The 60948-nt window shown below is 38.9% G+C and overlaps 1 protein-coding gene across 1 annotated transcript; it reads left to right on the top strand.

The window, feature by feature from the left end:
• Positions 1-8209: 8209 nt before the first annotated feature.
• Positions 8210-31706, top strand: MED21 (mediator complex subunit 21). Its single transcript, XM_003405702.4, has 4 exons — positions 8210-8339; positions 22789-22903; positions 23452-23552; positions 24585-31706. Exons 1-4 carry the CDS (start codon positions 8298-8300, stop codon positions 24759-24761), a joined length of 435 nt encoding a protein of 144 aa, XP_003405750.1. The 5' UTR covers positions 8210-8297; the 3' UTR covers positions 24762-31706.
• Positions 31707-60948: the final 29242 nt, after the last annotated feature.

Here is a 60948-nt window from a genome sequence, read left to right as displayed (position 1 = left end):
TATATTCATGAGAGATATTGGTCCATAATTTTGGGTTTTTTTTTGTGGTGTCTTTGCCTGGTTTTGGTATCAGGGTTATGCTGGCTTCACAGAATGAATTTGGAAGTATTGCCTCCTTTTCTATGTTCTGAAATAGTTTGAATAGTACTGGTGTAAGCTCTTCTCTGAATGTTTAAGAGAATTCTTCAGTGAAGCGATCTGGGCCAGGGTTTTGTTTTTTTTTTAATTGCCTTTTCAATCTCTTCTCTTGTTATGGATCTGTTCAGATTTTCAACTTCAGTTTGTGTTAGTTTGGGTAGGTACTGTGTTTTTAGAAATCTGTCCATTTCAAATTTGTTGGAGTACCATTTTTCATAGTACTCTGTTATGATCCTTTTTATTTTAGTTGGGTCAGTTTTAATGTCTCCCATTTCGTTTCTTTTTTGGATTATTTGCATCCTCTCCTGTTTTTCTTTTGTCAGTTTGACCAAAGGTTTGTCAATTTTGTTGATCCTTTCAAAGAACCAACTTTTGATTTTGTTGATTCTTTCTATTGTTTTTCTATTCTCTATTTCATTTATTTCTGATTTGATCTTTATTATTTCTTTTCTTCTGGTGGCTGTGGACTTCTTTTGCTCTTATATTTGTTCAAGTTGTGTAGCTGATGTTTTGATTTTCGTTCCTTTCTTCTTTTTTGATGTGTGCATCTATTGCTATAAATTGACCTCTGAGCACTGTCTTTGTCCCAAAAGTTTTGGTATGGTGTGTTGTCACTCTCGTCTGATTCTAGGAATTTTTCATTCCTTCTTTGACTTCTTCTATTACCCAGTGGTATTTAAGCAAGATGTGATTCAGTGTCAATGTATTTGATTTTTTTTTTTCCTTTCTCTTTCTGTTGTTAATTTCTACTTTGATGGCTTTCTGATCAGAGAAGATGCTTTGTACTATCTCAATGTTTTGGATTTTGTTGAGGGTTGCTTTGTGGCCTAAGATGTAGTCTATTCTGGAGAAATTCCATGTGCATTGAAAAAGAAAGTATACTTTGCAGCTGTTGAGTGGAGTATTCTATATATGTCTATGAGGTCAAGTTAGCTGATTGTAGCCTTTAAATTTTTGTTGAGTTTCTTTCTAGATGTTCCGTGCTTTACTGAGAGTGCTGTGTTGAAGTCTTCTACTATTTTTGTGGAACAGTCAATTTCTCTTTTCAGTTCTGTTAGAGCTTGTTTTATGTATTTTGGAGCCCTGCCATCGGATGCATGGATATTTATTATGGTTATGTCTTCATGATGGATTTTCCCTTTAATCATTATATGATGCTCTTCTTTGTCTTTTATGATGGATTTTGTTTTAAAGTCTATTTTACCTAAGGTAGTATTGCCACTCCTGCTCCGTTTGGGTAGCCATTTGCTTGATATATTTTTTTCCATCCTTTGATTTTTAATAAATTTTTGTCTTTGTTTTCTAAGGTGTGTCTCTGGTAGACAGCATATTGATGGGTTCTGTTTTTGTTTGTTTAATCTCTTCTGTCACTCTCTGTCTCTTTATAGGTACATTTAGGCCATTTGGAAACCCTGGTGGCATAGTGGTTAAGAGCTATGGCTGCTAACCAAAAGGTCAGCAGTTAGAAACCATCAGGTGCTCCTTGGAAATCCTATGGGGGTAGTTCTACTCTGTCCTGTAGGGACACTATGAGTTGGATTTGACTCAATGGCAGTGGTTTTTTTTTTTTTTTTAGGCCATTTACGTTCAGTGTAATTATTGATAGGTGTGACTTTATTGCTGTTATTGTATAGTGCTTTTTTTGTGGTGCTGATGTTTTCTTTGTTCCTCTTACTCTCCTGTGCTGAATTCCTTGTTTGTGGATTTTTTGTTGTTGTTCTTCTTCTTCCATTTTTGTAGATTTTGTGTTTAGTGGGACTTTGTTTTTCTTCACTTTGACAAGTAGGTTTGTTAACTTTGTGGTTACCTTGAAATTTACCCTTATCTTCCTAAGTTTGAACCAGTCTTTTATTACTTGGTGTTGCTTTGCCTTCCTCTCCACTGGAAAGCTCTATACCTACCTATACCTGGTTTTCCCTCTTTTTTTTTTTTTTTCCTGACGTTGTTATCATTTACAGATTAACCTCTCTGGTTCCCTGTTGTAAATCTTTTAGTTTTGTTTCAACCTTCAAAGTTCATTACCTAGGTTGGTATCTGGCTGATGCGGTCTTGCGTCCTAGATTCAGGCTGTTGTCTGATGTTGTTCGTTCCTTAATGTAAGGACTCCCTGTAATAATTCTTGTAAGTGTGGTTTGGTTTTTACATATTCCCTTAATTTCTGTTTATCTGGAAATGTCCTAATTTCGCTGTCATATTTGAGTGAGAGGTTTGCAGGATATGTTATTCTTTGCTGGCAATCTTTTTCTTTCAAGGTTTTATATATTCCATCCCATTGCCTTTTTGCCTGCAGAGTTTCTGCCAAGTAATCAGTGCTTAGTCTTGTTGTTTCCCCTCTGTATGTGACTTTTTGTTTTTCTCGAGCTGCTCTCAGGATACTATCTCAGTCTTTGGTTTTAGAAAGTGTGATTATGATATGCCTTGGTGATTTTCTTTTGGGGTCTATCCTATATGGGGTTCATTAAGCTTGGTTGGTTAGCTTTTCATCTTTCATGATATTAGGGAAGTATTCTGTTAGCAATTCTTCAATGATCCTCTCTGTAGTTTCCACTTTCTCCCCATTCTGGAACTCCGATCACTTGCAAATTTTTGCTTTTGATTGTAGTCCACATCATTCTCAGGGTTTCTTCATTTTTCTTTGTTCTTTTCTCTGATATTTCCTCAAACAAAGTGGTATCCAAGGATTTGTTTTCAGTTTCATCAATCCTGTCTTGCATTGTTTCAAACCTGCTTCTCAAATCTTCATAATGACAATGTTTCTGAAATGTTTATCTTTTGGATTTCTAGTTGCTGTTTTTGTATGTTTTCTAGTTGTGACTTTATTTTGACATTTTGTTCCTGTATTATTTTCTGGAATTCTTCCACTGTTTTGTCTTTTCCATAATTTTGTTCTTAATTTCCATGAGTTTGTCTATTTTTTCCTCATTTCTTTCTGCTTTTTCCTTCATCTCTTGGATAGCTCTTTATACCAGAGATTTGAATTCCCTAACAGGTAGTTCCAATGCCTTTTCTTCTGCTGGAAGGTCATCTGGTGTTTAATTTTTTTTTTACTGGAATGGTCCTGACCTTCTTAAAATATGTTTTGATATTGTGTGCTATCTTCAGGACATTTGGTAATTATTTTATTCATTTATTGATTGCAGATTTTTTGTTTCATCCTGCTTTTTTATTTGGTTATGTCTGAGCAGGTGGGCTGGATGTTCTTTCTTGTTTGCTCATCTGTAGGCAAAATACTTCTCACAACCTTGTCCAAAGGGCAGGGCCAGTCGCTCAGCTATGGTGCAGCAGGGCAGGTCCAGCAGATGGGGAGGGGCTTGGATAGGTCATTTGTGGCACATACTGGGGGAGACAGGGCAGGGGTGGGGGGCGGTGCAGGACATGTTTCAGGAGATAGTACCTGTGCTACTCGGGGATGTAATGCTCAGTGCATGGTGTAGATAGGCAGGAGAGAGGGGAGAGGATGTGATGTGTGGAGCTAAGTGGGTGTGGGAAAGAAGAGAAAGAGGAGAAAGACAAGCCAAAAAAAAATGCTAAGGGAGCCTGCCGTTGGAGTGGCACAGACCCAGGGAAGCTGTGTGCCAGTGGCTTCGTAGCCAGGCAATGTGGCACAGCCCATCAAGAAGGGACAGATATGGCACAGACAGCTAGGTGGGCAGGAGAAAGGAAAGGAAGGAAGGGAGAGAGAGATAAGAAACTAGATTTTAAAAAAGAGAGAGAGAAAGGCACACATGGCTAGGTGGTCAGGAGAAAGGAAAGGAATGATGATAGAGAGAGACAAGAAACCAAGAGAAAAAAAGAAAACATCAGGTGGTTGGGAGGAAGAAGAAGGAAGGTAGAGAGAGACAAGAAACTGAGAAAAAAAAAGCCCCAAGGGAGTCCACCAGAAGTGGGTCCCCAGCTGAGCAGCACTGCACAGCCCATCAAGAAGGAGCAGAGATGGCACACAGTACCAGGTGTTCAGGAGAAGGGTAAGGGAGGTAGAGAGAGACAAGAAACCAAGAAGAGAAAAAAGAAAGAAAGAAACACCCCAAGGGAGCCCACTGATGTGGTGGTGCACACCAGGAAAGGGGATCTCTAGCCAAGAGGCACTGAACAGCTCATCAAGAAGGAGCAGAAATGGCACACGGCACCAGATGTCTAGGAGAATGGAAAAAAAGGGAGGTAGAAAGAGACAAGGAACCAAGAAAAGAAAAAAAATGCCCCAAGGGAGCCCTCTAGTTTGTTGGCATGGACCAGGGAAGGGGCTCCTTGTCCAAGTGGTGTTGCACAGCCCGTTTAGAAGGAGCAGAAATGGCACAAAAGCCATGTGTTCTGGAGAAAGGAAAGGAAAGGAGAGAGAGAAAAAAATGCAAAAGAAGCCCCCAAAACCAAGAACAGCAACAAAAAAATGGCACTGAAAGAGCTGGCTGGTGTGGGCAGGGCAAGTACAAGCAGCAAGAAGCCGGCATCTCCCCAGCCAAGCAACTGCAGCCTGCCAGGAAGCAGCAGAGGTAGAGCAGAGGGAAGAAGGGAGGGGAGTGGGAAAGCATGTATTGCTGGGTACCAGGTGCTCTGTCTCCTGCTGGGAGCTTCTCGTGCCTTCCAGTACTCCCTGTCTGCCATTCTTCGTAGTTCAGGGGTCCAAGATGGCAAATTTGCGCCACGTTAGCGATAGGGGACCTCCACTGTGTAGCTCTCGTCACTCTTTGTTCTCTGCCAGTTTCTTATTTCATTCAGGGCATGGTTCAGCTCTTTATTCCTTCACTTGATGCTTAGGGTTCTGGGATTGATGTTTGTCTCTGTTTTACTTAGTTTTTCAGGTCTTTGCTGTGTAGGGACAGCATGGTGCTTCTGTCTTTAGCACCATGGTGGCTCCCTGGATGTTGAAATGTTGTTTTTGATAATGACTGCAACGCTATTCCTCTTCAAGTTCCCAGCATAGTAGGCTATATGACTGTCCTATTCAAAACGTCCAATATTAGTCCATTTCAGTTCGCTAATGCCTATAATATCAATGTTTACGTGCTCCATTTCATTTGTGATGATTTTCAAATTTCCTAGATTATACTTCATACATTCCAGGTTCCAACTATTAACAGATGTTTGCAGCTGTTTCTTCTCATTTTGAGTCATGCCACATCAGCAAATGAAGGTCCCAAAAGCTTGACTCCATCCATGTCATTAAGGTTGACTCTACTTTGAAGAGGCAGTTCCCTACTTGTATTTTGAGTGCCTTGCAATCTGAGGGTTCATCTTCTAGCACTATATCAGACAATGTTCTGCTGCTATTCATAAGGCTTTCACTGGCTAATTCTTTTCAGAAGTAGACTGCTGGGGCCTCCTTCCTGTCTTAGTCTGGAAGTTCAGCTGAAACCTGTCCGCGATGGGTGACCCTGCTGGTGGCATAGCTCCCAGCATCATAGCAACATGCAAGTCCCCACAGTACAACAAATTGACAGATGTGTGGGGTGAGGGGGAGCACACATAGCATAAGCTTAAAAAACACCAAAACCCGTTGTTGTAAAGTCGATTCTGACTCATAGCAACCCTACAGTCCACTGCCAAAAGACTGGCAGTAGGTACAGTCCCATTTAAGCCCCTCATCCATGGCACAAAGTGGGGTGTGCAAGGAAGAGTTGTCATTTCTGCCCAGACAGCTTTTGAGGTGTGATTGTTCGTGATTGAACTTTTCCTGTTGTATGCTGTCTGATTCTTGTAAGGAATAATAGCCACTTTTTATGTGCTAGTGTGTGTTCAAGCTCTGATCGAAAGGATGTAATGTTTATGAAGCAATCTGTATTAGTTATTGGTGCCCTTTTCCTAATGGCCTCCTGGCTACCTAGAAATTGAGTGCAACCTGTGAGCGCTACACAAATGTGGAGCATTGTCATACAGTTATGGTGTGTTTGAGCAGGACATGTTGTCCTACAACAGGACAGAAGCTGTATCATAATACAGTTTTTTTTTAATAATTTTTTTTTGAGTTTTTGGTCAAAGTTTATGCAGCAAGTTAGGTTTCCATTTGATAATTTCCACACATTGTTCAGTGACATTAGTTACATTTACTACAATATATCTAAAGAGAACATGCTCTAATTGTCTTCTGTTTATACATTTCTGGTACTCTATATTTTGTGTGCCACTCTGCTATTTTGCTAAAAGGTGATCTCAGAATAGGCTCAGTTCTAGGTTTAAAGAATGTCTCAGGGCAATAGTCTCAAGGAGCCCTCTGCTGTTTTAGTTGGTCTGACTTTTTTGTTTTAATAAGAATTTGAGTTCTGCTCCATATTTTTCTCCCATTCTATCCAGGACCAAGTATTATAACCCTGGTCAGGTCAGTGGTGGTAGCCCAGCACCATCTAGTTCTTCTGGTCTCTAGTTAGATGAGGTTGTGGCTTGTGTAGACTTGTTTCCTCTCTGAGCTTTTGGTTGCCTTACTATTCTGCTCCTGGTGAGCAGAGACTGCAGTTACATCTTAGATGGCCACTTGCAGGCTTTTAAGTCCCCAGATGCTACTCACCTCACTAGGGTGCAGATCATGATTTTTGTGAACTCTGTTACACCAATTAACTGAGTTGTTCCATGAGGCTATGGTTCTAAGCCTTCAAAGAATATGGGTTATTCTGAAGTAGCTCCTCTACCCTAGGCACCCGAGTTCTCATCAATGGGGCTGCAAAACTTTCTATTCTCCTTTAGTGGGCTCTCTCATTCATTCACCTATATCCAACCAGTCATCAATCTATATTAACTTTTCCTTTAAAAATACGTTTTAGCCTTTCCTTCTTCTTTTATGAGGGTCAACATCCTAGTCTAGGCCCAACTCAGCTCACTCTTGGATAAATGCAAGACCCTCGTGCTTTTCCAACTAAAACTCAAACCCATTGCCATTGAGTCAATTCTGCCTTATGGTGACCCCATTTGTTAAACTGTTCTATAGGGTTTGTTTGGTTGCAATCTTTATGCAAGCAGATAGCTAGGCCTTTTGTCCACAGTGCCACTGGAGAGGTTCAAGCTGTTAGGTTAGGCATCCAGCACAAACAGTTTGGGCTACCCAGGGACTCCTCCTTCCTACTAGACACTGTGAAACGTCTATTCTCCTCTCCACCAACCCTCCCCTGCTCCTCATCCATTTATTCACTGTCACACAAACAAGAAAAGCTTATTAGTTCCCCGTGCTCACACCATACCTCTTAGCTCCAAATGCTTTCTTCCTCCTTCTCACCTTGCCAGCAGTGACTTGCCTTCGCACACTCTTCTAACAGAGTAAATACAGTACTTAATTGTTTTGGACACTTTCCATTTCACCTGTGTCAGCCTCCCAAGCACATCTATACACAATTAAAGCTCCCTAACAGCACGCACCCAATTTCCACTTTGGTAACCCCCTCCATGGCCAAAAGCAAGAGAGGAGGCACCCTAAACCAGTCCTTCCTGATTGCCTAGTGAATTTTAATTTGGATTTGTTGAGTTTAGAATCATATCCTATCTCCCAAAAAAACCCCATGGAGCGGTTCTACTCTGTACCACAAGGGGCTGCCATGGGTCGGAGTACACTCAACTGCAATGGTTTTATTATTATTGACCCCCAAGTATTTCTTGAGAAACACTGGTAGCGTAGTGGTTAAGAGCTAGGGCTGCTAACCAAAAGGTTGGCAGCTCCAATCCACCAGGCGCTCCTTGGAAACCGTATGGGGCAGTTGTACTCTGTCCTATAGTGTCGCTATGAGTCAGAATCAACTCCACGGCAACGGGTTAAGTATTCTTGAGTTTCTTGCAGCGTATATGCTTTGTGGTCCATTTGGAAAGCAAAGACAACATAAAAATAAGCATTCAAGGTGATGTTAAAAAATGAATACATGGGGGAAAAATCACTAAAAACCGCAGAATCCAACAATCTCTGTAAAGTGTTTAACACCTACGACGTACTTAATACGAGAACGATTGAACCCTGGACTGTCTCCGAGTTACTCAAAATATTTCCAATCAGACTCTCCCTCCAGTACCAGCCAGACTAAACAGTCATTAGCTAAGTCTCAGATCCTCCTCCTCTTCCTCGTCCCGCAAATTCTTCCCGATCCCACCCCTTCCAAGAACGCAGCCATGTGATTGGCCACGACGAGTCCTCGAGCAGCCCAATCTCGCACGAGCAGCTGCTTAAGCGTCCCTTTGCGTGAGGGACAAACATGGCGGACCGGCTAACGCAGCTTCAGGACGCCGTGAACTCGGTGAGGAATTTCATTCGATTAGTCTCTGTCTCTTTTTTGGGGTAAACCAAGAGAAGACAGGGGTCCTGAGAGACAAAGCGCGGAAGCAGAGAGCGGACTGAGTTAGGTCTGAGCAGAAAGCGCTCGGGGCGGTGGGAAGCCCCGTCGGGAACCCTGGGAGGTCTGAGGCCGCCCGTCGGGCAGTGCGGAGAGATGCGAGAGCCTTTCTTTTGCTGGAGATTAAGGAGAAGTGGACGCTCTCTCCTTTCTCCTGCACTGCAGCCTGAGTCTTAGGTTTCACAGTCCTGTCATGTTCTCGTTGAGAAGAATTTTATTTTCTTGTTAGTGGTGGTTATCGGCTGTCTTCTTTTGGGGGTGGGGAAGGGGAGAAGCAGAATTTTGTTCGTTTTGTACTGATCAGTTCTAACCACTCGAGGCGAGCCCCCACGGTTGATGATTGGATCTTTAATTAAAAGTTAGCCGAAAGGATTTCTGCAGTAACTTTTAGGTTGGAGTCGGGGAAGGGGGCGTGACAGGGGTTGGGAGTGATGGTGAAGTCGTTTGTGTTTTTTCTAGTTCTTTTCTAAACGCCAAAGGTCTTGTTCTATCTCTTGTCCACTCCTCATCATAGATTAAAAAAAAAAAAAAATAGGTAGTTAATCGAACGGGGGGGTGAGAAGATGGAGCCAGTATGAACGTTCAGCATTGTATTTTAAGTGAAGGCTGGGTGCATTACCAATTTAAAAAAAAGAAAATGAGATGTACGTATGAACTTCAAGGTATTTTTCACAGCTATAAATATAGAGTTACACATATCACAGTAGCGATATGTAATGAACCTTTGAGGTCTATTTAAGATTCACCTGTTTGAAGGTTTTTCATAAATAAAATAGGAACGCTTGGAAAAGGAAAAATCAGTCATAAATAACCCTTCTGGAGTAGAAGAAGGCCATTGGCCCATTGCCAATGACGAATGCATCTTTGATGGTGAAATAACATTCTTGCAGAAAAGTGTGGGTGTAAAGTTTAATGAACAGTTACAAAGTGAACACCTGTGAAACATTAATGAGGTGAAGAAATACATCATTACCAACATCCCAGAAATGCTTTCTCCCTCTCTTGATCTCAGTACTACCCTGACTTTTGTGATAATCTACTTGCTTTTCTTTGTTGTTTTATCATTTATGCGTGCATGCCTAAATAACAGTTTAATTTTTTTTTGAATTGTATATATATAAATGTATTCTTTTGTGATTGGCTTCTTTCACCCAACATTTTGTGTGCGTAATAGTGTGGCATTCATTTTCATAGCTTTAAAGTATTTCATTTTATTAACATGCTGTAGTTGCCACTGCTTTTTTTTTTTTTTTTTTAATATTTTGTTGTGTTTCAGTGAAGGTTTACACAGCAGTTTCAGGTTCCCATTCAACAATTTCTACACCGATTGTTCAGTGACATTGGTTACTTTTTTCACAATGCGTGAGCATTCTCATTATTTCCATTCTGGTTGTTCCATTTTTGTTACAATTTTTTTTTTTTAATTTTATTTTGCTTTAGGTGGAAGTTTACAGCTCAAGTTCATTTCTCATTCAAAAATTTATACACATATTGTTTTGTGTCATTGGTTGGAATCCCACAATGTGACAGCACACTCCCCTTTTCCACCTCGGGTTCCCTGTGTCCATCCCTTCAGTTCCTGTCCCTTTCTGCCTTTTCTTCTTGCTTTTGGGCAGGGATTGCCCATTTGGTCTCGAATATTTGATTGAACTAAGGAGCACGTTCCTCGTGTATGTTATTGTTTGTTTTATAGGCCTATTTAATCTTTGTCTGAAAAGTGGGCTTTGGGAATGGTTTCAGTTCTGAGCAGAGTGTCTGGGAGCCATAGTCTTGGGGGTTCCTCCAGTTCTGTCAAACCAGTAACTCTGGACTTTTTTATGCATTTCAATTATATTTTAAATTTTTCTCCCATTCTGTTTGGGACTCTCAGTTGTGATCCCTGTCAGGGTGGTCAGTGGTGGTAACCGGGCACTGTCTAGTTCTTCTGGGCTCAGACTGTTGGAGCTCTGGGTCATGTGGTCCTTTAGTCCTTTGGGCTAATATTTTCCTTTGTCTTTGGTTTTCACGAAATGGGACCAACAGATGTATCTCAGATGGCTGCTCGCAAACTTTTAAGACCCCTGATGCTACCCACCAAAGTGATGTAGGGCATTTTCTTTATGAATTATGTTTTGCAAATTGGCCAAGATGTCCCCTGAGACTGTGGTCCCCAACCCCAGCAACTTGGTCCCTCAAGGTGTTTGGATGTGTCTAGGAAACTTCTGTGCCTTTGCTTTGGTCATGTTGTGCTGACTTCCTCTATATTGTATGTTGTCCTTCCCTTCAACAAAGTTGACACTTGTCTACTATCTAGTTTATGATTCCATGCCCCCCCGCCATCGCCTTCTTGATGAGCATTTGGATTGTGTCTAGTTTATAGAAATTAGGAACAATGCTCCTGTGAATGTTGATGCCTAGATGTCTCCTGGTACACAAGTGTGCACGGCAAGCAGTTAAGTTTCTTTTACTCCATATCTTTATCAACATTTGGTATTGTCAGTGTTCTTCATTTTAGTCTTTCTGATGGATGCATAAAAGTACCTTGTGTTTTAAATTTGCGTTTCCTTGATGACTAAGGTCGCTGTGAGTACCTTTTCCTGGGATTACTGGCCACTGGAGGAGCTCCTCTTTCTTCAAGTGCCTTTCAAATCTTTTGCCCATTTTTCTTAGTCTGTTATGGCCTGTTTATGATGTTTTTATAAATAGAAATTATTAATATGAATGTAGTAAAATTTATCAGTATTTTTCTTTGTTGGTTAGGCTTTTTTGTGTCTTAAGAAATTCTTTGTTACCCCAACATCATGAATGTATTTTCTTATAGCATTATCTAAAAAATATCTTTTGTCTTTTATGCTTAGAGCTTAATCCACCTGGAATTAATTTTTGTGAGAGATTGGGATCCAATTTCATATTTTCGCCAGATAAATACCTATTTGGTCCAGCAGTGTTGTCATATTGAGTGTTCAAATATGCATGAGTTTCTTTTGAGACTCTCTTCTGAGCCATCAGTCTTTGTCCCTGAACAGTACCATACTGTCTTAATTACTATGGTTTTATGAAACTAAGTCTTGATATGTGGTAGGGCACTTCCTCTTACTTTGTTCTTATTCGTCAGTTGTGTCTTGGCCAGTATTTTAACCTTTGTACTTTTACATAAAATTTAGAATCAGCTTATCAAATTGCACTACAGAAAGAAACCACAGCCCGTTGGGATTTTTTTTTTTTTTTATAAACGTATATACACTTTACTACATACTCCCACTTCCTCTCCCCCTAATGAGTCAGCCCACTCCCTCCTTCCAGTCTCTCCTTCCATGACCGTTTTGCCAGTTTCTACCCTCTCTACCCTCCTGTCTCCCCTCCAGACAGGAGATGACAGCACAGTCTCAAGTGTCCACCTGATACAAGTAGCTCACTCTTCGTCAGCATCTCTCTCCCACCCATTATCCAGTCCCTTCCATGTCTGATGAGTAGTCTTCGGAAATGGTTCCTGTCCTGGGCCAACAGAAGGTTTGGGGACCATGACCGCCGGGATTCTTATAGTCTCAGTCAGACCATTAAGTCTGGTCTTTTTATGAGAATTTGGGGTCTGCATCCCACTGTTGTCCTACTCCCTCAGGGGTTCTCTGTTTTGCTCCCTGTCAGGGCAGTCATCGGTTGTGGCCAGGCACCATCTAGTTCATCTGGTCTCAGGATGATGTAAGTCTCTGGTTCATGTGGCCCTTTCTGTCTCTTGGGCTCATAGTTATCATGTGACCTTGGTGTTCTTCATTGTCCTTTGATCCAGGTGGGTTGAGACTAATTGATGCATCTTAGATGGCCGCTTGTTAGCATTTAAGACCCCAGACGCCACATTTCAAAGTGGGATGCAGAATGTTTTCATAATTATTTTGCCAATTGACTTAGAAGTCCCCTTAAGCCATAGTCCCCAAACCCCCGCCCTTGCTCCGCTGACCTTTGAAGCATTCAGTTTATCCCAGAAACTTCTTTGCTTTTGGTCCAGTCCATTTGAGCTGACCTTCGTGTATTGAGTATTGTCCTTCCCTTCACCTAAAGTAGTTCTTATCTAGTAACTAATCAGTAAATAACCCTCTCCCACCCTCCCTCCTTCCCCGCCTCGTAACCACAAAAGTATGTGTTCTTCTCAGTTTATACTGTTTCTCAAGATCTTATAATAGTGGTCTTATACAATATTTGTCCTTTTGCCTCTGACTGATTTCACTCAGCATAATGCTTTCCAGGTTCCTCCATGTTATGAAATGTTTCACCAATTCATCACTGTTCTTTATCGATGCATAGTATTCCATTGTGTGAATATACCATAATTTATTTAACCATTTATCCGTTGATGGACACCTTGGTTGCATCCAGCTTTTTGCTGTTGTAAACAGTGCTGCAATAAACATGGGTGTGCATATATCTGTTCGTGTAAAGGCTCTTATTTCTCTAGGGTATATTCTGAGGAGTGGGTTTTATGGTAGTTCTATTTCTAACTTTTTAAGAAAACACCAGATAGATTTCCAAAGTGGTTGTACCATTTTACATTCCCACCAGCAGCATATAAGAGTTCCAATCTCTCTGCAGCCTCTCCAACATTTATTATTTTGTGTTTTTTGGATTAATGCCAGCCTCGTTGGAGTGAGATGGAATCTCATCGCAGTTTTAATTTGCATTTCTCTAATGGCTAATGATCGAGAGCATTTTCTCGTGTATCTGTTAGCTGCCTGAATATCTTCTTTAGTGAAGTGCATGTTCATATCCTTTGCCCACTTTTTAATTGGGTTGTTTGTCTTTTTGTGGTTGAGTTTTAACAGAATCATATAGATTTTAGAGACCAGGCGCTGGTCGGAGATGTCAGAGCTGAAAATTTTTTCCCAATCTGTAGGTGGTCTTTTTGCTCTTTTGGTGAAGTCTTTAGATGAGCATAGGTGTTTGATTTTTAGGAGCTCCCAGTTATCTGGTTTCTCTTCGTCATTTTTGGTAATGTTTTGTATTCTGTTTATGCCTTGTATTAGGGCTCCTAACGTTGTCCGTATTTTTTCTTCCATGATCTTTATCGTTTTAGTCTTTATGTTTAGGTCTTTGATCTACTTGGAATTAGTTTTTGTGCATGGTGTGAGGTATGGGTCCTGTTTCATTTTTTTGCAAATGGATATCCAGTTATGCCAGCAACATTTGTTAAAAAGACTGTCTTTTCCCCAATTAACTGACACTGGGCCTTTGTCAAATATCAGTTGCTTATATGTGGATGGATTTATACGTGGATTCTCAATTCTGTTCCATTGGTCTATGTGCCTGTTGTTGTACCAGTACCAGGCTGTTTTGACTACTGTAGCTGTATAATATGTTCTAAAATCAGGTAGAGTGAGGCCTCCCACTTTCTTCTTCTTTTTCAGTAATGCTTTACTTATCCAGGTCTTCTTTCCCTTCCATATGAAGTTGGTGATTTGTTTCTCCATCACATTAAAAAATGTCATTGGAATTTGGATCGGAAGTGCATTGTATGTATAGATGGCTTTTGGTAGAATAGACATTTTTACTATGTTAAGTCTTTCTATCCATGAGCAAGGTATGTTTTTCCACTTAAGTAGGTCCTTTTTAGTTTCTTGTAGTAGTACTTTGTAGTTTTCTTTGTATAGGTCTTTTACATCTTTGGTAAGATTTATTCCTAAGTATTTTATCTTCTTGGGGGCTACTGTGAATGGTGTTGATTTGGTGATTTCGTCTTCGATGTTCTTTTTGTTGATGTAGAGGAATCCAAGTGATTTTTGTATGTTTATCTTATAACCTGAGACTCTGCCAAACTCTTCTCTTAGTTTCAGTAGTTTTCTGGAGGATTCCTTAGGGTTTTCTGTATATAAGATCATGTTATCTGCACATAGAGATAATTTTACTTCCTCCTTGCCAATCCAGATGCCCTTTATTTCTTTGTCTAGCCTAATTGCCCTGGCTAGGACCTCTAGCACAATGTTGAATAAGAGCGGTGATAAAGGGCATCCTTGTCTGGTTCCTGTTCTCAAGGGAAATGCTTTCAGGCTCTCTCCGTTTAGAGTGATGTTGGCTGTTGGCTTTGTATAGATGCCCTTTATTATGTTGAGGAATTTTCCTTCAATTCCTATTTTGCTGAGAGTTTTTATCGTAAATGGGTGTTGGACTTTGTCAAATGCCTTTTCTGCATCAATTGATAAGATCATGTGGTTTTTGTCTTTTGTTTTATTTATATGGTAGATGACATTAATGGTTTTTCTAATATTAAACCAGCCTTGCATACCTGGTATAAATCCCACTTGGTCGTGGTGGATTATTTTTTTGATATGTTGTTGAATTCTATTGGCTAGAATTTTGTTGAGGATTTTTGCATCTATGTTTATGAGGGATATAGGTCTGTAATTTTCTTTTTTTGTGGTGTCTTTACCTGGTTTTGGTATCAGGGATATGGTGGCTTCATAGAGTGAATTAGGTAGTATTCCATCATTTTCTATGCTTTGAAATACCTTTAGTAGTAGTGGTGTTAACTCTTCTCTGAAAGTTTGTTAGAACTCTGCAGTGAAGCCATCCTGGCCAGGGCTTTTTTTTGTTGGGAGTTTTTTGATTACCTTTTCAATCTCTTGTTTTGTTATGGGTCTATTTAGTTGTTCTACTTCTGATTGTGTTAGTTTAGGTAGGTAGTGTTTTTCTAGGAATTCATCCATTTCTTCTAGATTTGCAAATTTGTTAGAGTACAATTTTTCATAATAATCTGACATGATTCTTTTAATTTCAGTTGGGTCTGTTGTGATATGGCCCATCTCGTTTCTTATTCCGGTTATTTGTTTCCTGTATTTCTTTAGTCAGTCTGGCCAATGGTTTATCAATTTTGTTAATTTTTTCAAAGAACCAGCTTTTGGCTTTGTTAATTCTTTAATTGTTTTTCTGTTCTCTAATTCATTTAGTTCAGCTCTAATTTTTATTATTTGTTTTCTTTTGGTGCCTGATGGATTCTTTTGTTGCTCGCTTTCTATTTGTTCAAGTTGTAGGGACAGTTGTCTGATTTTGGCTCTTTCTTCTTTATGTATGTGTGCATTTATCGATATAAATTGACCTCTGAGCACTGCTTTTGCTGTGTCCCAGAGGTTTTGATAGGAGGTGTTTTCATTCTCGTTGCATTCTGTGAATTTCTTTATTCTCTCCTTAATATCTTCTATAACCCAGTCTTTTTTGAGCAGGGTATTGTTCAGTTTCCAAGTATTTGATTTCTTTTCCCTGATTTTTCTGTTATTGATTTCCACTTTTGTGGCCTTGTGGTCTGAGAAGATGCTTTGTAATATTTCGATGTTTTGGATTCTGCAAAGGTTTGTTCTATGACCTGATATGTGATCTCTTCTAGAGAATATTCCGTGTGCACTAGAAAAAAAAGTGTACTTTGCAGCTGTTGGGTGGAGTGTACTGTAAAAGTCTATGAGATCAAGTTGGTTGATTGTAGCCATTAGGCCTTCCGTGTCTCTATTGAGCTTCTTTCTGGAAGTCCTATCCTTCTCCGAAAGTGGTGTGTTGAAGTCTCCTGCTATAATTGTGGAGGTATCTATCTCACTTTTCAATTCTGTTAAAGCTTGTTTCATGTATCTTGCAGCCCTGTCATTGGGTCCTGTTGAGATTTTGATTGCACAGAATTTATAGCCCTTCTTGGGCAGAAGTAACATCTTTATGTACTAAATCTTCTAATCCTTGAACAAGGGATATTGTTCTTGTTGGGTGTCATCAAGTCAATTCCGACTCATAATGACCCCATGTGACAGAATAGAACTGCCCCATAGGGTTTTTTTGGCTGTAATCTACAGAAGCAGATCGCCAAGAGTTTTTCCTGGCAGAGCCGCTGGGTGGGTTCGATCTGCCAGTATTTTGGTTAGCAGCCAAGTGTTTAAGCATTAAGCCACCAGGCTCCTTTTCAAGGTATACTTTTCCATTTACTTAAGTCTTCTTTATTTCTTCCAATAAGTCTGTTGTCTATTAAAGATCAAGTCTTGCAAGTAACTCTCTTTACTTTGATCTTTCTGATTATTCTTTCTCTTATTTACTATGCCTAAATGGAAAGTATGTGCAATCCAAAGAGTGCATATACTTACTATTTTTAGGAGTTAAGTAGTTTTCCATTGGTAGCTGTATTTCTCATTGTCCTTCTGATTATAATTTCATGTCCCAGGTGACTATGGAAAGAGATTATGCTGACTGGAAACCCTATTCCCCTTGTCAGTTTTTCCTCACTGTTGACATTTTTGTTAACATTGCAGTCTTTGTACATTTAAAGAGATGGGTCTCTTTCTAAGAAACTGATCTACTTTGTGAATAAAATTGGAGCTTTACGACTGAGAGGGTCAGTCCCTAAATTTTGATGAATTCACCAAGGTAAATGCTGCTTTGCAGTGGCTCGTCTGGACTGCCTGCCATCCTCTCACAGGAAGATACTCTTGAGGTTTTACAAAATCCAATTGTAATGATGCTGCTGGATAGAGATGTTATTTTAGGGAAATTTTGCATATTCATACATATCACGTAACTAGAATAATAATACCAAAAAAAAAAAAACCCACTCCATTGAGTCGATTCCAACTCATAGTGACCCTATTGGACCGAGTAGACCTGCCCCGCAGGGTTTCCAAGGAGCGCCTGGTGGATTCAAACTGCCAGCCTTTTGGTTAGCACTCGTAACTCTTAACCACTACTCCACTGGGGTTTCCACTAGAAGAATAGTAAGGACAAATTGAATAAGGGGTTAACTCCAGGTTGTTGTTGTTAGGTGCCATTGAGTTGGTTCCAACTCATGGCGACCCTGTATACAACAGAATGAAACACTGCCCAGTTCTGTGCCATCCTCACAATCATTGTTATGCTTAAGCCCATTGTTGCAGCCACTGTGTCAGTCCATCTCATTGAGGGTCTTCCTCTTTTTCGCTGACCTACTTTTTCAAGCATGATGTTTTTCTCCAAGGACTTGATCCTACCTGACAACATGTCCAAAGTATGTGAGACGTAGTCTCGCCATTCTTGCTTCGAAGGAGCATTCTGGTTGTACTTCTTCCAAGATAGATTTGTTCATTCTTTTGAATGAACAAATTCATTCAATTTCTTCTCCAACACCACAATTCAAAGGCGTCAGTTCTTCGTCATGCTTCTTTTTTTTTCTTTTTTTTAATGTTTATTGTGCTTTAAGTGAAAGCTTACAAATCAAGTCAGTCTCTCACGCAAAAATTTATATACACCTTTTTATATACTCCTACTTGCTCTCCCCCTAATGAGATAGCACGCTCCTTCCCTCCACTCTATTTTCGTGTCCATTTGACCAGGTTCTGACCCCCTCTGCCCTTTCATCTCCCCTCCAGACAGGACCTGCCCACATAGTCTCATGTGTCTACTTGATCAAAGAAGCTCACTCTTCACCAGTATCATTTTCTACGCAATAGTCCAGTCCAATCCCTGTCTGAAGAGTTGGCTTTGGGAATGGTTCCTGTCTTGGGCTAACAGAAGGTCTGGGGACCATGACCTCTGGGGTTCTTCTAGTCTCAGTCACACCAATAAGTCTGTTCTTTTTATTCTTCTGCCTTCTTTATTCATCGTCCAGCTTTCACATGCATAGGAGGTGATTGAAAACACTGTGGCTTGGGTCAGGCGCACCATAGTCTCCAAGGTGACATCTTTGCTTTTCAGCACTTGAAAGAAGTCTTTTACAGCAGATTTGCCCAATGCGATGTGTCTTTTGATTTCTTAACTGCTGCTTCTATGGCTGTTGATTGTGCATCCGGGTAGAATGAAATCCTTGACAGCTTCAGTCTTTTCTCCGTTTATCATGGTGTTGCTTATTGGCCCAGTTGTGAGCATCTTTGTTTCTTTATGTTGAGTTGTAATCCATACTGAAGGCTGTGGTCTATGATCTCCATCAGTAAGTGCTTCAAGTCCTCTTCACTTCCAGCAAGCAAAGTTGTGTCATCTGCATAACGCAGGTTGTTAATGAGTCTGCCTCCAGTCCTGATGCCCAGTCCTTCTTCATAGAGTCCAGCTTCTCAGATTATTTGCTCAGCATAGAGATTGAATAGATATGGTGAAAGGATACAACCTTGATGCACACCTTTCCTGACTTTAAACCACACAGTATCCCCTTGTTCTGTTCAAATGACTGCCTCTTGATCTGTGTGCAGGTTCCTCATGAGCCCAATTAAGTGTTTTGGAATTTCCATTCTTCGTAATTTTATCCACAGTCGAATGCCTTTGCACAGTCAATAAAACACAGGTAAACATCCTTCTGGTATTCTCTGCTTTCAGCCAGGATCCATCTGACATCAGCAGTGATAGCCCTGGTTCCGCATCCTCTTCTGAATCTGACTTGAATTTCTGGCAGTTCCCTGTCAGCTGCTTTTGAATGACCTTCAGCAAAACTTTACTTGCGTTTGATATTAATGATATCGTTTGGTAATTTCCACATTTGGTTGGATCACCTTTCTTGGGAATAGGCATAAATATGAATGTCTTCCAGTCAGCTAGCCAGGTAGCTGTTTTCCAGATTTTTTGGCATAGACGAGTGAGTACTTCCAGCACTGCATCTGTTTGTTGAAACATCTCAATTGGTATTCCATCAATTCCTGGAGCCTTGTTTTCGCCAGTGCCTTCAGTGCACCTTGGACTTCTTCCTTCAGTACCATTGGTTCCCGTTGATATGGTACCTCCTAAAATGGTTGAACGTTGACCAGTTCTTTTTGGTATAGTGACTGTATTCTTTGCATCTTCTTTTGATGCTTCCTGCATCGTTTAATATCTTCCCCATAGAATCCTTCAGTATTGCAACTCGAGGCTTGAATTTTGTCTTCAGTTCTTTCAGCTTAAGAAATGCAGAGCCTGTTCTTCCCTTTTGGTTTTCCAGTTCCAGTTCTTTGCACATGTCATTATAATACTTTACTTTGTGTTCTCGAGAGGCCCTTTGAAATCTTCTGTTCAACTCTTTTCATCATTTCTTCCTTTCACTTTAGCTACTCGATGTTCAAGAGCAAGTTTCAGAGTCTCTTCTGATACCCATTTTGACCTTTTCTTTCTTTCCTGTCTTTTTAATGACCTCTTGCTTTCTTCATGTATGATGTCTTGATGTCATTCCACAACTCTTCAGGTCTTTGGTCATTAGTGTTCAATGCATCAGATCTATTCTTGAGATGGTCTCTAAATTTAAGTGGGATATACTCAAGGTTGTACTTTGGCTCTCGTGGACTTATTCTAATTTTCTTCAGTTTCAACTTGAACTTGCCCATGAGCAATTGATGGTCTGTTCTGCAGTCGGTCCCTGGCCTTGTTCTGACTGTTGTTATTGAGCTTTTCTGTTGTTTCTTCCCACGGATGTAGTCTATTTGCTTCCTGTGTATTCCATCTGGCGAGGTCCATGTGTATAGTCGCTGTTCATGTTGTTGTAAAAGGTATTTTCAATGAATAGGTTGTTGGTCTTGCAAAATTCTATCATGCAATCTCCGGCATCATTTCTATCACAAGGCCATATCTTCCAACTGCCAATCCTTTGTTTCCAACTTTCGGATTCCAGTCTCCAGTAATCATTGATACATCCTGATTGCATATTTGATTAATTTCAGACTGCAGAAGTTGGTGAAAATCTTCAATTTCTTTCTTCATCTTTGGCCTTAGGGGTTGGTGCGTAAATTTGAATAATAGTCATATTAGCTGGTCTTCCTTGTATGTGTATGGATGTTATCCTATCACGGACAGAGTTGTACTTCAGGATAGATCTTGAAATGTTCTTTTTGACAACGAATGCAACACCATTCCTCTTCGAGTTGTTCCCCGCATAGTGGACCATATGATTGTCTGATTCAAAATGGCCAATACTAGTCCATTGCAGTTCACTAATGCCTAGGATATCAATGTTTCTGCATTCCATTCATTTTTGACGACTTCCAAGTTCCCTAGTTCCAATTATTAATGGATGTTTGCAGCCATTTCTTCTTATTTTGAGGCACGCCACATCAGCAAACAAAGGTCCTGAAAGCTTGACTCCATGTCATTAAGGCCGACTCTACTTTGAGGAGGGCAGCTCTTCCCCAGTCATCTTTTGAGTGCCTTCTAACCTGAGGGGTCATCTTCTGGCAGTATATCAAACAATGTTCCACTGCTATCCATACGGTTTTTACGGGCTGAATCATTTCAGAAGTAGATTATCGAATCCTTCTTCCTAGTCTGTCTTAGTCTGGAAGCTCAGCTGAAACCTGTTTGCCATGGGTGACCCTGCTGGTATTTTAAAAATCGGTAGCCTAGCTTCCAGCATCACAGTGGTCTGACAAACTGATAGACACATGGGTGAACTCCAGGTTAGGCATGCTGATAATGGTGTTTTGGAGAGAAGCATCTAGGTTAACTTAACTAGTATGAGTATTTACTGTGTAAATAAACTGTTGTTTTCATTACCATTACACTCTATCAGAGAGACATTCCTCAAGGAGTTTACGTTCTGATTAGAAGGATATCATATACTCAGACATTTAACTGATGCAAAAACAGTATGTGGCTAGAGAGTTATAATGAATCCAGTGCTTTAGCATAAGTGCTGAAGGAAATTGGAATATAGAGTGATATGAACTAAAATATAGGGAGTCTTCTCAGCATTTTTCCCAGTTTGATAATTTGTATAATTATTAACATTTCTTTTACCCTCTAGCCTGAAAACTCCATGAGGGCAGAAGCTGTGTCTTACTCATTATATCTCTAGTGTGTGTGTGTATATATGTGTGGGTGTGTATAAAATACATATAGTTGACTCTTGACACACGTTTGTTGAATAAAATGGATCTTGAAAGCTTTTGGACAATGGAGCATATAGCCACTGTGTTGAATTTGTGTGTGTGTGTGTGTTTTTCAAAACAACATTGTGATATGAGGATGTTCCCAATTTAAAAATGAAAAAACACTATTTAGGTTGAAGTAGTATTAGAGTCCAGGTTTGTACAACTTCTGAGCACTTACTACTCCGTTACAAATAGCAAAAACATGAGCAAAGCAGCTCTGGATGAACAAAAACAGTCAGGAATGAATTTATGACTAGTCAGGTAAATATGAGGGAATAGTGAAAAATGAATTAGTAGAGTTGATTTAGGTTATTGAAAGCCTTGAAACAGCCTTGAAGAGTTGGAGATTTATCTTGAAGACCATGGGACAGTGAACTTAAAATTTTTGAGCAGGGTAAAATAACACAGAGCATTAGAAAACAGGCTATTCTAACAATTCTGGTGTGAGATAATTAGTTGAACTAAGGCAGCAACAGTCATGATTAAAAAAAAAGAGGGAAAGATTTGTAATATTAGCAGATTTGAAGGTGAAGGAAAACTAAGTCTCAAGTTACTGGCTGAAGAGAATCTCAATACAAATTGGAGATTAAACAGAAGAAACCAATTTTTCGAGGAGTTGACTTTAAGTTCTGTAATGGAAATAACGGCAGAGAAAAAGTTCAGTGGAAATGTTTATTCATTGCTTAAAAATAAGGGATCGAGGTTTGAGAGATCAGGACTAGGAGTAGCAAGAGAAGTTGGCAGGGAGGTTGGTAGGTGTTTATTTTGGGTTTGGTATTCTCAATCTTCTTCAAAGCTGCTTAAGAAATACTTTTAGAGCACCAGGGATTTACAACTTGAGTCGTGGACAGATACATTTCTGAATACATCAGGTGCATTCTGAAGCAGTCTTTTTCCTGACTTCTTTTTTTTTTTTAATCCTTGTAACTTCTCTGGTGTCAGAAAAGGAAACGTTAACTTTATACATAAGTCACACACTTTTGTATTAACCCTGGAGCCATGCTTAGATTTTGCCAGTCAAATTTGCTCTTCCCCTATCATTAACCAGAAAATGTCTTTGTTGCTTGCAATAGGTATTGGCATATATCTCTTATTCTATTACCTTCAGAAGAAAAGAAGGATCATTTTATATTTCATTTTTACTACTTCAACTAAACTGGTGTCAGATTTAATACCAACTAGATTAATGCCAAAATTAGTTTCTTTCCATGATTAAGACATTTAATCATTGTTAATAACTGGCTTATTTTATCGAAAACTAAAAAAAAAAAAAACCTGTTGCCATCGAAGTTGATTCTGACTTATAGTGACCCTGCAGGACAGAGTAGAACTGCCCCGTAGGATTTCCAAAGGAACAGCTGGTGGATTCTAACTGACGACCTTTTGGTTAGCAGCCTGAGCTCTTAACCACTGTGCCACCAGGACTCGTATTGAAAACTACTCCTTTCTATTTTATTCCGTTGCTCAGAGGTCATTATTATAGAAATGTATTACTGTTTTCATTACCAATAAAATCCTTAAACTTGATAAATCCTTTCTAACCTTGACATGTTTTCTTTGGTCTCAAGCTTGCAGATCAGTTTTGTAATGCCATTGGAGTGTTGCAGCAGTGTGGTCCTCCTGCCTCTTTTAGTAATATTCAGACAGCAATTAACAAAGATCAGCCAGCTAATCCTACAGAAGGTAAATAGAGATTTTTTTTGGCTTCTCTCAGTTGACTTTCACATATCTCATAATACTTTGAGACTTATTGAGAAATTCAACTTATTTAATATGGCTTTTTCTAGAAATGTTATTGTTATTTGAGAATATTATTATAAATTTTATTTGTCATAAAAGAAGTGAATTAAGTCAATTCACATAACATCTCATAATTCTCTTCATTTCAAGTATCCGATTGTCACTCACTTAGAGGAGACTTTATAGAATTTAGCTGAATTTACTTGAGGGGCCTTAATAAGATATCCCATTTACAAATTTATTCAAGTGACTGCAATATTGTGCTAATAAACAAAATAACAATTATGCTAGTTCAAAATTTGAGTTAATATTAAGGCTAATTCTTAGTTATATATGTAATAGGGCTCATATGCTAACATTAAATTTTAATCATTAGAAACCTGGTACAGAAAATATTATCTGATGTTTTCTGTTTCATTACTTAAAATTTAATTTTGGCTTCTAAAAACTTGAGATTTTTTAATATCTTCTTTAATAATATCTTTCTCTAGAGTATGCCCAGCTTTTTGCAGCACTGATTGCACGAACAGCAAAAGACATAGATGTTTTGATTGATTCCTTACCCAGTGAAGAATCTACAGCCGCTCTACAGGTAAAAATCCCTTTTCCTTTGAGAACATTGTTAGTAGTAGAGAGTTGTGAATTAGATAGATTTAATACCTTCTGTTATAATATTCAAAGTTACTTTAAGATTAAATTTTAAAAAGAGAGTTTTTATTAATTGTGAGGCATTGTAGGGTATAGATGACTATGCCGAATATGTGTGTGTGTGTGTTTGTATATTCATACGTATACACACCAAACCAAAAAAAACAAACGCATTGCTGTCGAGTTGATTCCGGCTCTTAGCAGCCCTAGAGCAGAGAGTAGAACTGCCCCATTGAGTTTCCAAGGAGTGCCTGGTGGATTAAAACTGCTGACCTTTTGGTTAGCAGCCATAGCGCTTAACCACTACGCCACCAGGGTTTCCATGTATACACACAGATATGCATATATGTTTGTCCAGTCTCAGTGTATAAGGAAACCTCCTCTTTTCCTCGATTTGTCTCCTTTTCTAGCAGAGAATTAAAAGGAGGATGGCATTCTGGGTGTGGAGTAAAATAGTAGTATCCAAAAGCAGTATAGAAAGGAATCACATATAGACATCTAGAGACCTCTAAATGAAAATCCATTTTTTAAAAATAATTCACAGAAAGAAAACTCTTAGAAGTTACCTGGTTTTTAAAATTTTCCCTCTGAAAAATCTGTCCACAATGGTCAGAAATTTACCCAGATTTAGAAGTACAGGCATTCCTGCATTTACAAACGAGATCTGTTCCTAAGTCTGTCTTTAAGTTGAATTTGTAGGTAAATCGAAGCAGGCACACACGGTTCTTATTTAGCATCAGTCAGATGTTTGTTACAGTATGTATTTTACCTTTCTGTGCATGAGCATCACAAAGGAATGTGTGTATTTGTTATTATGAACCATAGTATTTAACTCAAATTTTTAATATAATAGGCTTTATGGCAGTCCCTTCTTAAGTACAAGTTGTCATAGTTCTACTGCAGTTTCTTTCCTTCTCAACTGTTAGTCTCCAAATTTTTCATTTCTGTAAATATTTTTAATTTGTTTTTTATGAAGGCTGCTAGCTTGTATAAGCTAGAAGAAGAAAACCATGAAGCTGCTACATGTCTGGAGGATGTTGTCTATCGAGGGGATATGCTTCTGGAAAAGATACAAAGTGCACTTGCTGATATTGCACAATCACAGCTGAAGACAAGAAGTGGTACCCACAGCCAGTCTCTTCCAGACTCATAGTGCCACCATAACCATGTGGCTGGGAAAAGAACTATTTCAGTGCAGCTAAAAATTCTGCATCAGGTTTAGATGTAAGCCTTAACCAACAGTTACAGGAAAACATTAAGCACTATAATGTGTGTTACCTTTGTAGCTATTTTTAATCATCTTCTATTTTCACTCTTGATAAATAAGTTTGTAAAATTGTGATTGAACCAGCGTTAAGCCATCATATACCATCATTTTTATTAGCTGAATGAGGTTATTGGGGCAGATACTACATTCATTGCCGTAGTATAATTAAACAGATCCATTATAAAATTCTGTTGTGACATAATTTCTGTCTTTATTTGTCATATTTCTGTAGTCCATTTACAAATCAAAACATCCCTCAAGCCAGAGGAGAGGTGGTAAGTGGAGAGATACAGGATATTTCAATTTAGTTTGCTATCCTTTTGTCTCTTTAGAGGTGGTGGTGTATAAATTTGGAGCTTTGAGCAGGGAACGTTTCTAAAACTGTTGCTTTTAAGAAACTGAAAGGATTAGCGTGGCAGGGTGAGAGATTAGGTAACTTTTATGCAAACCTTTTCCTTTTCTAGGACCTCATGCCTATCCTCATTCATCTCTACATTTTTCTACTAAAAAATCCTCTTCTCTGTGTGTGGAATTTCCATTCTGAGAAAATTTTCCTTTATCCTGAACTATTTTTCTCCTATCTTTTCACTTGTTTACCTTTTTTATTTTTCTCCATTTGTTTGTCATCACTGTGAAGTGTATTTCTTGAGTCGATTCCTTCTCATTCTCTTACCTGAATGTACTGTCTTCTGGTTTTACTTCTCAATCCTTATCGCTGAGAATATACTCCTCCTCTGTCATTTTCTTTGATACCATTTTCTCCATCCCACCTCAGCTTGTTATTAGCATTTGTGTCAGCATTCTCAATTATGATTACTCATCGAATTCTTGGATCGCTTTGAATATACTGATTATCTCCACTGGCAAGCTGGACTTGGAATGTGTTTCACACTGTAACTGGTTCTGTCTTCTGAGGCTGCATTTTTTCAAAATATTCTGAGGTACATATGCAGCAATCTGTTGCTACCCAGAGTTTAAGTTCCTGGAGAAAGCTCAAGAACAATAGTCTGAGCCCTCTGTCTCTTATTTCATAATCAAGTTCTTGAAAGATACTTTGTTTCAGAGTTCAGGAGCACCAGTATTGGCTCCAAAAGCTTCAGCAATTTGTTGGCTAGTCCTAGAAATTTTAGAACTTTCCATTTTTTTTGTGTGTATTGTCATTGAAGTTTAATAAAAAGCACTTCACTATCAAAGACATTTGACATGAATCTGTACCCTTCTTTATTTTATAGTTATTGGAGGAGAAGAAAAGTGATTTTCAGCTAGGAGAATCAAGTAAGACTTAATAAAAAGCCCAAAACTCAGAAGGAGGGGAACTTTCCAGTCAGAGGCACTGTGTCTGAACAGAGTGAAGCAAGCGTTTTTTTTTTCTTTTCACTCTGTCCTCCCACCCTTTGGCTCTAGATATGGCCACACTTGTTCAAAGTGTGCAGCAGAGTGGGGTAACCAAAATCCCAGACTTTTGGCTGGAGGACTGCAAAGGCGAGCCCCATGGAACTAGAAAGTATCAGACTGTGGAAAAGGGAGGATCTTTGGAAAACCACTCACAAAAATTGTTTGTGAGCATCTGCTCATCCACATGTGTGGATGTGACTCTTAACAGTGTAGATAGATTTTGAGAAATGAACTACAGGAGAGATTGCGGGCCAGATCCCAGACTGGCCCCTGAATGGTGCATACACAAAACAGATCCCAACAGCACTGTGAAGATTTTGAGAACAGACACTGATTGGAAATACAGCCCACAGTAGCAGGCTGGAAATTGTGGCCTGAATCCAAGTGAGTCAATTGCCTTCTAAGACAAAAAGAAAAAAATGCTACGTAGGATTTAAACAAGATCTTAGAAACTCATATACTCAAAATGTCCTGGATATAATCCAAAATTGCTCAGCAAACAACTGGAGTTGTTAACTCATAGGAAAAGACAACAAATGCCAATACCAAGAAGACACAGATGTTGGAATTATCTGACAAAGACTTCAATATAAAAATACTCCACTGGCAAGGGAGAATGAAGAAAACCAAAGACACAAGGGAAAGATTAGTTCAGAGAACTAATGGACCACAACTACCACAGCCTCCACCAGACTGAGTGCAGCACAACTAGATGGTACCTGGCTACCACCACTGACTGCTCTGACAAGGGATCACAATAGAGGGTCCCGGACAGAGCCAGAGAAAAATGTAGAACAAAATTTTAACTTGTGAAAAAAGATCAGACTTACTGGCCTAACAGAGACTAGAGAAACCCTGAGAGTATGGGCCCCAGACACCCTTCATTTCATTGAGGAAGTCACTCCTGAGGTTCACCCTTCAGCCAAAGATTAGACAGACCCATGAAAGAAAACAAGACTCAAGGGGCACACCAGCCCAGGGCAAGGACTAGAAGGCAGGAGGGGATAGGAAAGCTAGTAATAGGGGAGAGAGTTGACATGTCATGGGGTTGGTAAACAATGTCACAGAACAATATGTATACTAATTGTTTAATGAGAAGCTAGTTCTGTAAACTTTCACCTAAAGCACAATTTTAAAAACAAACAAACAAAAAATGCTCCAATGGGAAGGGTGAGCACTCTTGAATAGAAAGATAGTCTCAGCAAAGAAATAGAAGAAACAAATGGAAATTTTAGAACTAAAATATACAGTAAGTGAGATAAGAAACACTGGGTTGGCTCAATAGCAGAGGAAGGATAGAGAAGTGAGAGAAATTGAAGATAGATGAATAGAAATTATCAAGTGTTAATAACAATAAATCAACACAAATTAACAGAGCCCTAGGGACATATGGGATGGTGAGAAAACCTAATAAGGTGAAAGTGCTGGGCTGAAAAAAGCATGTGGAAATTATAGTGAGAGACATGAACTCAGGATTCAAGAAACTCAACAAACCCTGAACAAAGAAATCCACACACACACATTTCATAATCAAATTTCTGAAAAGATAAAAAATATTGAAAGCAGCTATATAGAGGTATATACATTGCCTACGGGGAGACGGTGATGCAGGTTGTTAGTGAGTCTTCCTCCAATCCTGATGCCCCATGCTTCATTTAGTCTGGCTTCTTGGATTGTTTGCTCAGCATACAGATCAAATGAGTATGGTGAAAGGATACAAGCCTGATGCACACCTTTCCTGATTTTAAACCACTCAGTATCCCCTTGTTCTGTTCTAACGACTGCCTCTTGATCTATGTACAGGTCCCTCATGAGCACAATTAAGTGTTCTGGAATTCCCATTCTTTGCAATGTTATCCGTAATTTGTTATGATCCACACAGTTGAATGCCTTTGCATAGTCAATAAACACAGGTAAACGTCTTCCTAGTATTCTCTACTTTCAGCTAAGATCCATATGACATCAGCAGTGATAACCCTTCTTCCATGCCATCTTCTGAATCCTGCTTGAATTTCTGTCAGGTCCCTGTCAAAGTCCTGCTGCAACTGTTTTTGGATTATCTTTAGCAAAATTTTACATGCATGTGATATTAATGATATTGTTCGATAATTTCTGCGTTCAGTTGGATCACCTTTCTTGGGAATGGGCACGCATATGAATCTCTTCCAGTCAGTTGGTCAGGTAGCTGTCTTCCAGATTTCTTGGTATAGATGAGTGAGCACTTACAGTGTTGCATCCATTTGTTGAAACATCTCAACTTGCATATGAGCAACTGATGATCAGTTCCTCAGTTGGACCCTGGCCTTGTTCTGACTGATGATATTGAGCTTCTCCATCATCTCTTTCCACAGATGTAGCCGATTTGATTCCTGTATATTCCATCTGGTGAGGTCCGTGTGTATAGTCGCTGTTTATATTGTTGAAAAAGGTATTTTCAATGAACAGGTTGTTGGTCTTGCAAAATTTGATCATGCAGTCGCCAGCGTCGTTTCTGTCCCCAAGGCCATTATTTTCCAACCACTGATCCTTCTCTGTTTCCAACTTTCACATTCCAACTCCAGTTATCAGTTCATCTTGATTCCATGTTTGATCAATTTCACTACAGAAGTTGGTAAAAATCTTCAATTTCTTCATCTTTGGCCTTGGTAGTTGATGTATAAATTTGAATAATAGTCATATTAACTGGTCTTCCTTATAGGCGTGTGGGTATTATCCTGTCACTGACAACATTGTACTTCAGGATAGATCTTTTTGACGATGAGCACAATGCCGTTCCTCTTCAATTTGTCATTCCCAGCGTAGTAAGACCATGTGATTGTCTGATTCAGAGTCTCCAATACCAGTCCATTTCAGCCCACTGATGTCTGTGCTACTGTCTTTTAAGTGTTCGTTTCATTTTGGTAACTTGAAATTTTTCTAGATTCATACTTTGTACATTCCATGTTCCAATTATTAATGGATGTTTGCAGCTGTTTCTTATTTTACGACATGCCACATCAGCAAATGAAGGTCTTGAAAGCTTTGCTCCATTAAGGTCGACTCTACTTTGAGGAGGCAGCTCCTCCCCAGTTGTATTTTGAGTGCCTTCCAACTCGAGGGGCTCATCTTCCAGCACTGTATCAGACAATGTTCTGCTGCTATTCATAAGGTTTTCACTGGTCAGCTCTTTTAGAAGTTGATCGCCAGGCCCTTCTTCCTAATGTGTCTTAGTCTGAAAGCTCTGCTGAAATCTGTTCATCATGGGTGACCCTGCTGGTATTTGAAGTACTGATGGCACAGCTTCTGGCATCACAGCAACACACAAGCCACCACAGTACGGCATCCTGACAGATGAGTCCACAGTAGACAACCAAAAATACCACTTCTCTGCACACTGGAATGATGTCCCTTCATACTTATCCTTTGGGACCATCTCTGATCAGGGCTATGATTGTTGCCATATATAAATATATAAAAGAAAATATATATGTTACATTAAATCCATATAAAATCTAGAAATTGGGGTTGTGACTGTATTGTGATTAAAGTCAGACTTTTATTGACTAGATCTACAGTAACCATGAAGTGGTTCAGGAAACCACCCTACTCACTATGGGATGAACCTGAACCAAAATGCCGTTAATACTTGATCATTCTAAGCCTCTGCTCTGACTAGTAACCTATAGAGCTTCTTGGGTCCCCAGGAATTAGTGACAGCTACTGCCCCAAATCCCCAAAAGTAAGTATTTCACTTTCCTTATGTACAGTCACCCTAATAAATGACTGCAGATCCTTTTGGATAAAGCTAGGAAGAAGATCTTTGCATAGTTTTGGCAGTCTAGCAGGGTCTTTTGTCAAGGGAACTCAACTTCTTCACTGGAGGGTCTTTGGTTCTGTGACCTGCCTTTAGTCTAGAAATTGGATAAGGGGCTGTGACTCTATTATGGTGATTAAAGTCAAGCCTCTTATTGTTTCATTATATAAATCAAGATTTTAGAAGCCTTGTTCTCGATTTCTAGGGACACCATGATCAGTAAATTAACACCAAAATTTTTTGTAGGTGAAACCATTTTGATTACTGCTTTGGCGCTGCTGTCCATTATGTTAGCCAAACTCACTTTGTCTCTGGAGGTTAAGTCTTTCCACTCTTCTCCTCCCAATCCATCTCCCATCATATCCATTGAATTTAAGGGGCCAGTTTTAATGGGAGTGTCTTTTACTATCATTCCTAACCTTCAGTAACAGCCATTACAGAATCTTTCAAAGATGGTATTACTCCTCTTGCCGGTGATTTTGTTTGAAAGTGCTGATGAAAAGAATGTCCTCTGAGCCCTTCCAGCAGATATAGAGTTTGAGTGAACAGGTCATACATAATAAATTCACGCCAGCATTTCTTTCTCCTTGAGTCTTAGACTACCATTCTCTATATACCAGCGATGTTTTGGCACTTCTCATTTAGTGCAAGTTACCCTTAGATACAAATACTCACTAACAAAACAAGTGATTACAAGTGATAAGTAACTTTTACCATGGGCTGTAATTGCTCCATTTATCACAGTAATTGGGATATTAATACCTTTTAATATAGTCAGATCAGAGAATTCCAGTTTCTCATCCTTAAAGTTCTATGTCCCTGTTACTACTTCTGGTACCAAAACTATCAGTGAGAGCTTAGCTGTGAGAAAACAGTTACAGCAAATATTACAGGAATAAGAGATGTGATAAAGGAATTAGAGTTTACACAAAAGGTGGAAGGAGCTGGAGAAGTTAAAGACTGGAAGGAGAAAGTCAGAGGATCAGTAAAACACTAACTGCATCATCCTAAAGCAATGGCGTGGATGGACAAGTGGGAGCCTGTAATAAAGTCTGAAGCTGTGCACACATGGCCACCAAAGTGTGAATATGAAGGAGAAGCTCATGAACAGACCTTTCAAAGCTGATGCCTCTTAGAAGTAGCTGCCTATATGAAAACCACTCTCCCTTCATTAGGCCAGTTTTTATCCCAGCTTAGTACACCTTGATCTTCAACTCCAGTTTGATCAATGGCAAGTCTTAGTAGAGAGATAGGCCTAAAGCCTTAGAACTGGACTCTCAACAGAATAATTGATCTTCTGCTTAAAACACTCAAATGGCTATTCATTTCACTCAGAGTAACAGTTAAAGTTCTTAAAATGGCCTATAAGGTCCTGTGTAATCTGGCACCTTGTTACTTTGCTGCCCTCATCTGTTTTGCCTTTAGTTGGCAGGTCTTTGCCTACAGTTGAACATACCAGGCACACTTATCTCTTTGCCCTAGATGTTCTCTCCACTTGGAATGCTTGTGCCCCGATAACCCCATGATCCCACTTCCTTGGACCTCCTTCAGATCTTTACTCAAATGTGACCTCACAGAGACCGTTCCTGACCTGAGTGCAACTCATCATCCGATTCTCCATATCCCCTTCTTTTTTTTTTTTTTTGTTTCGTTTTGTAATTATCACATCTTTACCTATTATTGTCTGTCTCCTAGCTCTCGATGGGTATTGGGGGGATTTTATCTCCTTTTTTCTCTACTGTATTCTCAGCACCTAGAATAGTGCCTAACACATAATAGGCAGTTAACTGTTGAAATGATGAAATCATAGAAGAAATTCAAAGTGTTAACAGAAATCCATGAGTAGCAGATAGTTTTATTGGTAGAACTTAGGTAACCGTCAAGACTCAGATAATTCCTATTTTAAAAAAACTGTTTCAGAACAGAAAAAAATAGCATCCTACTTAATTCAAGTTCATAAATACTGCATAAAAATTGTCAAAAATAGTCACAACATTTTATTCAAAATGCTGTTTACCGTAGCATTACTTACTACAGGAAAAATTGGACACAATCCAAATATTAAATAATAGAAGAATGTCTGAATACATTGGGATATACTACTTATAGCCATTAGAAACAATATTTTAGAAAAAATGGTTTTCATACATTTTTAGCTGAAAACCATTTTAACAAAATCTGTTTTAAAAACTTATGTAAATCAGATAAAAGCAGAACCACTCAGGGTATGTGGGAGTGTGTGTCCAGAGCGCTGCTCAGTCATTCCCTTACCTTCCACCTATAAAAACCTGAAGGGCATCACGTGAAAACAACTGATTAGAGAAATATTTAAAACATGCAAAACACTGTGTGGTGGTTCAGTGGTAGAATTTTTCCCTTCCACGAAGGAGACCTGGGATCAATTCCCAACCAGCACATCTTAAGCGCAGCCACCACCCGTCCATCAGTGGAGGCTTATGTATTGCTGTTACTGAACAGGTTTCAGCGGAGCTTCCAAACTAGGAAGAAACGCCTGGGGATCTGCTTCTAAAAAATCACCAAAGAAAGACCTATGGATCACAATGGTCTGATCCCGTTGTGCATGGGGTTGTGCAAGGGGTTGCCAACTCAACAGCACTAACAACAACATACGCTATGTGGTAATATGAACAGAGCTTTAAAAACAGTATGTTCATTTTGCTCTCATTTAAGAAATACGTTTATGTAGTTAAAAAAAAAAGAACTATAATGAGAAGTTATCAGTGGTTACCTTTGGGTAGCAAAATTATGAGTATTTTTATCAGCATTTGCTTAATTGTTGGAAACCTCCAGTTGCTTTTCAGAGACCTTACAAAGTTGAATCTGCTGATTTCTGGTTGTTTTCATTGGTGAACATGTGAGGGGATGAGATCGTAGAAGTGCTCATGCTGCCATCTTTCTGGAGGAGACCTTGTATTTTTTATCAATTCTAAGATCCCTTTTTTTTCTTAAACACATAAATTGGAATATTCAATGGGCAACTCCCCACCGCCCCACTTTCCTGTTGGAACATAAAATAATGTGTTTTATAGCTGATAGAATCTTTGATTTGATTAAATATGGTAATGTAATTTGCCACATTAACAGATTGGAAACAGAATCATGTAATCATCTAACTTGATGCAACAAAAGTAAAAATAAACTTCAACATCCATTTATGAAAAAATTCATGCAAAGGAGAAACAACTTTTTTTTTTAATATAAAAGGTATTTTGCAAAACTACAGCAAACATCCTATGAAAAGGTCAAATGGATTCCTTTTAAGCTTGGGAACAAGATGGGAGGCCTGCTATAACCATATCTACTCATCTTTGTGCTGGTGGTCCTAACCAACTCATTTAAGCTTAAAAAGAAATAAAAATTATAACATAAATGAAGGAAACAAAGTTCTTATTACTTATGGGTAAAACTACACAGGGAGAAAATCAAGATAAATTTTGGGAAGGTTGTTGGATATAAAAACAATGTGCAATATACACCAGTAACAAATGGTAGGAAAAAAACTATTAAAAAAATAGTGTTTTCAGTAGTATAAAAAATAAGGTTTCGAGGAATAAAAACAATACATATGTAAGACATCTATGGATAAACATAACAAAGCAATTATGAAAAGGTTTAAAAAACATTTTTAAAGCCTAAATAAATGAACAGTAATACCATCTTTATGGAACAGAAGGGTTAATATTGTAAAGAACTTCATTTTCCTTAACTGATGTATAGGTGTAACACAATTTAAGCTTCCATTTCTGTAAAACTTGATATGTTGTTTCTAAAATTTATCTGGAAGTGCAAAGGGCCAAGAGTAATCAAGATACTTGTCTTAGGCTAGGTTCTCTAGAGAAGCAAAACCAGTGATGCATATAAATATATATAGAGAGAGATTTATATCAAGGAAATGGCTCACGTGGTTGTAGAGGCTAGAAAGTCCCAAGTCTGTGGCTCAGGCTGAAGGCTTCTCCTGACTCACGTAGCTGTAGGGGCTGGTGAGCTCAAGATCAGCAGGTAAGCTGCTAGCTCAAGTCCCAGGAACCAGAGATCAGATGAACAGGAGCCAGCTGCAGGATCCAACACAAGTAAAAGCCAAAAAGCTTTGCCAAAGTCCATTTATATGGGATGCAGGCCACACCCCCAAGAAAACTCCCTATCAACTGACCAGCTGCTGATAACAGATTCCATCGTGGAGGTGATTACATTATATCAGATCTCATTTATTGAGGTGACTATATCATTACATAGCTACCAAACTACACCATAACTTCCAAACCACTGAGAATCATGGCCTAGCCAAGATGACACACAACCTTAACCATCACAGTACTCTTGAGGAAGGATAAACAGAAGGATGGAGCTTGCTTTAATAGTAATTATGACAGCATATATATAAACAATTGTTTCAGCACCATTTCTATTCTTTTCCCCAATGATTTGCAAGTCATCTCTGTCACAAATCGAATTTTCATATGTGTGTGAATTTGGTTTTGGTCTTTCCATTCTCTTCCACTGGCCTATTTTTATCTTTGCACATTATCTGAAGAATATCTTTATGACTTCAAGATAGAAAAGAATTTTTCAAAACAAGAAAGAAAATGTTCAAATCATAAAGGAAAATAAAAATTACAAGAAACAATATGTGTCAGACACTGTTTCAAACAATTCATAGATTGAACTACATTAAAATTAAGATCTTTTATTTGTCAAAAGACTCCATAAAGAGAATGAAAATGTAAACCCAATCTGGTATTTGCAACACTTTTAACTGGACAAAGAATTAGTATTTAGAATATGTAAAATCCTCCTATGACTCGATTAAGAAAAAGTCCATTAGAAAAATCACAAAGTACTTACCAACCATTTTATAGTAGAGGAAATAAAATGGGCAATTAAGTTTAACAACTGCTCAAACTTATTGGTAATCACAGAATTTTGAATCTGGCTTTCTAGGTCATTTGGAATGTTCACTTTTCAAGGCAGGAGGACAGTCCATACTTTTTATTATTTTTATTACTAACATTTTGCTAGCTTAATTTATAAACTTTTACATTTGGATATGTGGTATATGTGTTTCCATGTACTCTATTTTTTCCTATGTATCAGATTTACGTATCTTTAAAACTTTGGTGAAAAGGTACACAACAAAACATACCCCAATTCAACAATTTCTACATGTATAATTCAGTGACATTGATTACATTCTTCAAGTTGTACAACCATTCGCACTACCCTTTTCCAAATTATTCTACCATCATTAACATAAACTCATTGCCCCCTAAATAAAAACTCCTCTTTTCTCCTCCCTCCCATCCCTTAAAATCACTGATAATTTTGGGTTTCTATGTATTGTATTACTTCATATAAGTGAGATCATACAGTATTTGTCCTTTTGGAACTGACTAATTTCACACAGCATAATACTTCCGAGGTTCATCCATTTTGTGACATGTATTAGGACTTTATTTCTCTTATTGGCTGAGTTATATTTCATGGTGTGTGTATACCACATTTTGTTTATTCATTCATCTGCTGATTGACATTTTCGTTGTTCCACCTTTTGGCTATTGCAAGAAGTGCTGTGATGAATATTGGTGTACATGTGTCTTCATGTCACTGCTTTCAAGTCTTAGGTATACACCTAAGAATGGAATGACTATCTGGGTCATATGGTAGCTCTATGTTCAACTTTTTGAGGATCCATGTACAAATGGTAAGGGCAGATTTATAATTATATGTTTGCAAAGCTCAAAAGCAAGGAGATACTGAAGACAAAATCCAGGGTAGTGATGACCTCTGATGGGAACGAAGTGAATACCATCAGGGAGGAAAGGGCACAGATGCCCTTTTTATTTATTTTATTTTTTAAAGAATATTGACTTTTTGGTGAAAGTTTACATAACAAGTTAGGTTCCCATTTGATAATTTCCATACAAATTGTTCAGTGACATTAGTTACATTTATCAGTGTGTCAAGATTCTCTTTCTGTTCAGTTTTGTTCCCTTTCCAGTACTCTAGTTTCCCTATACTTATCTTTTCGTCTTTGCTCTTGAGTAATTGTTGATCTTTTGGTCTCCTACTGAGATCAAGGTTTTTTATGCAGGGCACCAATATTATGGGGAATATTCTTTATTTTGTGTACCACTCTGCTCTTTCGCTAAAAGGTGATCTCGGGGAATAAGCTCAGTTCTAGGTTTAAAGAGTGTCTTACGGCAATAGTCTCAGGGAATTCTCTGTTCTCTGTTGTTCCAGTTTGTCTGGCTTTTTTTCTTAACAGGAATTTGAGTTCTGCTCCATATTTTTCTCCCATTCTATCTGGGACCAACTATTGTGACCTCAATCAGAACACTCAGTGGTGGTAGCTGGACGCAATCTAGTCTTCTGGTCTCAGGGTAGATGAGGTTGTGGCTCATGTAGACTCATTTCTTTTGGTTGCCTTCTTTCTATTTTGCTCCTGGCAAGTAGATACCCATAGCTGTGTCTTAGATGGCCATTCGCAGATAATACTCACTTCTTCAGGATGCAGATCATGATTTTTGTGAACTATGTTATGCCAATTGACTGAGTTGTCCCATGAGACAATGGTCCTAAGCCTTCAAACCTAGAAAACCAATGTCTGAAGTTGTTTGTTTATGTCTGAGGAGTATCTGTATTTTTGTCTTCAATGAATATACCATATTTTTAGGCAAATAACGCATACCTTCTACATTTGTTTGCCAACTGCTCCCTCCCACCATGAGGTATTTCTGTCTGTGCTCTATGATAATTTTTTTTACAGCAACATGTGAAACTTGTAAAAATATCTCACACAGGGAAGGAGCAGTTTATTTGCATTAAAATACGGTATGTGGCTGCAACCACATATTTGTATTTACACATACCTATTTTTTTCTTTTTTATAGATATTTCTGTAGCCCTGATGGCACAGTGTTTAACAGCTTGGCTGCTAACCAAAAAGCTGACAATTCGAATCCACCAGCAGCTCCTTGGAAACCCTATGGGGCAGTTCTGCTCTATCCTATAGGGTTGCTATAGGGTTGTACTATTTTATAGTCCTACTAGCAATGAATAAAAGTTCCAATTTCCCCACATCCTCACCAACATTTATTATTATTATTATTTTTTAATCAGTGCCATTTTAGCCAGGGTAAGGTTGTATCATGCCCCGTTCTTCTTCACATAATTATGCAGATGACACCACCTTTCTTCCTGAAAGTGAAGAGGGCTTGAAGCACTTACTAATGAAGAGCAAAAACCACAGCCTTCAGTATGGATTACACCTCAACATAAAGAAAACAAAAATCCTCACAACTGGACCAATGAGCAACATCATGATAAACGGAGAAAAGATTGAAGTTGTCAAGGATTTCATTTTGCTTGGATCCACAATCAATAGCCATGGAAGCAGCAGTCAAGAAATCAAAAGACACATTGCATTGGGTAAATCTGCTGCAAAGGGCCTGTTCAAAGTGTTGAAAAGCAAAGATGTCACCCTGAGGACTAAGGTGCGCCTGACCTAAGCCATGGTATTTTCAATCGCATCATATGCATGTGAAAGCTGAACAATGAATAAGGAAGACGGAAGAAGAGTTGAAACCTTTGAATTGTGGTGTTGGCGAAGAATATTGAATATATCATGGACTGCCTAAAGAACGAACAAATCTGTCTTAGAAGAAGTACAACCAGAATGCTCCTTAGAAGCAAGGATGGCGAGACTGCGTCTTACTTACTTTGGCCATGTTGTCAGGAGGGATCAGTCCCTGGAGAAAGACATCATGCTTGGCAGAGTACAGGGTCAGCGGAAAAGAGGAAGACCCTCAACGAGGTGGATTGACACAGTGGCTGCAACAATGAGCTCAAGCATAACGACGATTGTACGGATGGCGGAGGACCAGGCAATGTTTTGTTCTGTTGTGCATAGGGTCGCTATGAGTCAGAACCGACTCGACGGCACCTAGGAACAACAATAACAACAAGGATGTATCCCATTATAGCTTTGATTTGTATCTCTCTAATGGCTAATGATCATGAACATCTTTTCATGTGTTCATTGACTGCTTGGATGTCCAGAGGCCCTCTTCAGGTAATGTTCTTTTTCTTGGACTAGAAGGTAGGTAATTAATGAAACTCAATAGTTAATGTAAACTATATTTAAAGGTCACGTTTTCAGTTGTAAGTTATAAAGTGGCGTGTTTTCAAGCAGGTTGTTGTTGTTGTGTGCTATGGAATTGATTTGGACTCATAGCGACCCTGTATAACAGAGTAGAAGTACTGTAACTTTTATGGGGGCAGATCTCCAGGTCTTTATTCCACAGATCTGCTAGGTGGGTTTGAGCTTCCTAAATTTTGGTTAGCAGCCCAGTGCTTAACTGTTGCACCACCAGCAGCATAGCTATATTATTTCATTTGCGTTTGAATTAGAGCCATCAGCGATATTGCTAGAAGAAGTTGTCTAATCTTCCTCCACATGACTGACCCACACGGTCCCTGTACTCCTTCTCAAAAGTCTAAGAGTAACTAGAATTTAGAAAGGTGAACTACCTGCTATTGTGTCCCTGCTCCTCATGCCTATTTAGGGTTCCCTCTTTTTCCTACGTATTGCCAGAAGAAATGAGACAGCTCCAATAAGGCATTGATGCTGCAGGTTGGTGCTTCTGAGACCAGATAGCAATATTTCACCACAAGAGGGCAGTTTGAACTTGAACTTTGGTTCTGTACTAGGAAGTGGTTGGATAGGCTGTTTTGTAACCCAGAGATGCCCCCAGAGGGTAAGCTAGTTTGGTAGCAGTAGCCAGAAGTTAAAATTCCTCTGGAACCCACTCAAACCTAGTCTTATGATTCTGATTTGAACTAGTGTCCTCCTGGAGCCAGTAATGATGTCTAAATGTTTATTTTCAACTGAGAACAAAAGGATATTAGACACAACTTCATAGTATGAGACTTTTAGGCTCCCCATAGAGAGTTGTTAAGGTTAGCATCAACCACTAAGGAAGTTGTGTGAGCACTTTATCTGGATGATAAATTATTTCCTTTGTGCATGTGTATGTGTGTGTATTGGAAAGGCCACACACCAGAAATCTGCCACTTTTTAGTTGAAGAACAACCCTGTATGGAAAGACAGTGTAAAATGTGATTAGTAGTATATACTCAATTGCCACTCTGCCTAGGCACTGACTCTTATTAGTTGTGTGTCCTTGGACAAGTTACTTATGTCTCTGCAACTGTAAGATGGGAATAATACTAGTAATTACTTCATGGAGTTGTTATGAAGGATAAATTAGTTTATGCATGTGTAGTAGTCCAGGATACATCTGGTTTTTGTAGGGAACAGACTGGTAAATTAAATTTGAATGTGATGGGCAGGGTAGGAAGAGGCAATTTTAGAGCTTCCATTTGGCTTTTCCTAATTCCATAGCTCTTATACCATGGTTAAAAAACCAATGTGGGGGTTCTGCTAACTACAAAGTTCAGTGACTAATGAAATGATCACTGGATGGGTCATGGAACCAGTGGACCTACTTTGAGTGGAATCTTTGTTAGGACCCCATTTATTATCTGGCACCCATACCTCCATACCAGGCAGTGTTTTGTTCTGTCGTACATGGGGTCGCTACGATTCAGAACCAACTTGATGGCACCTAACAACAACTACCCATACCACCACTGTAACAAGGGGGCCATGATAACGTTTCAGATTCTCAGATATTGATGTCAAATCATGCCGTACATTCAACAATCCTCAGAAAGCCTCGATATTCCTCTTTCCCCTGTGTACTGTTACCTGAGTAAATGTCTGTAGGTTCCTACGTGGAAGGTCTGGGAGAATCATGAATCATTACCATAAACACTTGCTATGGTGTTTTAGGGTTTCTCTCTTGGAGCACCAGCCTTTTCTTCAGTCAGTGGATTCTGAATCTAAAAGCTGTCTTAGGTCCAGAAACAAGAAAGGGGTCGTGACTTTTTACTGGGGAAGATGCTCTCAGGCTTTTAATCACTCACCCATGGTTTCTTTTGATTGTATTTGATTAATTGCATCTAATTTAACACAACAACCATCGTGTTCTATAGTACTTTTTTTTTTAAATAAATTTATTGAGGTAAAATTGATGTACAATAAGCTGCTTATTGGCGTATAGTGTAAGATTTGATAAATTTTGATGTGTGTGTATATATAATCCATGAAACTACTACTAGAAGCAAGGTTATAATCATTTTCATCAACCCTAAAAGTCTCCTTTGTAATTTATCCCTCCTTCCACTCCTGTCCTTAGGTAATTGCTGATCTGATTTCTGTCACTATAGTTTGGTTTACATCTTCTAGAACTTTATATAAATGGAATAATACAGTATGCACTCTTTTTTTGTCTGGCTTCTTTCATTAAGTATAACGACTTTGAAATTTATCCATGTTGTTGAGTGTATCAATAGTTCATTCCTTCTTATTGGTGAACAGTATTATATTTAATGGATGTACCCACCATGCAATTTGTTTATCCATTCACCTGTTGGTGGACATTTGAGCTGTTTCCAGGTTTGGGCTATTATGAGTAAATCTCCCGTCAACCTTCATATACAAGTCTTTGTGTGTACATCATAGATAAAACTGCTGGAGTATTAGATTGAATCAAGGCACTGGAACGAAACTAGTCATTATATTCTTTATCATCACATATTCACAGGGGAAAAAAGTCTATTTCACTTAGTATCTTTGATGAAGCAGTAAAAATTAATTTTATTAAATCTTGACCCTTGAGTACCCAACACATCTTTTATTATTTTGCATGACAACTACATGAAGTATGTACAAAGTACTTCTGCTGCATATCCGAGTATGACAGTTGTATCAAGGAAAAAGAACTTGCACAGTTTTTTGAGTTGAGAGCCGAACTAGCTGCTTTTTTAAATTCTTTTCATGAAACATCATTTACTAATGACTGAGAAATAAACTATGATTGTTCAGACTTAAGTAACTTGGGAGACATTGTCTCAAAAATGAACTATGTAAGACTGTCACTTCAAAGGACAAAACTGACAGTTTTTGTTGCCAATGATAAAGTTTAAGTTTTCAGGTAAATTAGAATTTTGGAAAACATATACCTGCCCCATAAGCTTGATAGCTTCCAAATACTTTAAGACTTTTCTGATGGTATCTTTCTTTCTTCTTCTTTTTCTTTTTATTGTGCTTTAGGTGAAAGTTTACAGCTTAAGTTAATTTCTCATTAAAAAATTTATATACATATTGTTTTGTGACATTTGTTGCAATCCCCACAAAGTGATAACACACTCCCCCTTTCCACCCCAGGTTCCCTGTGTCCATTCAACCAATTCCTGTCCCTTTCTGCCTTCTCATTCTGCTTTTGGACAGGAGCTGCCCAGTTGGTCTTACAGATTTGATCGAACTAAGAAGCATGTTCCTCATGTATTATTTTTTGTTTTATGTTGTTATTGCTGTTAGGTGCCATCCAGTTGGTTCCAACTCATAGCGACCCTACGTACAGCAGAATGAAACGCTTCCTGGTCCTGCGCCATCCTCAAAATCGTTGTTATGCTTGAGCCCAATGTTTCAGCCACTGTGTAAATGCATCTCATTGAGGGTCTTCCTTTTTTTCGCTGACCCTCTCCTTTACCAAGCATGATGTCCTTCTCAAGAGAGAAGATTGTTTTATAGGTCTATCTAATCTTTGTCTGAAGAGTGGGCTTCAGGAATAGTTTCAGTTCTGGGTTAATGGAGCATGCAGGGGCCAGAGTTTCAATGATTCCTCCTGTCTCTTTCAGACCATTAAGTCTAGTCTTTTTACGTGAATATGAGTTCTGTTCTACATTTTTCTCCTGCTCTGTCCAGGTCTTTCTGTTGTGTTCCCTGTCAGGGCGGTCATTGGTGTAGCCGGGCAACATCTAGTTCTTCTGGTCTCAGGCTGGTAGAGTCTCTGGTTCATTTGGTCCTTTAGTCCTTTGGGCTAGTATTTTCCTTGTGTCATTGGTTTCTAATGAAATCAACAATGATATTAATGATTTTGGTTTTTGAAAGTATTGTTTAATAAAATGTGTCAACAGTTGGAAGATTTAAATACATCAGTGAATTTTTTTCCCCTAAATGGCCAATGCATGATATTACAAAATCATTCACGGGTAAAATATCCATTCAAAGTGTAATAGATAGAAATGTAACACAGGAAGAAAGTTTCATCAATAATGGTTTTAAATTCCACATTATAAATAATCTTTAGGAGATTACTACTTGTCAATTCTTACTGTAGTAGCAAAGAATCCACAATTATTTGAAAAGGCTATTAAATTATTCCTCCCTGTTCCAACTTCATATCCAGATTTTATTCATATACATCAACCAAAACAACATATATTGGTGTGAATGCAGAAGTATATATGAAAACACAGGTGTTTTCTGTTAAGCCAGGTTTAAAAGATTTGCAAAAAATTTCTCATCTAATTGTTTTCGTTTTAGAAATGTAGTTAATTTCTATAACATATGTTATTCCTACTTATATACAATAGGTTTATTATTTTTATTGTAAAATAAATCAATACTTTAACAAATTTTCAGTTCTAATTTATGATACAGTAAATATTGATAGATATAATCCACATAGCCAAAAGCTCTTTGAAGTCCTTGATAATTTTTAAGATGGTAAAGGGACCATTAGATCAAAAAGTCTGAGAACTGCCTCAGAAGGAAGATAAGACAGTATGATATTTTCACTTTGCTAGGATTGGTAAGGGTATAGGGAAAAGGAGACGATGTTCAAATCAAATGCTGATGGAACTGATACTACAATTAGTGTTTAAATATTTAAAAACAAAACTCTTTCCTCTTAATGTTTGTAGTCTGTTAGGACTTGATACTTTACCTTAATTGTTTAATCATGGCAAGAAGGATTCTGACAATATTGATGACTCTTATAATTCACATAACCCTACTGCAAGTGGAAGAAAATAATTTCTTTCTCGGGATTGTTCAAACTGTTTACTCTGATCGTATTCACTGTTCATACCCAGGATTGGCTAAAATTGGAAGATTTTTCTGAAGTGACAATTTTCTTACACCAGAGCTAAAATTTTAAGAAAATCCCTAGACACCACGGTCATATCTAGGATCTTAAAGTTATTGTTTTCAACACACAATGAAGAAATTATTTATTCAAGGCAAGTCCTTGCCAAATAGGGGGAAGAATCCAAAAAGAGAGTGAATATACGCTGTAAGTTTAGAAGAGAGTTAAGCTTGGTCTTTACATTGTGTGCTGTCTCTGACAGAGGCTCATTCTAAATGCTTCAGCAAATAATGCAAAAAAAAAAAAAAGAGTACAGTAAATCTCTCTTCTTCCTAACAGCACTGCTGGAAGAGAATTTTCCCTAACCCTGGCTGAAACTCTATTTATTAGAGGGATTAGACTTAATTCCCTTGGTTTGTACTTACGTTTTCCAACAATGGTTGATACGTAGGGATTCAGGGAGGACTTTTCAGATTTGACAGGCAAGTTCAATGTCAGCCTCCCCCCCCCCCCCCCAGTTTGGCTAAGGCAAAACAAAGGAATAGTTGCAAACTGAAGCACGCTATACAGAATCCTGGACTTGTATGGTGATTCAGCGTTGAATTTTACTCTCACGATTTTGTTGGGAGTTAGATGCAACCACTGAGAATATCAGAAGCGTCACCTTTAGGTTGGTTCAGCAGGCATAAGTGGACCTCAGGAAAGGCGGAATCTTACTGTGTCGCCTCCTGATTGTTGCAGCAAGATCTTTTTGGCCAAAATATTATTGATATATTACCTTTTAGCAACTATTTACCATTTGAAAAATACAAAGCATAATGGTTTAGAGCACAGGCTTCAAGTCTAAACGTTGGCTATACCACTTATAAGCTGTGTGGCCTTGGTTAAGTCATATCTCCACTCTGTGTCTCAGTTACTGTATCAATAAAATAATAATAATAATGACCTACCTCATAGGTTATGTGGCTTACATAAATAATAAATGGTGGCACAGTGGTTAAGTGTTTGGCTGCTAACAAAAAGGTCAGCAGTTTACATCCACCAGACTCTCCTTGGAAACACTATGGGGTAGTTCTTCTCTTTCCTAAGGGTCTCTATGAGTTGGAATCGCCTCAATGGCAATGGGTTTGGTTTGATTTGGTTAGGTGTTATCCTACTTTATAATTATTTATAAATTAAATAACTTATCCCTTGGAGTAAACTGAGGTTCAGAGAAGGTAATTGTCCGTTGATCAGAGCCTGTCTGTGGCAGGTCTTATGACTCCAAACTTAGAACATTTCCCAATTAAAAAAAAAATTTTTTTTTTTTTTTTAATTTACTCCACCCTAAACCTACAAATTTTGTTCATTTCTTTTAAGTGTAGGAATCTAACCAATCATTGACTGACTACCCTTAAGAAGACAGGATTTAAAACAAAAACAAGGACCGGGTATACAAATTCCATTGATTTAGGCCAAAGCAAGCAGAAAGAAGGGAATAATACAGATTAGAGCAGAAATCAATGAAATAGAAAACAGAAAAACAGTAGAGTAAAATCAATGAAACCAAACAAAATTTGCGTCTTCGAAAACATTAACAAAATTGATGAACTTTTACCCAGGTTGCATTCTCACCGAAGACTCAGCTGGGTGATTCATTCAATGAAACATAAGTGAGGAGTATTTTGATATACAGCTAAAGATTTTCTAAGAAGAGAGAAAGAATAAATTGTGAATCCATAATAATAATATTCATGCGATATTTTTTGCAGATAAGAATCCATAAAACATCTCCTTTTTATATAGAAAATATTTCAAAAGTGTAATGCATTTGGCAGGGAAGTAATATCATAAAGAAATGCTGGGATTTTTTTTTTTCTCTATTCTTTCACTTAGGTAATTCATGGGAATAGCCAGAAAAGAAACTTGAAAAAATGTAATACTTAAACGGGAGATGATAAGCATTTCCCATCAGATGAGAAGAAAGATTTTTGATGGGAAACGGGAGTCAAGACGAGATTTTGTTTTGCTTATCTTTAGAGTGAATGGATAGGTTGGTTGTTTGGCTTATCACAATGTTACTATGAAAGGGTATTGAATCTTGAGCTATAGAGATCTAGCCTAATTTTGGTTCGTGATGTTTTGCTTGTTTGTCCCCTTAGAGAAGCCCTCTTGTTTAGTCTAGGTTAAGTTCCTATGCTGTGAGATCTGTAGGACTGTGTTCTTTTTTCATAACACGAACCTTAGCTCATAATGATTATTTAATTAACATCTGAATACTCCATTCAACTATCAGTTCCGTAAGAGTAGGAACTGTGTCTATCTATGCTTACCGTGGTACCTCTAGAGCTAATCTCATTGCTGAAACAGAGTAGGCACTCAATAACTATTTGTTGAATAAAATAAATAAATGGATGAATAAAACATTTTAAGTGTAATTAATTAGAGTGGATTCCTGGAATGGGGAGCAGTAGAAAAAAAAAATTGGAGTTAACTTTCTAGGCACCACATGAAAACATCTAAAAAATATTTCTTGTGGAATTAGCAGCAGGAAATAATCAATAAATTTAAGGGGGACAGCATATCAGAAAGAATATGAAAAACTCCTAGTGTTTCAGGAAAAAACAATCTGGTAAATTCGTTACAGCAATTGAAGGATTTAATAATTTCTATTCTGAGCTCCTATTTTTATGTTTTCCTAAAATATTTTTCTCTTCTTATATGACAGTAAAGGACCATCCATTTTCTTGAGTAAAGTATTTTCCTAACCTAGTAACACTGGTTAATAAAATATCTTTAGAGTATAAGATTTAGAATAAATAGAGAAATTAAATTACAAGAGAAAGACACTTTGCCTTTTTTTTTTTTAACTTTACTTTGTAGTTTTATGGGTTTTCTCCACTGATTGTTGGTTGGTAGTTATTTTAAGTAGAACTTTTTACATCTTTTATACCTTTTATTTAATATTTTTAAATAAGGGAAAAACATACCCTTTTCCCACCATCTTATGGCTTTGGAAAAAATTACACTGTAAGATTTCCACTATAGGTGAAGAAAATTTTATTCGCTCTGGAAAACTGGGTCATCTTTTATTCAGAACATTTTTTTCTAAATCTGTGACCAGAGTCAAGGGAAACAAGACATAAAATTTTCAACAGTCCAGTGGGGAATTCCTCTGAGAAAGAAAAGAAGCAAGTTAGCTATAGAGGATGGTTTCAAGAGTGAGCATGGCTGAAAGAAATATGTTCAGTCATTGGAAAAAAGGTATAAATTAATTGGCTAACAGTTGATTCGATGAGAGTCAGAAATTTCTGGTTTCTCAGATCTATGGAAGAACAGAAATCCACTGACTTCCCTCAAATTTGTACATTTTAAATGTACTAATTTATCACTTTGTCAATGTACATATTCATTGTGACATTTAGATTTATGATTCTTAGTATGAGAGAAACCAAAACCAAACCTGTTGCCATTGAATCGATTTCAACTCATAGTGTCCCGATAGGACAGTAGAACTGCCCTGTAGGGTTTCCAAGAAGTAGCTGGTGGATTCAAACTGCCAACCTTTTGGTTAGCAGCTAAGCTCTTAATCAGTGCGCAACCAGGGCTCCTTAGTATGAGAGAGGAAAGACAAATCCCCATTGTGGTCAGAAGGAGAGAAAACAGTAGCAGTTAACATTTTCTCAAGGATCTTACTTCAGAATCTGTTGAATGCCTACAAAGGAGATTGCAGGAAGAACCACAAGGGTTGCAGGTGAGATTGGAGGAAACATGCAACTTGGCCTGAGGAGAAACAAAGCCATACCAAAGAAGGGCTAAAAATCAGTAACAGTAAAGCCAGTTGCCTTGGAGTCAATTTTGACTCACGGTGACACCATGTGTGTTAGAGTAGAACTGTACTCCACAGGGTTTTCGATGGCTGGTTTTTTGAAAGTAGATCACCAGGCCTTTCTTCCAAGACATCTCTGATTGGACTTGAACTCTAACCTTTGTTAGCAACTTAGCATGTAAACCATTTTCAACCTCAAAACAGGAAGCTACCATTCTCGAAGCCAACTCTTCAGACAAATATTAGACTGGACTATAAGATATAAAATGATACTGGTGAGGAGTGTGCTTCTTAGCTCAAGTAGGTACATAAGACTATGTGGGCAGCTCCTGTCTGGAGGTGAGATGAGCAGGCAGAGGGGGGACAGGAGCTGGTTGAATGGACACGGGAAATACAGGGTGGAGAGGAGGAGTGTGCTGTCGCATTATAGGGAGAGCAGCTAAGGGTCACAGAACAATGCATGTATAAGTTTTTGTATGAGAAACTGACTTGAATCATGAACTTTCACTTAAAGCACAATAAAAAAAAAAAGAGAGAGAACAGGAAGCTAAAAAGCAGTCAAAGACCTGGCCCTCTGGGACAAGGAAACATACTAGGTGCAATAAAGGAATGCTCCAAAGAGAGAACTCTTCAGAAGTCTCTGGGGGTTGCATCAGGCATATTTACCAAGAGAGATTAGTTGTTCTGAGGAAGAACAATGGCCTCTTCTGATCCTCACTGAGGCGGCCCTTCTATGGGGAATTTTGCTAGAGTTCCTGTTACAGCCACTGGGCTTCAGGTTCTTAATGCTGTTTAGATTATCAGCACGGCCTGTAAAATATAGTTCTGACAAGTGAGTAAGCCCAGTCACTGGCAAACTAGGAGGAAGAGAGGAATTCATCCAGGCAATAGAACAGAAGGAGCGCAGGTGAAATAAGTGACTACCAGGAGTCAGGCATATCAGGTTTTATCCTGTCATGTCATATTTTAGAGCTAGTTCAGACCAATTATACTAAATCAGAGACAACTACAGGGAAATTAAATTGATAAAAGTTGAGCTGAAAAGGTTATTTTGCTAGATTCCACTGAAAGTTTGGAGATGCAAAGATATCTCAGCTGCACCTGCCTTCATCACCATAGAGGACTGTTATGGAATTTACCTATGCTGCAATTAGCACACCTGTGTGGTCTGGTTGTCCAGTGCGTAGTTCAGAAGGGGAAGGAGTCTGGATAGGACAAGGAGAGGGTTCTACAGCAAAAACTTATCTCTACCGGCTATTTCTGCCTGTTCTAGTAGTTACCCACACCAACCTGTGTAGTCCACATGCCTAATTTAAAGAACCAGGCTCATCCTATGTAGCCTAAAAGAAAATAAAGAAACAAAGGCCAGCTGAAAAACTCGAAAGAAATCAGACTTAAGCTTGAACAACAGGGCATGAATGGGCAGTTTAGTTTCACTTCCACAGGGACCAAAGACGTAGTATGATTACATGGTAAACGTGATGAAGAGATGAGTTTGGAGAATCTGTGGGGCTATTACTCCTTGATTTCACTATTTGAGGATTCTCTCCTCTAAATTTAAGAGTTGAAGCAACATACTCTGAACGCTGACCTAGATTTACCCTCTGTAAATCTAAGTGGCCTCAAAACTGGAAAAAAAAAAAAAAAAACAAGACTCGGTTTGAGTGCTGACAAACTGAAACAGACATATCAGAAGACTCTGAAGAAAGGCTCCAAACAAAAATTTTCGGATACTTTTATTGCTTTTACTTAAAAAAAAAAAGTAAAATGATCCTTTCATTCATTCAGCAAATATTAAGTGCTACTAAGTGCCAGGAACACCCAGGGGTGAGTGAGACAGGTTCCTGCCCTAGTGGTGTTTACAGTCTAATGGGGGAAGCAGATGGAGCCCTGGTGGCACAAGTAGTTAAAGCGCTCAGCTGCTAATTGAAAGTTTGGCGGTTATAATCCAGAGCAGCTCCTTGGGAGACTGATGTGGCAGTCAGCTTCTGTAAAGACTTACAGCCTTGGAAACCCTGTGGGCTTCCTCTGTCCTATACGGTCAGTATGAGTCGGAATCCACTCCACAGCAGTGGTTTGAGGGGAAGCAGATTCTATCAGAGACATACCCTTTCTGCTGTGACCACTTTTTCAGCAGGGCTTGGGTTCTGATTTTTATTTTCAGCTCAAGATTTGAGTAACTGAAGGACTTGGAGACAACAGAATGCAAGAGAAGCTAACGTATCACTTACTAAGTGCTTTGCATATGTGATCTCTTTTAAATCCTTACAACAACCAGGCCTGAGCTGGCCTATTAGGGGGCCTTTGTGGAAATCAGAAATAGGTATCTCTGCTGTGGGAACCATGGACTTGAGGAACATCTAGCTCAACTGGCATAACATAGTTTATAAGGAAAATGTTCTACATTCTACTTTGGTGAGTAGGTCTGGGGTCTTGAAAGCCTGGAGTGGCCATCTAAGGTACACCACTGGTCTCACCCTTCGGGAGCAAGGGAGAGTGAAGAAAACTAAAGATACAAGGGAAAGATTAGTGCAAAAGACCACAACTACCATGCCCTCCACCAGACTGAGTCCAGTACAACTAGATGGTGCCCGGCTACCACTACTGACTGCTCTGACAGGGATCACAACAGAGGGTCCCGGACAGAGCTGGAGAAAAATGTAGAACAAAATTCTGACTCACAAAAAAAACGATCAGACTTACTGGCCTGACAGAGACTGCAGAAATCCCGCGAGTATAGCCCCTGGGCACTCTTTTAGCTCAGTGACGAAGTTATTCCTGAGGTTCACCCTTCAGCCAAAGATCAGACAGGCCCATGAAACAAAACAGGACTAAAAGAGCACACTAGCCCAGGGGCAAGGACTAGAAGGCAGGAGGGGACAGGAAAGCTGGTAATGGGGAACCTAAGGTCGAGAAGCGAGATTGTCGACATGTCATAGGGTTGTTAACTAGTGTCATGAAACAATATGTGTACTGTTTAATGAGAAGCTAGTTGGTTCTGTAAATCTTCATCTAAAGTACAATTAAAAAAGAAAAGAAAAAGAAAGAAATAGGTACCTCTGCATGGTAGACACTGTTCAAGTATCTTGGTCTCTTTCTCCTTCCCTGGAGCTAACCAGGGCTATCAATTTCTTTTTTTTTTTTTTTCTGCAGATATTTCTATGCATATACTGTGAATATATGTAAATACTTACATATGTGTGTATTTGACACACATGCATACATGCAAATATATGTGTATGTATGTCTATGTGTGTGTGTGCTGATTATCCTGTTTGTCCTCTGGATTCATTATCTACCACTTATGGATCTGCTCTGTGCCTTAGGGGGCTGGCCCCTATGAGTGCACCACCCAGGTTTTCTTGCCTTCTAGCTAACAGCTGAATTTGACTAATAGGAGATTAAAGGGCAGGAGAGGACAGAAGTTTGGCTATTTCCCAGCTTCCTCTGCTTTAGAGCTATAATTAGGGCGGTAGCTAAGTTCCCTCTATGACTACAGTTCTTGCTGTGTAGGCCTCTTCTGGATCTCCATCTGTCACAGGGATCTGGTAACATTGTTGCCTCACCTTGCCCCATAAGACCTACAAAAAACCAAACCCACTGCTATCGAGTTGATTCTGACTCATCGCAACCCTATAGGACAGAGTAGAACTGCCCGTATGGTTTCCAATGTTATAAATCTTTACAAGTCCAAACTGCACTGAAGGCACTGGTGAAAACCAAGTCTCCAGGAATTGACAGAAAACCAATTGAGATGTTTCAACAAAGGGATGCAACTATGGGAACCCTCGTCTATGGCAAGAAATCTGGAAGACAGCTACCTGGCCAAAAGACTGGAAAAGATCCGTATCTGTACCCATTCCAAAGAAAGGTGGTCCAACAGAATGCAGAAATTATTGAACCATATCATCAATATCACACGCAAGTAAAATTTTGCTGAAGATAATTAAAAAATGGTTGCAGCAGTACACCGACAGGAAACTGCCAGAATTCAAGACGGATTCAGATGAGGACATGGAACAAGGGATATCATTGCTGATGTCAGATGGATCTTGGCTGAAAGCAGAGAATATCAGAATATCAGAAAGATGATTATCTGTATCAGGAAAGGTTATATCCTTTCCCCATACCTTTTCAATCTATATACTGAGCAAATAACCTGAGAAACTGGACTATATGAAGAAGAACATGGCATCAGGATTGGAGAAAAACTCGTTAATGACCTGCGATATGCAGATGACACAACCTTGCTTGCTGAAAATGAAGAGGACTTGAAGCATTTACTGAAGAAGATCAAAGACTAAAGCCTTCAGTATGGGTCATGCCTCAACAGATAGAAAACAAAAATCCTGACCGATAAGCAGTATCATGATAAACGGAGAAAAGATTGAAGTTGTGAAGGATCCCATTTTACTTGGATCCACAATCAACACCCATGGAAGCAGCAGTCAAGAAATCAAAAGACTCATTACTTTGAGCAAATCTGCTGCAAAAGCCCTCTTTAAAGTGTTAAAAAGCAAAGATGTCACTTTAAGGACTACGGTACGCCTGACCCAAGCCATGACATTTTCAATTGCCTCATACGCATGGGAAAACTGGACAATGAATAAGGAAGACTGAAGAAGAATTATAGTGTTGGCAAAGAATATTGAATAGGCCATGGACTACCAGAAGAATGAACAAATCTGTCTTGGAAGAAGTACACCCAGAATGCTCCTCAGAATCAAAGATGATGAGACTTCATCGCATGTTCTTTGAACATGTTATCAGGAGGGACGAGTCCCTGCAGAAGTACATCATGCTTGGTAAAGTAGAGATAATCGAAAAAGAGAAAGACCCTCAATGAGATGGACTGACACAGCGGGTGTAACAATGGGCTTAAATATAGCGAAGATTGTGAGGGAGACGTTAGGACCTGGCAGTGTTTCGTTCTGTTGTACATAGGTAGGGTCACTATGAATGGGAACTGACTTAATGGCATCTAACAACAACAAATATTTTTACAGAAGCAGATGCCACATCTTTCTGCCTTGGAACAGCTGGTGGATTCAAACCCTTGGTTGGCAGCCAAGTGCTTCAACCACTGTGCCACCAGGGCTAGCCATGAGGCCCCCGGGAACAAGCAACAGCAGGGAGCAATTACCATCGGCCTGGACATTTCTCTTTCTTTTTAAAAAACTCTTTATTGAGATATAATTCGCATGCCATACAATTCACCCAATTAAAGTGTTCAATGGCTTTAGTACATTCACAGATTTGTAAGCATCTTTTTTTGTTTCCTTAACCTTGCTCACACATTTGCAGATAGTCCCTTCATTGAATTTTCTTTAGATTTTTATTAAAGTGTGCTTTCTGTTTTCTGCTGGGACCCTGTCTGATTATATATATAGTGGCATGCTGGAGCCAGCTGATACCAACTCACAGAGCCAATTGTTAAATTTGCAGGAATTTTAGAGCTGGTTACTAGACTTCGCTGTTCTTGAGAAATAAAACAAGCCTACAATTAGATAAGTTATATTAAAAATGGTAATAAATACTCAAATTTGCCACTTCCTAATTATTTTACTATCACCTGTGTTCTTGAGATGATTTATGTTTACTATATCACTATGGCAGAAATACTGAGGGTGTGCATATAGGCGTGTGTGTCTCTTCTCAACTCTGTACACTGTGATGTTGCACTGATAGTTTAAAATTGGCCTTGGTAGAAGTATTTCCACCCAGAAATCAGAAAATGATACAAATCAGGCTTGATTTTTTGTTTTGTCGATTGTCTGGACTTCAGATACCCAACCCATTGCCATCAAGTTGATATCAACTTATAGCGACCCTATAGGACTGAGTAGAACTGCCCCATAGAGTTTCCAAGGAGTGCCTCGTGGATTTGAGCTGCCAACCTTTTGGTTAGCAGCTGTAGCACTTAACCACTATGTCACCAGGGTTTCCGGACTTAAGATAACTGATGGATAAAATCTAATAATGAAATTAAACCTAAAAGGTTTTCATGTACGTAACCTTACATTGTGAACAGGATAAAAAATTGTGGAAATATTTTTTCCAGTATTTGAAATTATTATCTGATTCAGCAAAGTAGTCACTCACACCATGGACAAACCAGTGAAGCTCCGGAATATGTCTCCATTTTTTTCACTTGAATCTTACTTGTCAACCAACATACATAGAACTACATTTGGGAAGCCAGGTGTTAGATGTTTAACAGCATGTGACAGTATATATACACACACACACTTACTTGTGTGTGTATTATTTTCCCTCTTTTATATAAAATTATGCCATACTTTACATACTTTGCTTTTTTTCCCCACTTATAGTTTAGAGATCATTCTATATCACCAATAGAACTTTCCCAATCTTTCTTAGGTTTGCATTGTACACACCTTATTGATGGATATTTAGGTTGTTTCCAATTTTTTGCTATTACAAAACAATGTTACAATGAACCACCTATTAATCACCTGTGAATGCATTTGTAATTTCAATAGATATTACAAAACTTCTCTGTATGAAAAACTATGTCAATTTATACTCCCACCAGCAATATATGAGAGTGTCTGTTTTCCAACATTGTCAGCAATATAGGGTGTTGTCGAATGTTTTGTGTTTTGCCATACTATCATTGCTAATGATTTATTCATCTAAGATTTTTTAATGCAATTTTAGCTAACAGAATGCACTATTGCTTTTAATAATTATTGCAACTCTATTTTAAATGACAACCTCTAAGTGATATGGAAACCCTGGTGGTGTAGTGGTTAAGTGATATGGCTACTAACCAATAGGTTGGTAGTTTGAATCCGCTAGGCGCTCCTTGGAAACTCTATGGGGCAGTTCTACTCTGTCCTTTAGGGTCGCTACGAGTTGGGATCGACTTGACGGCAGTGGGTGGTTTTTAAGTGATTTGTTTGACAGAAGGTAACATTCTTGGAGATACAATATAGGAAGCCACGTTTCACAGGAGCAGACCAATCATGCCAGGAGCATAAGAATCAGCAACTGGGGAAAAAAAGGTGCAAATAGTCTATCTTGGAAGTAGAAAGACACACAGTTTTCAAGATTTCTGCTGAGAACGGGTTAGGTTGCATAAGTAATAAATCTTTTGGCTCCTCTTCAAAAACAATATGGGAGAATTTTTGCTATCTCTGGTAGAGGCTGGAAAAAGTAACAGAGAAATGTCAGCCTAGGAAAGAAATGTCCATTTAAATGAAGTATTGCATGGCAGTGCTTGACAAGCTTATACTAGAGTCCCCTGGACCCGTTATGCAGAGATCCCCTGGGAAGGTGGAGGAGAGATCTAGACAAAGGGAGAATTGTTCCTGCTAAGATGCACTCAGACTCACCGTGAAGGACCTAAAAAACTTGAAGTACAGCCTCCAATTATCCACAGATATTTACAAGCTGAAGTTTGACAAGAAACTGTGCAGCCATATCATTTAACTTCTTTGACATCTCTAAACTACCTTTTCCGCTTCAGAAAGAAATAAAGTCTTCTACAGATAAACTGATACAGACTCAGTACTTAAGACTGGACTGGGAGAAAATATATAAGCAAAAAGTGAGACCTGACTGGCCATTCCCTTCGCCACATGACTGTTGGGTTGCTATGGATTGAATTGTGTCCCCCCAAAAGTTATGTTGAAGTCCTAACTCCTATGCCTGTAAAGCTGACCTTGTTTGGAAATACGAGTTTTCTTATGTTATGTTAATGAGGCCATACCCAAATAGGGTGTGTCCTAAACTTATGAGTGCTGTCTCATAAAAAGGGCAGAACAGACACAGAGACGCACACAGGCGGAAGATGACACCATGTGATCCCAGAGGCAGATGCATCTATAAGCAGCAAAGGAGCCTCAAGGATTGCTGGGAGCCACCAGAAACTAGGAGAGACTACAGAAGGAACTGACATGGCAAAGACCCTAATTTGGGCTTTTTGCCTCTAGCACTGTGAGAAACAAATTTACGTTCTATACAGCCACCCTTTTGTGGTATTTTTTGTTATGGCACTACTAGGTAACTAAGATTTCATAAAGGAGTAATGGTAACTGAGTCACTAGAGTCAGACCTCAGCATTTGACTCATAGCTCACTGCTCAGTATGTCTGTGACTTTAGGAAGTTACTTAACATTTTGCCCTTCAGTTTCCTCATCTATAAAACGAGAATAATAATAGTTCTGACCTTATCGATTAAATGAGATAATCCATAATCATAGTGCTTGACATACCTATACTATTGCTCAATATTATGACACAATTCAATACAATATAAGACAAAATTCAATCCACAACATTCCACCCTTCGGCTCCCCAAAATTCATGTCTTCCCACATGTAAAACACATTCACCCCATCACAACATGGCAGAAGTCTTAAATCAACTCCAAGTCTAAAATCTCATCTTCTGAATCATGTAAACCAAATATGGATGAGACTTTAGGCATATTCCATCCTGGGCCAAAATTCCTCTTCATCTGTGAACCTATGAAATCTAGACTACAAGTTATCTGTTTACAAAATAGGATGGTGGAACAGGCACAACATAGACTATTCCATTAAAAGAGCAAAAACTGGAGGGAGAGAAGGGATAATCGGTACAAAACAAGTCCAAGACCCAACAGAACAAACTACATTAGCTCTCAAGGCTTGAAAATAATTCTCTGTTCTCTGAAACCATCTAGGTAATGGCCCTGCCCTCCAGACTCTGGATGTTAGCTATGCTCTCTGGATTCTGGGTGGAGGACCCTTGGCCCTGGGCTTCAGCTCCACATTCCAGGCCTACTGGGATGGCAACTCTGCTCCCTCGGCTTTGGGTGGCCTGATTTTCTAAGTCCATCTGAGTGGCAACCCCACCCTGTCAGCCCCAGCACATGCCATTCTTCTGCCCCTTGGGCATGGTAATCCTACTGCCTCAGTTTTGGGCAGCAGTCCCATCCTCTGGTACTTGGAAACGGCAGCCCCACAGTCCAGAACCAAGTTGCTGAAGATCTTTCTCTTTGTAACCTAGGAGGCCACAGCTCCACCCTTTGAAACCCAGCAGGCCATGGTTCCACCCTTTAAAATCAAGAAGGTTCTGCCTTCCACGCTCCTTCCAACAGTTCTGCTGATCTCCAAGGTGCTCCAGGGATGGTCCTTTTCTCTTCTTGGAGGACAATGGATATAGCTTCTTTGGCCTTTTTCCTGCCTGTGGAATTCCAAGAGGCAGGCAGCATTCTCTCCTTTCATCCTTTCTCTGTCCCCTTCAGTCTAAGCTGATGGTTTTCTGCTGTGGTAGTTGGTTAGATTCATCAGTCACAGGCTTCATCTCTTTAGCAAAAGATTGTGTAGCCACGTCCTTGGTGAAAACTCTAGGGCACGTGTCCTTAGTAAGTATAACAGAATTTTACAAATCTTTAAGTTTTGTTTTCATTTTGCACAGTTCATTTTTAAATCCCTCTCTTTCTTCTCATGTTATACTATAAGCAGCAAGGAGAAACCATGCTTTAAGATCTTGCTTAGAAATCTCATTAGCCAGATATCCAAGTTCATCACTTACAAGTACTACCTTCCACCAAATATCTGAACATAATTTAGACAAGTTCTTTGCCACTGCATAAAAGCATTGCCATTCCTTTATTGTCCAATCATATATTCATCATTTTCTTTTAAAACCTCACCAGTAGCACATTAAACATCTGATTTCTAGCAACACTCTGTTGCTGGCACCATGTGTGTTCTCTAGATAGTAACTTTCTCTGTAGCTCTCCTCATTTCCTCCTGATCCCTCACCAGAGCTGCCTTTGATATCCATAATTCTACCAACAATCTCTTCAAGGCAATCTAGGCTTTTGCTATTAGACACCTTAAAACCCTTCCAGCCTACACCCGTTACCCAATACCTAAATGTGCCTAAATATGGCAGAGATTATACTTTTCTCTCCCTCTTGTGTTTTAAGTAGTGAAGCAACTGGGCCTTATTAGAAGACTGATATTTGAGAAATAGCTTCAGTTCAAATTAAGAAACATTTGTTAAGTATGTAATTATCTGCAAGACACGAATCTGAGTAGTGGGGATAATAATAAGACAAAGACTATAAGGTCACTGATCTCAAGAAGTCTCCATCTAGGGGAAGAAACAATTAAGTGTAGAACAGATAGTAATAAATTGTGGTGAGATGTACACTGGTGGTATGGAAAAAAATGTTATGGAAACTCAGAGGAATCCACTAACTCTGCCAGGGTGTCAAAGAGGAAGGTGCTAAAGAAGAGTTCACAAAATAATTGACATTTGAATTGGGTTTTGAAAGATTTGTAGGACTTTCGTAGGCAAAGGGCAATGGGATAAAAGAACAGCATGAGCAGAGACAGAAAACCTCAGTGGCGGGAGATTAAGCTCAAAAGATTTGGTAGGACCAGGTTATGAAGGGTTGAACAGTCTCCTAAGAGTGTGTAGGCTTTATACTGAATGGAACAGAGACAACTGAAGGTTCTTGGTTAGTGCAATGACCTGAACAGGTTTGGGTTTGAGGAAGGTCATTGTTGGCAGTGAGAGTGGGGAAGCCAGGAGATGGGCTCGCCAAGAGGGTTTGTGGACAAAGAAAAGGTCCAGAACTTTATAGCTCTGGAGAACATCTATAAGCAAGTTGAGGAAGAGAAACAACTGAAGAAGTCTCATAAGAAGGGGTCTTCAGAATCAAGAGAATCATGACATGTGTATAGGGAGGCAAAGAAAGAGAGGGGCAAGGAAGAGGAGGTGATCAACAGTGCCAAAACAGTGTAGACAGTTCCAGTGGGAAGAAAACAAAAAAGAGTCTACTGGATTGGGCAACCAGACTATTTTCAGTGGCTCTGTTAAGACCATTTTCAATAGAACAAGCAGGGTGGAAACCAAATACTCTGTCAGACATGGAAAAATATTTATAACATACAGGAAACTTAAAGATAGGCAGGAGACAATGTTGCCTCTCTCAAGAAGAATACTTAAGAGCAACTGATGAAAATCATGAGAAACAGCCAGAAAGGTCTAATACCAAAAACTAGACAGACAAGAAACATTTGCAGAATGATGTCATCCTGCCTTCTAGGATGATATCACTTTGTCCCTCAGATGTTTAACCCAGACTGTATGAGTCAACATCTATATTTGGGCATAAGGAGAACTACCTTTTGTGCTATGTGCCAACCCAGAAGTCTGTTTGTGCTAGTCTGGGTTAGCTCAGCCAAATTATTTTAGGTTTATGACCTCACCAACAGCCCATGGTACTTAATCTGTTTAATATCTCACAGCTTGAATTTCAGCACATTCACTTTTATGCAATGCAATCTTAATTGGTTTTCCCCCCTACATTTGGCGAACACTAGGTTTATATATATATAAGCACATTCATAGCAGATTTTAAAAAAGGCAAAAGTGGAAATGCCAGAAGCATATATAAATAGATCGAAGAGATTATGTGGATTACTAAGGATGACCAGGAAAATAGTAACATCTCCCATGAGTTAAGTGCGTAGTGTTTGCCGGACAAAGATTATCTCTAGCTTTCATGAGAGCACTAAAAAACAACTATGGTTTGCAGCTGAAAAAGATCGAGTGACTTGCCTGTGTTCACACAGGCTGTAAATGCAACAGTGGGGACTCAAAGCCAGACCTGGCCCCAAAGTTGTGGTGTTTCACCACATTGTGCTCCCTTCTCCAAATTGTCATGGTGTCCATTTGCAAAAGAAAAGAGAGCTAAGTCCTATCAACTAGGTCCACAAGTGATGACCTAGACACTCATTCCCAGAAGCTGTTACAAGGTAGATGTAAATTACACATCTAACTTTTATTTGGAGATAAGTATCACAAATGGTGTGCAGCTGACCAAATTTAATAGTGAGTGACTGCCTATCCACAACAGATCAGAGGAGAAGGCAAGAAAAGAAATAAGACTGGAACTATACCTGAAGGGAAATTCAAATTTAAGAAGAGCTAGAAATGTGTTCTCCTAAGATCCTGAAGAGGCATAACCTTTCTGAAACTTTGAACTGCAGTAATTCTTTCTTTGGCTAAATTAGAATGAGACTATATATCAGAGTTTTATTTCTTTTTACCAACACTCTTTTACTGCACACTAAACTCACTGCTATAATAGGCAAGCGAATGTACAACACACATTTAGTAAGCAAAAGGAAACTAGTATTTAGTCAGTGCCTATCCCAATGTCTGGTACATAGTAAGTGCTCGATTAATGTTATGTATGAATGAATGAATATCTGCTTTGTCCCAGCCACTGTGCTATGTATTTTTGTGCAGTGGTACAGTTTTAAATAGAAGCCAAGGAGAGGGGGCATTTAGGCATTAATTTGGGGTTATTTCAGACGACATTGCTGAGTAATTGAGTATATGGTATCTGATACTAATATATGAGACAACTTCCAAATAAAACACATCAATCGAAGAAATTATTTTGGTTGTGGGATATGCTGTGTCTAAAGATTCTACGGAGCAGTGAAGAGGAAGCTAAAGAAAGAGGGGAGGAGCAAGGGGAATGCTGCTGCTGAACACCAGCACCTAGTGCAGTGCCTGGAAGAGAGTAGACAACAAACATTTGGCAAACTATCACACTTTCTACTCAGTCTTGTGTCCCCAATTCAGCTTTCTGGGGTCAAATTTTTTAAATGTTCGGACAACAACAGCAACCTTCAAATATCCTCCTGGTTGAATAACAATGAAATTCCCAAGAGCAGGGGCCAGCCTCCTTTTTGCTCAGCATTGCATCCCCAATACTGACATGACACATGGTGTATGGCAGAAGTCCAATGAATGTTTGTTGGGTGAATGAATGTAACATGCATCACTACAGATTCTGTCTCTAAACATTTCGAGGACTCCCACATAATCCTGGTTTTTGTAGCCATCTCAGATTGGACTGTAGTTCACCCTTTGTTGTGCAGCAGTTGCTTCTCTGGTCTCACAAAGCTTTGCTTAATTATGGACCCAACTAGTTTCTCTATTTCCTGAAGTGCTTCCTATAAGGCTTTAGTGGTGTAACAAGTTTGACTTAACCCTTCAGGATAACATAAGGGATTAGCCACACTGGGAACAAACTTAAAATTGGATATCAGTTAACATTGTTTTTGAACTCCACAGGCCATGCCTTTTAGAGGAGTCCCCTACACTTTGACTTCCTCCTAGTCCCCAAGAAGGCACCAAGTTGTTGGTGTGTATTTCCTTCCACTGGAGCCCTGGTGACATAGTGGTTAAAAGCTCAGGCTGCTAGCCAAAAGGTCAGCAGTTCGAATCTACCAGCTGCTCCTTGGAAACCCTATGGGGCAGTTCTATTCTGTCCTATACACCTTGTCTCTTTGGTTCATGGCTGCATCCATCTAAAGTGACCAGAACAGTGCCTGAAATACAGCAGGTGCTCAAAAAAGTACTTGTTGCTTGAATGAATGAATGAGCTAACATTGCTAAAGGTATAGTAATGTGAATTTTCAGCTTAGAGTGAAGATCTTCACCTGAAAAATAAATTCTATATTTCTCCTAGAAGGGGGAAACAGTTGTCGGGGGAGGGGGGTGGGGGGTGTTCATCTGTGTTTAAAGGAAGACTCAGAAAGGTGGCTTACTACAAACATGTGAATAGGGCTGATTCTAAAGAATCTCCTTCCCCCAAGAGCAAAGAGTAGACTTACAGACATATGTCCAAACTTATCTTGGATTTAAGGCAAATGGATTCTTAGTTCAAAGCTTTACTGTTCTCTAAAACAGCAGGCATGTGAAATTGTCAAATGATGTGCTAAATATATACAAACAATTAAAATGAATTATTAATATTCTTTTTTTTTATTCAGACCTGAAGTGATATTGAATTTACTAACCATTGTTGATAAAAGAATTTTTTTTTGCAAGTCAGAATTTTAAAATCAATTCTGAATAGAGGGAAGTTTTTATCCTATTAAGGTCTTATGGCATGGAATATCTTATCAGCTCCAAGAGCTTGGAATGCTGGAGTGCTTCAAAAAGACAGAAGTGGGACTGTTGGCACTCCCAGCTTTGAAGTGGCTGGATTCATTGGACAGATTACCTTTTATAAAG

Source organism: Loxodonta africana, chromosome 4 (genome assembly GCF_030014295.1).
Source record: "Loxodonta africana isolate mLoxAfr1 chromosome 4, mLoxAfr1.hap2, whole genome shotgun sequence".
NCBI lineage: Eukaryota > Metazoa > Chordata > Mammalia > Proboscidea > Elephantidae > Loxodonta > Loxodonta africana.
The sequence above is the reverse complement of the archived record's forward strand: the minus strand, read 5'-3'. Positions and strand labels throughout refer to the sequence as shown.

What these genes read in the sequence shown, in the direction of transcription:
- MED21 (XM_003405702.4), top strand. Translation starts at nt 8,298, where the DNA reads ATGGCGGACCGGCTAACGCAGCTTCAGGACGCCGTGAACTCG. An exon ending in GCCAGCTAATCCTACAGAAG is followed by an intron (nt 22,904 to 23,451) that starts GTAAATAGAGAT and finishes ATCTTTCTCTAG; the next exon opens with AGTATGCCCAGCTTTTTGCA. An exon ending in AATCTACAGCCGCTCTACAG is followed by an intron (nt 23,553 to 24,584) that starts GTAAAAATCCCT and finishes TTTTTTATGAAG; the next exon opens with GCTGCTAGCTTGTATAAGCT.